The sequence below is a fragment of the Ammospiza nelsoni genome, chromosome 8, assembly GCF_027579445.1.
Source record: "Ammospiza nelsoni isolate bAmmNel1 chromosome 8, bAmmNel1.pri, whole genome shotgun sequence".
In the NCBI taxonomy this organism is placed as follows: Eukaryota; Metazoa; Chordata; class Aves; order Passeriformes; family Passerellidae; genus Ammospiza; species Ammospiza nelsoni.
In genome coordinates, this window is record NC_080640.1 from 1,142,552 (window position 1) to 1,213,298 (window position 70,747).

The 70,747-nt window shown below is 49.4% G+C and overlaps 2 protein-coding genes across 4 annotated transcripts; one reads left to right on the forward strand and one right to left on the reverse strand.

Moving 5' to 3' along the window:
• Window positions 1-13,075: 13,075 nt before the first annotated feature.
• Window positions 13,076-27,055, reverse strand: GLRX3 (glutaredoxin 3). 3 transcript variants are annotated; one of them, XM_059476842.1, is made up of 11 exons: window positions 26,940-27,055; window positions 24,581-24,689; window positions 22,245-22,319; window positions 19,863-20,079; window positions 18,834-19,006; window positions 18,675-18,736; window positions 17,285-17,342; window positions 16,524-16,576; window positions 15,736-15,775; window positions 14,968-15,060; window positions 13,076-13,306 (listed from the first exon to the last, which is right to left on the reverse strand). In XM_059476842.1, exons 1-11 carry the CDS (start codon window positions 27,005-27,007, stop codon window positions 13,256-13,258), a joined length of 999 nt encoding a protein of 332 aa, XP_059332825.1. In that variant the 5' UTR covers window positions 27,008-27,055; the 3' UTR covers window positions 13,076-13,255. The 3 variants fall into 3 exon arrangements, with proteins under 3 accessions (XP_059332825.1, XP_059332824.1, XP_059332826.1); XM_059476841.1 differs by lacking the exon at window positions 26,940-27,055 and adding an exon at window positions 26,534-26,733; XM_059476843.1 differs by lacking the exon at window positions 26,940-27,055 and adding an exon at window positions 24,968-24,987.
• A 3,299-nt stretch (window positions 27,056-30,354) lies between these two features.
• C8H10orf143 (chromosome 8 C10orf143 homolog) lies at window positions 30,355-36,264 on the forward strand. The gene is made up of 4 exons (XM_059476779.1): window positions 30,355-30,455; window positions 32,302-32,442; window positions 32,774-32,839; window positions 33,501-36,264. The coding sequence occupies exons 1-4, from the start codon at window positions 30,387-30,389 to the stop codon at window positions 33,528-33,530; spliced, it is 306 nt and encodes a 101-aa protein (XP_059332762.1). The 5' UTR covers window positions 30,355-30,386; the 3' UTR covers window positions 33,531-36,264.
• Window positions 36,265-70,747: the final 34,483 nt, after the last annotated feature.

The following is a 70,747-nucleotide window of genomic DNA, read 5'->3' on the forward strand; positions in this document are numbered from 1 at the left end:
GGAGATGTTTTTACCAAGCACAAAGAGAGCACAGGCAAACAAGTCAGCAAACTGTGCAAGTAGAAAAAAGGTCTCAGAATTTTCCACTGCAAGAAAACTGAAAAACAACTTCTAGCTCAAACTGTAATGTACTGACTGTTAGTGACTGGAGAACAGTGACATGAATATGGTAATTACAGCAGTTATGATGGGCTATAGGTAAAAGTTAAGGTATAGATTGGTTCTGCTGTATGAAAATGCTCAGCAAAGAAAGTATATAATAGATTTATATATATTTGTAATTATATGCATTATAAAATAATGTAACCTAAACTAAGGGTGTCCAGGCCTGCCTGCAGCTGGAGCTGACAGCTGTGGGCACAGCTCTGTCACCCACCACCCTGGACTGATGTAACACCTTGGATGGAATAAACTGCATTTTGTATGCATAAACTGCATTTTGTATACAATAAACTGCATTCTGTACACAATAGACTGCATTCTGTGTACAATAATCTGCATTTTGTATACAATAAACTGTATTTTGTATACAATAAACTGCAGGTTGTATACAATAAGCTGCATTTTGTACACAATAAACTGCATTCTGTACACAATAAACTGCAGGTTGTATACAATAAACTGCAGGTTGTATACAATAAACTGCATTCTTTATACAATAAACTGCATTCTTTATACAATAAACTGCATTCTGTATACCATAAACTGCATTTTTTATACAATAATCTGCATTTTGTACACAATAAACTGCATTTTGAAGAGCAGCCTGGAGTCCCACATCCCTCCTTTGGGCTCTTAGCCCTGTTTTGGCTCCCTGAGCACCCAGCTCCCTGCAGCCCTGTCTCAGCCTCCTGTGCTCATTTGCATCCCTGCTAATCAGCCCAGCCTGCTCCTCGGGCTGCGGGAGATGTACAACATTAATCAGTTGATTGTTATTAACCCAGTTACATTGTAGCTGTGCATTAATGCTGCTCCAGCCCTAAATCCAGCCTCTAATCAGGCATTACAACACACAGCTCATGGTGTGAGCTTGGCAATAATCCTGTTATTGGGGGATCGGGGCGTTGGCATCGGGGCTTTGTGGGATTTCTGCACATTTCAGGGGTGGGCAGAGGGGGTTGGGGTCAGCACTGGGCGTTTAATGGAAAAGGCTGCTCAGGATTTAACATCTCCCCAAAAATCCCAACAAACCTCATACACAACAGGCACAGAGGAGAGAAAATCACCAATCCCTCAGCACTCCCTGTCCAAGAGAGAAAATCACCAATCCCTCAGCATTTTCCATGTCCAGGACAGAAAATCACCATTCACTCATCATTCCACATCCAGGACAGAAAATCACCCTTCACTCATCACTTCATACCCAGGACAGGACAGAAAATCACCAATCCCTCAGCACTTCCACATCCAGGACAGAAAAATCACCATTCCCTCAGCATTTGAACATCCAGGACAGAAAAATCACCATTCCCTCAGAATTTTTATACCCAGGAGAGAAAATCACCATTCCCTTAGAGCTTCATACACAGGACAGAAATTCACCATTCCCTCAGCACTTCCATGTCCAGGACAGAAAATCACCATTCTCTCAGCACTTCTGTACCCAGGACAGAACAGAAAATCACCACTCCCTCAGCACTTTCCATGGCCACACCAGAACCAGCAGATCCCAGACCGGGTCAGGTTGGATTAGTGTGCCCAGATTGGCACAGGGTGTGCCCAGATTGGCACAGGATGTGCCCAGATGCTCTGGAATGTTCCCCATGGAGCAAAGCCCCCAGCCCTTTTTGGGATGAGATGCTCTTGGAGGCTCCTTCCATCCCAAACCCTCCTTGGGCCCTGTGCTGATTGTGGCCTGCAGGACCAAAGTAAAGGAGTTTAAAGGTGAGCAATCCAGCTCTGCCCGTGCTCCTTCCTTGTTTACAGCAGGATTTGTGTCTCTGTGTGTCCATCACTTGATGCCTTTGCCCTTGATCAGTCCAGCTCTGCAGGAGCCCCTCAGAGAAGTGTTTTCCTTTCCCTGCCCACCTGCCCAGGTGTTTGCAGGGAATCCCCTCCCTTGCCATGCAATGCTGCAAACAGGAGGCTCACCCGTAATTTACAGCCAGAATGAAGCACTGCACCATCAGTTAAAATTAAATCCGCTCCATCCTGGCAGGAAATCGATGGCCCACACAAATAAACAGCAGCCTGGGAAGCAGAGCCCTGGCCAGGGAGATTTCCAGGATTGCCTGGGAGCACAGCCCTGCCCCCTTGGAAAACACATAATTGCAGTCATTAGCCCATTATTTGCAAAATTGTTGTAAACACGTTAATAATTAATCGGTATCTGCAGCGTGCCCTCATCAATGTGTGGTTATTAAATCCATTCATGATTCCAAGACGTTCATGGGGATATTTTGCAAATCCTTTTTCCAAGTGTAGCAGAATTATTTTTTCTGTATTTTTGTGGTTTTGCAGCAGCTATATTTTTTACCAATAATAAGAAGAAGAAGAAGACAAAGCATATAAAGATAATTTCTCTGTAAAATGCATTTTAATGCATCACTGCTCATTTCCTCAAAGTCATTTTTTCGGGGACTAAGGATGTCTGGTAGCAAAAAAAATTATTTGTGATCAGACTCAGCATCGTGCAAAGCCTGATTGGAGCTGCAGGTGATAAAATGGAAACTGAAATATTTAAAGCAGACTCTCCCAAATCAGGCTGATCCCATAAATGAGCTTTGTGGGATGTCTACAGGAGGGGAAAAAATAAAAAAAGGAATTAAAAACAGGGCTGACAGTTTCAGTGTGCCTTCCCTTCAGCCTGTGAGGAATGAAGCCAGAAATGCATCCCTGGGCTGCAGCTGGAGGTGCCAGGAGCTGCCAGCAGCTGTGGGGGCTCAGAGCCAGGCTCTGCTGAGCCATGAACACAGATTCACAAATTCATAAATTCACAAATCCAGAAAGCCACAAATTCACAAATTCACAAATTGGATTTGGGCTGGGCACCCCAGAGAGGGGCAGGGAACTGCCAGGAGCCAGGGGAGAGAGGGGTGCCCAGGAAAATCTTTATTTGTGGGCACCTGCCACTGTAGGAGACAAATAATACAATGTGGACTCGCTGCTCTTTTCAAGGTAAAAAGAGAGTTTTTAATTTCTGACTCCAACATTTATAGATTTCCAAGAGTGGCAGTGGATTGGAGGGTGACAGTGCCACCTCTCCAGTGACACTGGGCAAACCAACAGCCCACCAAATTTCTCCTCCTCCATAAAAGAATGCAAAACAATGAGTTATTTACAGAAAGCGTATGAGAAAGTTCCTTACAAGAATGTCAACATCAGAACATTAGAAAATATTAAAAAATCAGGATAACAGCACCCTGTGCCAGGCTCCCAGCCTCCTGGGGAACAATCCCTCCCCAAATCCTGCAGCAGTGGAGCCCTGCACTCCATCCATGCCCTGGGAAATCCTGCATCCTCATCTGGGAGAGCACAGAGAAACCCTCCCTGGATGGAAAAATGAGATTTCCCTGTCAGCACACAGCCCAGCCCCAGCAGAGCCCATTCCAGCTGGAAATCTTATCCAGAGATAAAAATTGGGGTTTTGCAGAGCTCCTGGGAACAAAAAGGATGGGAGATGCTGGAACTTAAAATGCTGGAACTTAGAATGCTGCCCATAAAATGGGAGAAATAATTCAGAGACACCCTAAAGCCAGCTTGGCTTGCTGAGGGAAGCAGGGAAATGCTGTGCCAGGGCTGGAGGAGCCTTTCCAGGAGGAAATGCCCAGAAATGCCCCAGAAATGCCCTGGGTTCTGGCAGGATGCTGGGAATCCACAGCCCCGCGGCCCTGCAGGCCCCAGGCTGATTGCAGGCCCTGTGATTTCCCAGGATATCGGATTTTCCTCTGGCTACAGCCAGGCCTGCTCCATGAACCAGTTTGTCCCTCGGAGCATTAATTGTTTAACATCAGACCCTAACGAGCTTTCAGCACCAAACCCAGCATTCCTCTGCCCCCAGCAGAAAAATCCCATTTACAGGAAAAGCTCAGGGCCAGCAGCCAGCTCTGAGGACTGAAATTGGGTTTCCTTCAGCCACTCATTTCCTGAGCCTCCCGAACACGGGCCACGAGGGCATTTTTGTCATTTTTCTGCCCCTTTCTGCTGTGCTTGGCCAAAGCATCTCCCACCCAGGCAGGCTCGGCCCTGCCCCTGCACCATGCTGGAATCGCTTCCCTCTGCTCTGCTGCCCTGTCAGCACCAGAGCAAATTACCAACCTTAGATGAAGATCTGCAGGCCACAACAGTTTAAGTAGAATATTAGTGAAGTTATCACGGGGTGGAAAAGTAGATTTTGGGGTTTTTGATATGGGGGTTCAGGGGGCAAGATGGAGGGAACTGGGCATGTCCTGCCTTTCTTCCTCTTCTTCTTGCCCTCCTTCTTCTGCTGTGATGGTGGCACTTTTGGATTGGTTTAGAGTAGAAGCTCACTGTCTGACATGGGTGATGGGTATTGGGAACTAGCTGTAAACATTGCACGTATTTTTTAGTATAAAGACATAACACTGCCCTGGGGGCAGGCAGAGTGCCTGGAACTGTCCTGCTGGTCGGACCTCAGCAGGGCAGGAGAAATAATTTTATAGATAAGAAACAAGAAACAACCTTGAGACCAAGAACTGAAGAGCCCTGACTCCTTCTTTGAGCACCGGGCTGGGAAAAGAGATTTTCCAACTTTTCTTGGGTTCACTCTAACAAGCTAATGATCCCGACAGTGCACCAAACTCTTTTAGGCATTTTAAATCATCTAAACCCTGAATTAAAGCCTCTGCCCCAGCTGGGAGCTCTCCTGGCTGTGCAGGGTCAGCTCACCCCACAGGATTTCAGCCAGGTGCTGGGTTGGTGACATCCGGCTCCGCATTCCTCAGAGGGGAAAGACAAACAATGCAGAGCAGCATTTGCTGGAGGGATTTGATTGTTTTAATTGGATATTTCCAGCCTTAAAGATTCAATGGTTCTAACTCCTTTTGTCCTGAGATATTAAAGTAGCTTTCATAGAACTCCAGCCTGCTTTGGGTGGGGAGAGACGTAAAAATTCATCCCATCCCATGGCAGGGACCCCTCCCACTGTCCCAGGTGCTCCAGCCCCAGTGTCCAGCCTGGCCTTGGGCACTGCCAGGGGTCCAGGGGCAGCCACAGCTGCTCTGGGCACAATTCCCAGTTCCCAAAATCCCACCTAAACCTGCTCATTTGAAGCCCTTCCCCTTTCCAACCTGGAAATCCCAAGGTAACCCAGGTCCCACCATGGCACAGAGCTCTGGCACAAACCCTGATTTACCCCCAGAGCTGAGCAGGGCAGGATCCTGTGCTCCAGCCCCGCGTTCCTGCTGCACTCTTTGCTGTTCCCCAAGGGCTGTCGTGGTTTATTTGTGCTCTGAAGATGAAGGTGGAGGTTTCAGTGATGGGAAGCCACATCCTCCCTCCCTTTGAGCTGCTCCTGTCCCCTGCTGTCCCCCAGCATCCCAGCTGCTTCCCCATGCACACCCAGCTCTTCCCCGGAGCTGGGAAAACTTTTCAGGTGCAGCTCTTGCATTTGGCACAAACCATTTGGGGCAGGCAAAGCTGTTTAAAAATTCAAATGAGGTTTTCAAATGGCGTTTGAGCTCAGGAGTTCGGAAACATTTCCTGAAACACAGGAGCTGGTTGCAGAGAGACTGGAAATGAATTCCGGATGAAAGTGAAGCGGGAGGAGAAAAAAGACCCCTTTTAACACAAAACATGTTTTGAAAATTACCATTTCAGGGCATGAATCCGTGTTGCATTTGATCTGGAGTTAATGAGGTCTGCTCAGGTACCCAGCTGCCACAGAGCCGTGCAATCCCAGGATCATTCAGGCTGGAAAACAGCTCCAGATCAGCTGGGCCTGGTCTCACCTTGTCCCAGCCCTGAGCTCCGGGTGCCACCTCCAGGGATTCCCTGGGCACCCCCAGGGATGGGCACTGAACCCTCCTGGGCAAGGAGGGCTGCAAACAGCGCCTGAGCAGCAGGGAAAGAGCCCAGAAATGCCAACGGGGGCGGCTGGAGGAGCTCCCTCCCTGCTGGAGCCTGGGGCTGTCCAGCTGCAGCCCATTCCCTGTTCCCTGGGCACAGACACGCCCAGGGCTGGGCACACAGCCTGTGCTCCCAGCAGAACCAGGGACAGGATAAGTTCCTGGAGGAGTTTATCAAGGAATTTATCAAGGAATTTAACAAGGATGAATTCCTGAGCTGGCTGTGCCGCCCCTGGGCTGGGCTGGGGTGGCACCAGGAGATGTTTGGGGCACAGAAGGTCCCTGTGCCAGCCTGGACATCCTCTCAAAGGATAACAAAGTTCTGGAATGTTCTGCCCAGGGAGGTGGTGGGGTCCCCATCCCTGGGTGTGTTTAACAAAGCCTGGATGTGGCACTGGGGGCCAGGGTTTAGTTGGGGCGTTTGGCTGGGTTGGACTCCGTGATCCTGGAGGTCTCTTCACCTCAAGGGCTGAATTCACTCTCTGTTCTCCCCCTGAACAGACCAGGTGAAGTGCTTCTATCAAATCCACCCCTCTCCCAGTTCCCATTATCCCAGGTTGTTCCCAGCCCCTCCAGCCTGGCCTGGGGCAGATCCATTCCTGCAGTTTGGAAACCTTGGGGCAGAGGATCTCCCTTCCACCAGCCCCTGCATCCTCTCCCGGAGCTTCCTACAAGAACTCTCAGTTCCCATCCTCAGTAAAAACAGAGATACCGTGGTGCCCAAATTTGTTTGATAATTGCATTTTCTCATTACCCTCCCATCATCCCGGGTGCCAGCAGTGTCCAGGCTGTTTGCACTCGCTGTGACACTGGCAGAGGATAACGGAGATGGCACAGCCCACCCCAGAGCCGTGCTGCAGCTCCTCCCCGACCCTGGCATCCATCCCAGAATCTGCTTTGCTGGGTGCTCCCAGGGGCTCAGGCTGTGCTCAGGACGGGGACACCGCTCTGGTGACACTGAATGCTCCCCACCACAGCACAGCCACCAAAGCCACAACATCAAATAATTCTCCCATTTGGAAGGACTTTCCCAAGGAGCACAGCTACAAACAGCCAGGTACAGGAGGTTCTGCGCATCCCTGGGCGTTGCCAAAGCCACATCATTAAATAATTCTCCCGTTTGGAAGGACTTTCCCAAGGAGCACAGCTACAGACAGCCAGGTTTGTAGGACAGGAGGTTCTGCGCATCCCCGGGTGCTGCAAAGCCGCGAGCGCAGCTCTGCCTCTCCACATCCCTCAGAGCCATGGAGCGCCAGACTGGTTTGGCTTGGAAGGGACCTCCCAGCTCATCTCATTGCAGCCCTGCCACGGGCAAGGAGCCCTAAAAATCCCTAAAAACCCACTTTAAAAATGCTGTGTGCAGCCCCACCTCCGGGTTCAGATATAAAAGGGAGTTTGAGTGACTCAGTCCAGGCGAGCTTTGCCCTCTGCAGGTGTAGGAAATCCTTTCCCACCGTGTTTTCCCACTGAACAGCACCTCTGCTTCCAGCAGCGATGGCATTGACAGGAATTACAGAGAGCACAGGCGGGAGAGCTGCTCCCAACTCCCCGAAAATTCCTCCCGTGCACAGAAGGCTCCATCTAGTGTCACACGGGCGTATTCCCGGGGAAAAAGAGGGGAAAAAGAAGGAAAGGCGGGGGGAAAGGCACTTGGTAATAATTGCTGTGGGTTTGTAAGCTGCCCTGGCAAAAAAAAAAAAAAAAAGAAATCAAGCAAAAAAAAGTATTTTCCTACCGTGCTTTGCTGCCCACAGACGGTGAATGCCAGATCTTCCATCATGGCTTTGGAAAAGGGGGGGACAGGACACAAGGAATGGCTCCCAGTGCCAGAGGGCAGGGCTGGATGGGATATTGGGAATTGGGAATTGTTCCCTGGCAGGGTGGGCAGCCCTGGCACAGGTGCCCAGAGCAGCTGTGGCTGCCCCTGGATCCCTGGCAGTGCCCAAGGCCAGGCTGGACACTGGGACACCCTGGGACAGTGGGAGGTGTCCCTGCATGGCTGGGGTGGCACTGGGGGGATTTGGGGTCCCTCCCACCCAAACCATTCTGGGATTCTCTGATGGCTCACCCTGATCCATGAATTCTGCTGCCATCATTAACCACCCCAGGATTTGCGCTGTGACCAACCAGGCCCCACATCCAGGAGGGATCTGAGCCCCCTCGGGGGCAGAGCTGGCACTGCCAGGCTCAGGCTCTCAGTGAGGGCTCAGCCCAGGCACCGAGGGCAGAAGTGCCAGCCTGGTTCTGCCAGAGCCCGAAACCCCTGAGGGTCTGAGGCCTCCTGACAGCTCCAGCCTGCCCAGGGGGAGCATTCCCAGTTTAACCCAAACCTTCCCAGCGGCAGGAAAGCCTCGGCTCTGCCCTTCCTTCAGAGGCACCTGTGGCACCCCTGGGGTTCAGAGCTGCTCCCTGGGGCACTCACACTGAACAGCAGCCACAGCTGCTATTGCCATCATCACCATCATCATTATACTACTACTATTGTTATTACTATTATGATTACTATTATTATTATTACTATTATTACTATTATTCCCAAGCTTTTAATCTGAGAAATGGCTGAAAAGTCCAGGTTTGCCTTGGGAACAGTAACCAATGAATTTAAATTGAAAGTTTAAAATTAATTAACAAAGCCCAACAAAGCCACGTTGGACAGCTCCTGTGAGATTTGGGGGGTGTTGGGCTCAGGAGCCCCAGCCCTGTGGCCCCTCCTCTTATCCCTGTTTCCCACCCACCCCACAGCATTCCCTGCCCCGTTATTCCCTGTTATCCCACCCCACAGCCTTCCCTGCCCCATTATTCCCTGTTATCCCACCCCACAGCCTTCCCTGCCCCGTTATTCCCTGTTATCTCACCCTGCAGCATTCCCAGCCTGATTTCCCTCCTTATCCCACCTCATCCTCCCCCTTATCCCCCCGAGCTCCCCCTCAGCGTTCCCAGCCCCAGTATCCCGTTATTCCCATTATCCCAGGGCCGTCCCTGCTGCGGCATCCCCAGCCCCGTGTCCCACCATCCCGTCCTGTGGCATCCCCAGCTCTGCTCCTGTGCCCTGCCACCATCCCGTTGTCCCGGGGCAGCATCCCCAGCCCTGTTATCCCATTGTCCCATTATCCTGGGGCCTTCATTCCCAGTCCCATTATCCCACTGTCCCGTTATCCTGACACAGCATTCCCAGCCCTGTTATCCCGAGGCAGCACGCCCAGCTGTGTTATCCCATTATCCCATGGCATCATCCCCAGCCTCATCCCCAGCTCCACTATCCCTCTGTCCCACTCTCTATCCCATTCTCCCGCTATCCCATTATCCCACTCACCCGTTATCTTTCTATCCTTCTACCCCACTGTCCCTCTATCCCACTCTCCTCTTATCCCTCTGTCCCATTGTCCCTCTGTCCTTCTCTCCCTCTATCCCTCTCTCCTGTTCTCCTATTAACTCTCTGTGTCGTTATCTCTCTACCCCATTATCCCGTTATCCCTCTGTCCCTCTATCCCGCTACACCGTTATCCCTCTGTCCCGTTATCCCTCGGTCCCGTTATCCCTCTGTCCCTCTGTCCCGTTATCCCTCCGTCCCTCGGTCCCGTTATCCCGTTATCCCTCTGTCTCGTTATCCCTCGGTCCCGTTATCCCTCTGTCCCTCTATCCCGCTACACCGTTATCCCTCTGTCCCGTTATCCCTCGGTCCCGTTATCCCTCTGTCCCGTTATCCCTCCGTCCCTCTGTCCCGTTATCCCTCGGTCCCGTTATCCCTCTGTCCCGTTATCCCTCGGTCCCGTTATCCCTCTGTCCCGTTATCCCTCCGTCCCTCGGTCCCGTTATCCCTCTGTCCCGTTATCCCTCTGTCCCTCCGTCCCTCCGTCCCGTTATCCCTCGGTCCCTCCGTCCCTCTGTCCCGTTATCCCTCTGTCCCTCCGTCCCTCTGTCCCGTTATCCCTCTGTCCCTCCGTCCCTCTGTCCCGTTATCCCTCTGTCCCTCCGTCCCTCTGTCCCGTTATCCCTCGGTCCCTCCGTCCCTCTGTCCCGTTATCCCTCTGTCCCTCCGTCCCTCCGTCCCGTTATCCCTCGGTCCCTCCGTCCCTCTGTCCCGTTATCCCTCTGTCCCTCCGTCCCTCTGTCCCGTTATCCCTCGGTCCCTCTGTCCCGTTATCCCTCTGTCCCTCCGTCCCTCGGTCCCGCTCCGCGGTGCCAGCACCGCCCCGTGGCCATGCCCGGTGCTGCCGCCGCCAGGAAAATGCCCGGGATTGGTTTTCCCCATTAAATACCCCCTCATTAAAATAATGAACTAACCCAAATTTCCCCATTAAATACCCCCTCATTAAAATAATGAACTAACCCAAATTTCCCCATTAAATACCCCCTCATTAAAATCATGAACTAACCCCAATTTCCCCATTAAATACCCCCTCATTAAAATAATGAACTAACCCCAATTTCCCCATTAAATACCCCCTCATTAAAATCATGAACTAACCCAAATTTCCCCATTAAATACCCCCTCATTAAAATCATGAACTAACCCCAATTTCCCCATGAAATACCCCCTCATTAAAATCATGAACTAACCTAAATCTACCCATTAAATACTCCCTGATTAAAATCCTTAACTAACCCAAATTTCTCCTCGGCCAGGCAGAAGCCCTCAATCAATCTTCACACGCGGCCAGGTTAATTTTTAATTTAAATCCCAGGTATTGATACTTCCCTCTCAAACCTGGAATTTTTCAAGGAGGTTGGAAGGAATTTCTTATCCCAGCACTGAGGAGGTGACAGAGGTGACAGATACCTGCCAGAAAAAGTTATTTCATATATTTAGGAGCACAGAGGGTTTAATCACTGGCTGTTCCTCTCTTCCTTAGGAATATTTGGGGTTTTTTTCCTAATATCCCAACATTAAATTGCAGGGAAAAAAAATAATCCAGCTGAAATGTTGGGACAAACAAGGGAAATATTGCAAAATGAGGAGGGAAATACAGACAAGGCACCCACAGCTTCCCTGGGCACCCTGTGCCAGGGAACAACTCCTTCCCAATATCCCACACTGGAATAAATAAAAATACAAATTATTAGGAATCAGCTGCTATTCCCTGCTGCTCTGCTGCACGTCTGTAAATCCATTAACAGGACTCCATAAACCCCAAATAAATTCCACTACACTGAATTCTGAAGGAAAACGAAATAGCATTTGGTATTTAGTATTTAATTAAAGCTTCTAACTCCTTATTTCACCACAGGGGTGCTACGTTTTGCTGTAATAAATTATTTTCTTCCTACTGACAACTACCTGAATGCATTTGCAATTCACTTAAGAGGATTAATTAAGGCTTGTTTTCATGACAAGGATTTTTTAAAGCAATTAAAATCGGGTTTAAAGTTATAACACATATTTGATAGCAATTATTAAAACTAATCCTAGGAAATTAAATATCCATCCCTAGGAATCCTGTAACACGTGGAAGGACCTGCTTCCCTGCAGCCAAGCTCCTCCAGGTTGGGATAAGCTTACCACTGGGTTAGGTTTAGTTCTAAGACTTGGATCATATTTAGGATTGAGGGGAAAAGCCCCAAAGCTGCTCCCCAAGCCTCCCAAGCTTGAGGTTTCCAAACGGTGTTTGAGCTCAGGAATTGGGAAACATCTCCTGAACCACAGGAGCTGGTTCCCATGGCCAAGCTGTGCCCGAAGGCTGCACCTCACCTGCAGCGTTTCCAGGCACACCTGGGAACGCCAGTCCTGCTCCTCCAAGGAGAGATTCCTGCCAGGGTTCGGGGCTTTGGGATTTACCAGGGACTGATCCCGAATGCAGTGCCCTGATCCAGCAGCGCAGGAGCCCTGGAGCAGCCCAGGAAAGCTCTCCTGTCCCCGCAGGATCCCTGAGTGTGGCACCCAGGACATTGCTCCGGCTGCCCCGGGGGACTCCAGACCCTGGCACAGAGTCACAGACACACCTGTGCCTTGGATTTCAGCCCCTGGAAACAATTCCCAACTTTGTGTGAGGAGGTACAGGCCACAGGGGTTTGAGTAGAATGACGGTGAATTTGTCACAGGGTGAAAATGTAGAATTTTGGGGATTTAGAATGGGGGTTCAAGATGGAGGAATCTGGGTGTGTCCTGTCCTCCTTCTTCTCCTTGTCCTCCATCTTCTGCTGGGATGGTGGCACCTCTGGATTGGTTTAGAGCACAGACAGACTGTCTAACATAGGGGATAGGGATTGGGAAATTATTGTAAATAATGTACAGGCAGCTTTTAGTATAAAAAGCTAACACCAGCCTGAGGGTGTGGAAAAAGTAGGGTTTTGGAAAAGTACAATTTTGGGGTTCTAGAATGGGGGTTCAAAGGCAAGATGGAGGAATCTGGGTGTATTCTGTCCTTCTTCTTCTTCTTGTCCTCCATCTTCTGCTGTGATGGTGGCACCTCTGGATTTGTTCAGAGTAGAGACAGACTGTATGACATAGGGGATAGGGATTGGGAAACCATTGTAAATAAAGTACAGGCAGTTCTTATTACAAAAAGCCAACACCACCCCATGGGCAGGGACTGTGCCTCAAACCAACCTGCTGGACAGATCTCAGCAGGTCAGAGAGAGAATGGAATAGATAAAGGAAAATAAACAACCTTGAAAAGCAGAACTGAGGAATCTCAGCTTCTTCTTCGGCCATGGGGCTGGGAAAAAAGAGACTTTGTAATACCTGGGGTCATCTCCACCTGAAACCTGACAATTCACCAGCATTTCCAAAACCACTGAAACCTTCCCAAAACCCCCCATGTTAGTGACTGAGCACCCCAAATCAGCAATTAGTGTGCCCACTTAACGAGCCTGCAGAGGACAGAGCTGCAGGTCATTAATAACTCCCTAAAGCTGTGCTGGCTCAAGGCTCCCAAAGTGTTCTTCTTGTTCATTAGACATGGAAACAATTAATGGGGGCAGGAAAAGATGTTGCTTCATTAATATTCCCCTAAAGAGAGCTGAGCCCAAAAAAAAAGCAAGTTCCAATTTCACCTGAAATAATTCTGGGATGGACAGGGGTGCAAATAAAGAAACCCCAACACCACAGATCCTGGAGCACTGAATTTTAATTGACCTTTTTGTGTCCCCAGTGAAACCATTTTCACAGAGAGAATATTTGTGTTTATTTCCTGTCTGCTTCTCCTCCTGATGCTCCTCAGGGTGCAGTTGTCTATGGCTCCAGGAGAATCTCTAAGTGTTCCAGGCTGTTCCAGGGATTTCTCTCCCCATCAATTCTCCCCCTTCAGCACAGGCAGCAGCTCCCCACTTTCCTTCAGCTCCTGAAAGACACAAAGGGTGTGTTGGGATGACCCAAGGGGATTCCAGCAGGAAATATTCCCTGGCAGCCTCAGAGAGCTCCCTCCTGGGCAACACTCGGAGATTTAGAAAGGATTTATAAATCCTTTCTTCACTAAATGTAGTGAAAAAGACAAATCAGTGGACAATCACACCTTGAAAGCTCTGCCTGGTGTCCCTGATCTCCTGCCAGGTGGAATTCCAGACATTCCAGGCACAGAACTCCCCAACGCCCCAAAGGAGGAACTCACCAGCCATGGGTGGGTTTTGTTTTCCCACCCCAAACCCCAACAAGAAACTGAAACTCCTCAGGATCCGAGCCTGCCCTGCCCATGCTGGGGACTGGAGTTCCCACTGCAGGGCTGGCAGCTGCCTCGGGAGCAGCAGGACACAAGGTGCAATGTTCTTCTTGTGCCACCTTGCAATCAACAGCTCCAGTTCAATATCCTCACTGTGCTGCATTCAAAAATGACATTTAAACCACTGACAGCAATCACCCAACCCATACAAGTCATGAACTCAAACAGCCCAAGGATGCAAAGAGAGAAATTACATTGAAATAGCAGAAAAAAGGATTTTACAGCATCTCACAATGCCCAAGACTCCCCTTCCTGAGCACTGAAAAAAATCCCACGCTTCTTAAATTATCTATTGATTTAACCCCTACACTTGCTAAATAAACAAATAAAATTAAACTCTAAATTAAGTTAATCTATATAATATAAACAAAATTAATCTATATAATCAAAGAAATCCCTACACTTGTTAAATAAACAGAATTAATGATGTACCTTAGGTTAAATTAATCTATATAAATAGAATTAATCCATATAATTTAAGTATAGTTAATCTACATAAATAAAATTAATCTACAGAATTTAGGTAAAAATAGTATCTATAAATTAAATTATTATTTATATAATAATTTCAATAATAAGTTTATATAAGAATTGAAGCAAACCCTACACTTGTTAACTGATTAAAAATTTTGATACTTTAAGTAAAATGAATCTATATAATTGAAGTAAAGTTAATTTATATAAATAAAATAAAGCTATACAATTGAAGTAAAATTAATCTTTGTAAATAAAATTAATCCATATACTTTAAGTAACATTAATCTATATAAATAAAATTAATCTATGTAATTGAAGTAAAATTAATCTTTGTAAATAAAATTAATCTATGTAATTGAGGCAATCCCTCACACTTCTTAAATAAATCAAACAAATCTATAATTTCAGTAGTCCCAGGATTTTCAGAATTAAATGGGATTTATTGATTGGGCATCCCCAGGAGTCCCAGAGTCTGAGGAATTGGCTCTGAACCATCCAGGAATGGGCTCAGGAGGATTTGGGAACTCTGGGGCTGCTCCAACAACTCCCAGAAAATTTCCTTTTCCCCAGGAATGTTTCCTGGTAAAAAACCAACATCAAGGGAAAAATTAAGGACGAGAAAAATGCAAAAAAAGAGGTGAAAATGAGCTTTCTCCAGTCACTCATTGGAGAACTAAAGCTCCTTTCCCTGGAAAAGCATCCTGGGGTGGCTGCAGGGGTTCAGTGGGGGACAGGCAGGAAAATTCCAATAAATGGAATTTTTAAATGCAATAAATGGAGTTTTTATTGCAAATAAAACCAGCTCCTACCTTGACAATGTCCAGCCCCCCCACCAGCTCCCCCTTGACGTAGAGCTGGGGGTACGTGGGCCAGTTGGAGAAGGACTTCAGCCCCTGGCGCACCTGGCAACCAAACAGCAATTAATTAATTCACTGATTCATTAATTAATGCCGGCCAAATCAAAGCTGGGAACCAAACAGGAATTAATGCTGGCCAAATCAGACATGGGAAATCAAACAGGAATTAATGCTGGCCAAATCAGACATGGGAATCAAATGGGAATTATTGGGAATGCCGGCAAAATCAAAGCTGGGAAATCAAACAGGAATTAATGCTGGCCAAATCAGACATGGGAAATCAAACAGGAATTAATGCTGGCCAAATCAAATCTGAGAATCAAACAGGAATTAATGCTGGCCAAATCAAATCTGGGAATCAAATGGGAATTATTGGGAATGCCGGCAAAATCAAATCTGCGAAATCAAACAGGAATTAATGCTGGCCAAATCAAAGCTGGGAAATCAAACAGGAATTAATGCTGGTCAAGTGAAATCTGGGAAATCAAATCAGGAATTATTTGGAATGCTGGCCAAATCAAATCTGGGAAATCAAACAAAGAGTTATTGGGAATTCTGGCCAAATCAAACAGGAATTATTGGGAATTCTGGCCAAATCAAATCTGGGAATCAAACAGGAATTACTGGGAATTCTGGCCAAATCAAACAGGAATTATTGGGAATGCTGGCCCTGGAAAGGCAGCAGGGAATGGATCCCCAGGGAAGGGCAGCTGCTGTTACCTCCTCGTCCTCCAGGATGTCAAAGGTCTCGTAGTCCACGCTGGGGAGAGGGAAAAAATGGGATATTCATTAAAAAAATGGGATATTCACGTTATTCACACTGCAGCTGGGAAGAAATGCTCAAAAAGCAACACAGCCCTGCAACATTTGTAAAGAAACTCAAAATTCTCACAAAAACGGCAAAAATTACCCCCAAAAATATCTAAAATCTCAAGGTTTTTTAAAAATCCATATAATGCTGGAAAAACCCCTCAAAGTTCTCCAAAAAATCCTCAAAATTATCAAAAACTCCTCAATGTTGTCAAAAATCCTTCAGAATTCTTAAAAAAACCCTCAAAGTTCTAAAAACTCAAGATTTTTTTAAAACCCTAAAAATTTTCAAAACCCCTCAAAATTCTCACAAAAAGTCCTCAAAATACCCAAAAAAAACCCTCAATCTTGAAAAAATACTCAAAATCTTAAAAAAACCCCTCAAAATTCTCACAAAAAGACTTCAAAATTTTAAAGAGCCCTCAAAAATTCCTCTAAATTCTAATGGAACTCTTCAAAATTCTCAAAAAAAAACCCTTACAAATCTTGAAGGAACCCTCAAAATTCTTTAAAAACTCCTCAATAATCTCAAAAAGCCCCAATAAAATTCTCAGATAACCCTTGAACTGCTTGAAATCCTCTTGAAAAATAAAAACTTAAATTTGAGGAATAATTCCACTCACATTTTCTAACACATTTTCCATAAAATGCAGTTTTTACCCCAAAACTGCCCCCCAAACTCAAACCCCATTACCTACCCAGTGTTATTCATGATTTCTATGATTTGCTTGCTGAAGCCACATTTTGCCATCTAAAACATAAAACACAGATATTAAATGTCTCTGCTTTTTTAAATCCATGGAATTCCAGCTGCATTGCAGCAATTCCCGATTTTTTGCTGGATGAGCCACTCCCTAATCCCTTTTCCATCCTTTACCTCCTGATTTTTATGGATTTATGGAATAAATATGGCATCAATGCCTGGATTCACCATAATAAACAAGAACAGCAACTTGTCATATTTATTATCATTAGAATTAATTTAATTATAATTAATTTAACTGCAATTAAATTCATTAAAATTAGAATCGTAATGAATTAATAATTCATATCCAGTGCAAACTCCTAACATGAGGACAAAAAACACACAGCAATTTTTAGATATTACTAGGCATTATAGATATGTATTATATAAGGTACCTAAGATATCAGATATATCTATTATAATATCCAAGCATTAGCTATTTCTATCAATATTTATATTAATAGATATTAATATCTAATAGTTAGATAATATTCAGTAATAATAAAAACTAGGGGTTGTTCTGTGGCTTATAGAAGCATCAGATAAAAAGATAAGTAACTATTGCAGCAAGACTGATTTGAATTAAGGAAGGACAAGGTAAAAATTCAGTTTTTATTTTCTGAAAATAAATATAAAATAAAATAATAAATAAAGAAATAAAATAGTAAATAAAGAAATAAAAATATTTCTTTTTATTTTAACATTCCATGTTACCTGTTTGTTTCCCTTCATGAAGAGCATCACAGGAGCTTTGTTTATCAAGGATTTAAGCCTGGAAAAAGACATAAAATACCTTGGTTATCACCCCAAAGAAAACGCAGAATTGGGAATGAAAACTCAAAGTGATAAATCTCCAAGAACTCCACCCTGGGATGGGAATGCACTCCCAGCAGGAACCCATCCCACACGGAGCAGGCTGGGGAAAATGGCACTTAACCCTCCCCAGAGGTGCTGCTGCTCCTAAAAACATCTCATGGACAACTTTAACCTGAACAAAACCCAAAGGGAACTTTAAACCTTTTGGGAAGCAGAGGATGTTTCCCGTTCCCTTCCTCCCCTCAAAAGTTTGTGCCAAGCAAAACAATTCTGTGTAAATGGGGTCACTGCCTGTGCAAACTTTCATCAATAACTGACCAAAAAATGTTTAATTTCTTAACAAACTCCTTAAAAAGCACAGGAAGGGGCTAAAAGGCTTTAAAAGTACATTTTTGAAGGCCACCAAAAGTAAGTTTTTAAAGATGAGCCCATCTCATCTTTATCTCCAATTTAATCTCTGCTGAAAGCATTAATTGAGGTTTGTGGCCTCAGTGAAACAATCTCAAAGTAAAGTAACTCAAGCCTCAGGACAAATTTGGAAGGAATTAATAAATCCCTAGAATTTACAATGGTGGGATTATTATTTATCTCCACTTTTACATGGGATTTATTAAATTATTTCTCCATTGCACTGAGCAGGGAGAAGAACCAGGCAATGATTCCCTCCAGTGACACCAGAGTTGGGAAATCTGTAGCAAATAAAGCCAGAAAAGGCTTAAAAAGATGATTTTCCCAGTTATTTTTAAAGAATAAATTCCTAAAGAGAGACAAGAAGGAATCTATATCTATATATCCCACTATAGATACAGATATATAAATATATAAGTAGATGTATATAGATATATAAATATACAAGTAGATATATATATAGATGTATAAATAGAAATATGGAAATATAGAAATAGAGATATGTGTTTATAAATATATACACAGATATAGAAATATAGAAATTCAGAAATATAGATACAGAAATATAAAGGCATATCTATAAATATATAGATACATTTAGATATATAAATAGATATAGATATATAAATGCATAAATAGATATACATATAGATAGATATATATCAATATATAAATAGATTCTTGCTATAAGCAGAAATTACACCACAAATATAAGTAAAAATTCTTGGGCTTAAATATGCAAACCCCAAAAGACATTGAAAAACTGCAAGAATTCTGTAAGTAAATACATTCTTGAGGCACTTCTGATAAAGCAGGAATTCACAGAGGGTTTCCCCTTATGAGCATAGAAAAAAAGTCAAAATTGTAATAATTCCCCCACCTGTCCTCCAGCTTCTGGCCCTTCGGGCAGATTGTGTCCAGCTCTCCTGACGCCTCGAGCTCCTGGGGAAATTGGGAGAAAAAAGCAAAACTGAGTTGGAAAAAGCCAGACAAGGCCATTTCTGGCAGGCCAACGAGGAGGGAGGTTGAGCTGTGTCACCTTGACGATGTCCAGGCCCCCGATGAGCTCGCCCCTGACGTAGAGCTGGGGGTAGGTGGGCCAGTTGGAGAAGGACTTGAGCCCCTGGCGCACCTCCTCGTCAGAGAAGATGTCAAAGCTGCTGAAGGCCACGCCGTGCTTCTGCAGGATCTCCACTATCTGCCTGCTGAAGCCTGCAGGGGAGTTCCATGGGCTCTCAGCACGGCTGGGCTCACCTGGCAAACAGCTGGCAAACAGCTGGCAAACAGCTGGGCTCACCCTGGCAAACAGCTGGGCTCACCCTGGCAAACAGCTGGCAAACAGCTGGGCTCACCCTGGCAAACAGCTGGGCTCACCTGGCAAACAGCTGGCAAACAGCTGGGCTCACCCTGGCAAACAGCTGGGCTCACCCTGGCAAACAGCTGGCAAACAGCTGGGCTCAGCCTGGCAAACAGCTGTGCTGACCCCACCCTGGCAAACAGCTGGGCTCACAGCTGGGCTCACCCTGGCTCCCAGCTGGGCTTACAGCTGTGCTCACTGCGGCTCACACCCGTGCCCACCCTGGCTCCCAGCTGTGCCTACCCTGGCTCAGGGCCATGCTGTGCCCACCCTGGCTCACACCCGTGCCCACCCTGGCTCCCAGCTGTGCCTACCCTGGCTCAGGGCCATGCTGTGCCCACCCTGGCTCACACCCGTGCCCACCCTGGCTCCCAGCTGTGCCTACCCTGGCTCAGGGCCATGCTGTGCCCACCCTGGCTCACACCCGTGCCCACCCTGGCTCACACCCGTGCCCACCCTGGCTCCCAGCTGTGCTCACTGTGGCTCACACCCGTGCCCACCTTGGCTCCCAGCTGTGCCCACCCTGGCTCCCAGCTGTGCTCACTGTGGCTCACACTCGTGCCCACCCTGGCTCCCAGCTGTGCCCACCCTGGCTCAGGGCCGTGCTGTGCCCACCCTGGCTCACACCTGTGCTGACCCCACCCTGGCACAGGGGGGCACAGCCCAGCCCTGGGTGCCAGGCAGGGCCAGCAGGCGGGCAGGCTCTCTCACCGCAGCGGGGCTCCTTGGGAGAGCCCTTCATGAAGAGCATGCAGGGGGCGGCGTTGATGAGCCCCCTGAGGCGGGCGTGCAGCTGCTCCTGGGCAGGGGCAGCGCCCCCGGGGCCGGCCGTGCCCGCCGTGCCCGCCGTGCCCGCCGCGTGCCGCTGCACCTTCCGCGTCAGCTCCGGGGCGTGCGCGCCGTCCAGGCGGTCCACGTTCTGGGAGTTCTGCAGGGAACAGCAACACGGGCTGCCTTCAGAAAGGGATAAACACTGCACACACAGACTGCCTCCAGAGCAGGGATAAACACTGCACACACAGACTGCCTCCAGAACAGGGATAAACACTGCACACACAGACTGCCTCCAGAACAGGGATAAACACTGCACACACAGACTGCCTCCAGAGCAGGGATAAACACTGCACACACAGACTGCCTCCAGAACAGGGATAAACACTGCACACACAGACTGCCTCCAGAACAGGGATAAACACTGCACACACCAGAACAGGGATAAACACTGCACACACAGACTGCCTCCAGAACAGGGATAAACACTGCACACACAGACTGCCTCCAGAACAGGGATAAACACTGCACACACCAGAACAGGGATAAACACTGCACACACGGGCTGCCTTCAGAACAGGGATAAACACAGCACACACGGGCTGCCTCCAGAACAGGGATAAACACAGCACACACGGGCTGCCTCCAGAACAGGGATAAACACAGCCTGCAGGGCCGGGGGAAACACAGCACACAGCCTGCAGGGCAGGGGGGTAAATACAGAACACACAGAGACTGCAGGGCAGGGGTAAACACAGCCTGCAGGGCAGGGAACAGCACACAGCCTGCAGGGCCAGGGGAAACACAGCACACAGCCTGCAGGGCAGGGGGAGAAACACAGCACACAGCCTGCAGGGCCAGGGGGAAACACAGCACACACGGCAGGGTGGGCTAAACACAGCCTTCAGTCCAGCCTGGGCTAAAGCACAGCACTGTCGCAGATATCTTTTTATGAAAATCCTTTCCTTAGGATTTTTCCTTCTGAGAAGCTGGGAGGCCTCAGCAACAAAATGCAAACAATGGTTATCTGCTGCTGTGGGATGCAACAGGTGCAGCTGGGATTGGTCTGGTGTGGTTGTTTCTGATTAATGGCCAATCACAGTCAGCTGGCTCGGACAGAGTCTGAGACAGCTGCCTTTGTTAGCATTCTTGCTTTTCTATTCTTAGCTTAGCCAGCCTTCTGAGATGAAACTTTTCCTTCTATTGTTTTTAGTATAGTTTTAATGTAATATATATAATAAAATAATAAATCAGCCTTGTGAAACATGGAGTCAGATCCTCATCTCTTCCCTCAACATAAGACCCCTGCAAACACGGGGGCACAGCACTCACAGCCTTCAGGCCAGCCTGGGCTCAAGCACAGCACACACAGCCAGCCAAGCCTGCCTTCCAGGGAGGGGCTGTGCTGCCAGGCTTGTGCCTTTCTGGTGGAAATGATGCCTGAGAGATTTTAGCTTTTCTGGTTTTCAGATCCTGTGCTGCATTAGTGCCTAATTCTGAACTCCATACAAAGTGTAGTTAACTGTCCTCACATTTTGATCAAACCAAACAATTCCCCCAGGCCTGAAACTCAAGGACACCCTACAGCCTCAGCTCCAAAAAGTATAAACAGGAGTGAATTGGGAGGAGCACACTGGGGGTAAATAACTTCATCACCTGAAGCTGAACTGGAGCATTAACCCCTGATACACAAACAGACCAAACTCATACCTGCCTGACAGACCCCTGAGCATGGTCCACCCTGGCGTAGCCTCTGAGGCTCCGAGTGCCCGAGGTGCACCTACTGAAGGCCTTTAATAAACACCCACTTTATCCTCTCAACCTTGTCTAGCCTCTGTTCTGGGCAGCCACTGCAAGGCATCAGTAACAGCACCGAGTCTGCCTCTAGAAATACTTATTTCATAAAATATTATCCATTTTATCATCACAGGCAAATAGCACCCAAACAGAACTGTTATTTCTGTTATTACCATATTTACTTTATTTACTTGGGTCTTTTCCCCTACCTCAATACAAAGAAATGCTGCTGTAAATTTTTTGACCCAAGTACAACAAGTGAAATAAAAGCTATGTATGAATCCTGAAGCACTTAAGCAAGCCCTGAACAATTGCACATAAAGTGCAAAAACCATGTGTATTTCCATTTTTAGGTTCCACTGGATAGAATTCAATCAGTTACAGAGGTGTCTCCTCACTGAGAAAGCTCCTAAGGTTCTGGTAGAGTATTACACAAGTATAAGTATTAAGGGTCCACATGGATTCTATTTTTTCTTAAATCCACTTTTCTTAAATTCATTTCCTCTTAAATCCATTTCCTCTTACCTTAAAGAACAAGAACGTTGGGACAGAACTAATTCCATATTTTTCAGACACTTCAGGCACAGCCTCAGCTTCCAGCTAAAAACCAAACCAAAAAAAAAAAAACCTGGATTATTTCCATAATCTTCTTTCAAGTTTCACTGCGAGTGTCAATCCTGGAATGTTCTCCCTGGCATTTGATCCATTTAAGCAGGATCTGCTGCTGAAGTCTGGGAGCCATTTGCATTTAAATGAGACTCTCTGGGCTGCATGGCCCCGCTGAACTCCACGGTGTCAGAACAGCCTCAGAGGTTTTTATTTTGTTGCACATTTCAAAAGACGCCCGGAGGCTGCGAATAAAATTTTTGGTGCACTCCTGACCCAGTAAATTCTCCCTGCTGTGCAGCTCCTGCTGTATTGGAAGGCATAAATCACTGCCCAGTGATGTCACCACCACAGAGGTGCTTTTGTGCCCCTTTGGGGGGCTCTGCATCACCCCTGACACCACAGCCCCCCGTAAATCAGGAGGGGAAAGGAGCTGCTCCTTCAGCTGAGGGTGATTTTCAACTTCTGCCAGGCTGCTGAGTGCCCAGCCTGGGACTGCTGCTCCCACTTTCATCACAGAGGGATTTGCTGTGAACATTTATCTTCACTGGCTCCGATTTTGAGCAGCTCCAGCTACGCAGGCTCCTAATGAACCCACTAATTAGAGAGGCAAAGCAGGAGCATCACAAGTGAGCCCCAGCCTCCTCCTGCACATCACCACTCCAACAGAATCAACTGCAAAACTGCAGCTAGAAAATGAAAGCTTACATCCAACTGAAACTGAACTGAAAGCTTATACATAATTGAAAGAGAATAGGTAATTCCAATTATTGATTCTTTTTCCAGGGGCAAATGATGACTTCCACCACTAATACTAATTTTCTTTCCCAGTAAAATTTCCTGCTTGGGTATTTACGTTCCACATAACACAGAAGAGATTTCATTTCATATTTCAGGAACTTGCTCTCATTGGCACAGCTTCCCAAAATGTTGTTTATGAGTGCTTGGGATATGAACACATTCATTTCAACCAAGCATCCAAGGAGGTAACAGGTGCTTGCCAATTCAAAGGCAGGCTGGAATACAAAAATCCCACCAAGAACTGCCAAAATCAAATATATTCCTCTGGAGGAGCTCCTCCCTCCAAAATGTACCAGTAAAATTCACCCAAGAATTTCCATCAGCTCATTTTCTCTGAGCAAGAACACCAGTAATATTAAAATTGCTGGGAGGAGGGAGTTGGGAAAAGAAGTGCCACCACCTTGGTTTCACAGCCCTGGATGACTTTGGAACCTCATTATTAAAATATAAATTACAGCTGAAAAATAAAGGTCATAAATAAATGATATAGGAATAACAAAAAGGCAACTGAGAGATTCCAGACTTTGTTGGGCTGAGCAAAAGCTACTAAACTCTAGACAAATGTAAGCATCTTGAATCTGCAATAAGTGGAAAATTAGTCTTTTGAAGCTCTAAGTCATAAAGCACCATTAAAATAATTCTGACCTGTTTTACAAATACCAACTGAGAGGAATCATTAAAGAAACCCACACACACATCCTAAAGGCTGTAAAAATCCCATTAAAATACTCACACACAGCTGGCTGCTCCCTGCCCTCATCGTGCCACAAGTGCCTCATTAACCAGAGAAATTTGGTTTAAAACCAACAGCACGTGGATGAAGGGAATTCCTTCCTCTGGATCCCAGTGGGATGTGCAGAGGGTCTCACAAAGCAGAGTGACAACCCTGCAGGGGCTGAACTCACCTTCCTGAAGGGTCATTTTAGCCACAGGAACCCTGTGGTAACCCTGAGATCCCTTTACCAGGAACATCCCCAAGGCTGGGCACCCTGGGACAGGGGGAGGTGTCCCTGCCATGGCAGGGGTGGCACTGGGTGGGCTTTGAGGTCCCTTCCCACCCAAGGCATTCCAGGATTCCCAGTCTGAGCCATCCCTGACAGCAGCAGCACTTTGGGATAACACTGGATGGGCTTTGAGGTCCCTTCCCACCCAAGGCATTCCAGGATTTCCTGCCATGGTAGCGCCTCTGGGATAACCCTGGATGAGCTTTGGGGTCCCTTTCCACCCACAGCATTCCAGGATTCTCAGTCTGAGCCCATCCCTGATGGCAGCAGCACCTCTGGGATACCAGATGTGAGAGGGGCATTAGAAATGTGAGGCCCCAGAGGCACCCCAAGGGGAACCTGCCCCTGTTCTGGAACATTTCCCTGCCCCAGGGCTGTCCCTGCTCCCCCAGGGCTGTCCCTGCTCCCCCCAGGGCTGTCCCTGCTCCCCCCAGGGCTGTCCCTGCTCACCTGCACGAAGGTGACCTGGCTGTGCTCCCGTGCCAGCGCTGCCATCACCTCGTTCATCTGCGCGCACTGCGGAGCCCACGGCGCCCAGAAGTGCACCACCACCAGGGACCTGGGGAGAAACAGCACTCCTGGGGACAGCTGCCAAAAACACCTGCATCAGGGAACCCCTGGGGCTGGGAGAGGCCTCCAGAACCACCATCCAGGGGCCCGACAGCCACCTTGTCCCCAGAGCCCTGAGTGCCACCTCAGGAGTTCCCTGGACAACGCAGGGATGGGCACTCCATAAAAACCCATCAATCCCCACCACCTGCTGCCCCAGAGCAGAGGCTGGGCAGAGTCACAGAATACAGCAGGGATTGATTCCAAGCATCTCCTCCGTGGACCCACCTTGGGCAGCACCAGAGCCCAGCCAGGGCTGCACCCAAGATGAACCAAAATGGCCCCAAAATGCACGGCCGGGCACGGGCTCTGTCCCTGGGATCAGTTCTGCTCCATTTGCACCTTGCAGTTCATTGTCCCATTCCAGCTTTAGCCCTGCAGTCCCACCCTGCTTGTTTTTCTCTCTGCAGCCCACGGGGTTTGTGCTCCTGGGCTGAGATTTGGGTCATTTGTCCTTGGTGCCCAGCTGGAGCAGGAATTGTTTTGTGTCCCTGCTCTGTGCACAGAGCTCAGCATCCCTGATGTGAGCCCAGCCCCACACACTAAAGCAGCACAGAATGGGAAACAGAGAAAAGCCAAACCTGAGGCATCACCTGAGATTAAAAAACCCTTTAAAGCACAGCCAGGAGTTCTCCTTTCCCAGGAACATTCTGAGCCCATGCAGCACAAAGCCTGTCACACTGCAATGTTATTTTTCTGCTGGCATTAGCTCCAACTCCTTATTGCAGTTTGCTGGGATGTTTGGGATTGGCTCCACACAGCATTTAAAGGTGTGACAGAAATCCCATCCCACTGGGTACCAGCTCCCATGGGATGACAGCAGTGACAAGATATTGGAATTCTCAATTCCATTCTCCATCTTCACAGAGGTCAAACCCACCAGAGAGTGGGAATAAGGAATTAAAGATTCAATGTACTGATATGAATTTACTTAGAAAAACAGAGAAATCAAGTCACCCATCCCACAGCAGCCACTTAATGTCTTTTATCCCTAAATAATGGAAATTCATTGTAAATTGTAGCAGCACAAGATCCCTGCTGGGATTGCTCAGGACAGGGCTGGGAGCAGCCTGGGACACTGCAAGGTGTCCCTGGATGGGCCTGCAGGTCCCAGACCAGCCTGGGGTTGTAGGAAAAGCAGAGCCTGTCATTAATCACAGAGCACAAAACCATATTAATGAGACTCTGGACGGGAGATGAATAATTCAGAGCCACTTCTGTGTCAATGAACACCCAAACAATGGTGTTCCCATTGAAACATCACTGCTGTTCCCATTGCTGTGTCACTGCTGTTCCTATCGCTATGCCACTGCAATGTCACTGCTGTTTCCATTAATTAGCCACTGCTGTTCCCACTGCAATGTCACTGCTGTTCCCATTGAAATGTCACTGCTGTTCCCACTGAAATTTCGCCGCTGTTCCCTCTGCAATGTCCCGCTGGTTTTGGTGACACTCCAGCGCCTGGAGGACAATCCCAGCTCTCAGGGCAGCTCTGGTTTATGGGATTTTCCAGCCGATTCGCCCAATTTAGCCCCAAATTCCCTGCGATAGGAGCTGCTGTAGGGTGGTACCTCCGAGAGCTGAGCCAGGGGAACGCGGGGCTGGCAGAGGCCGAGCAAAGCCGAGCCTAAGCCTGGCCAAAGCTGGGCCAAAGCCGAGCCAAAGGCCGGCCTAAGCCTGGCCAAAGCCCGAGCCTAAGCTGAGCCTAAGCCTGGCCAAAGCCCGGCCTTTGCGCAGTTTGGGGCTCGGTTTGTCCCCGTTTTGGGGTTTTTATCTTCCCCTCGCAGGTTTTACCGGGCGCTGCGGCAGCACCGGCCCCTCCCGAGCTGTGCCCCGCGGGGACCGGGAGGGGACGGCGGAATGGCACCCAAAGAGGGACCCAAAGAGGGGACACCGGGATGGAGAACCCGGGCCGGCACCCACAGAGGTGACACCGGCACGGCCCCAACGGACGGGGCCGAGGGACTGGACAAGGGCATGGGGAACCCAGGATGACATCGAGGGACGGGACACCGGGATGGGGAACCCGGGCTGCCCCCACAGAGGTGACACCGGCACGGGCCCAACGGACGGCACCGAGGGCTGGCAGGCGGAGATGGCCCCCGTGGAGGAGACTGAGAGACGGCACGGCGGGACGGCAGCCCCCGTAAGGGACACAGGCACGGGCGCATTCCCCCCCTCTCCCCCGGTGTCCCCTCACCGGTCCGGGCGCTGCAGCAGCTTCTGGAACTGCTCCACGGAGCCCGCGGCCGCCACCGCGCCCGCCATGGCCGGGACCAGCCAGGGACACGTGGGTCAGCGCCGGTCACGTGGCGGCAACCGCGGGTCACGTGCGCCCGCCCTGGGCACGCGCTTCCGCCTGCCTCACGTGGCCCGCCCGTGTCACGTGTCATCCCCGCCCTACGTACCCTTCCCGTGTCACGTGTTCCGTCTGTGTCACGTGCTCTCCCCCTGTCACGTGTGCCCCGTGCCGGCCGTGCCGTTCCAATTGTTAAAAACGCGTTAAAAACTGTTGTGAAACAGTTGGTAATTGTGAAAAATGCGTATTCTATGGTTGGCTTTTGGCAGATATTCAAATGAGTATTATATGTGTTGTGTTAGAAAGTGATGCTGTATTAATTATCTTAAGTAGTGTGTTGAATATAGTTTTAGGTTATAAGAAATGGTAAAATAGAAACGATGCTATGTAGGATACTTTATTTCCCAAAGAAAGGACTCGCAGTGAGCCAGCAGCCACAGGACACCTGAATCTTTCAGAGAAAGAGCATTTATTGCTCCATAATCAGAATAAATGAACTTCTTCCCGCCTTGCTCAGCCCTGCAGACGCCGTTAGGTTTCAGAGGAAGGAGCTGACACTGCCCAGGCAGAATCCTGTGTTTGAATGGGATTTATGCATCATGGATGAGCTGTATGCATATGCAACAGGCCGTTGTTTTTAGGGTTAATCCTCTGTTAACGTGGGGCCTTTTTCGGGCCGTGCTGCCCAGAAAAGGTACCTGTACGTCCATAACTCTTTGTCTGTACTGTCTCATATTGTCCTAATCCAAATTGTCCAAAATTTTTCTTACTCTGATTACCTCCCCACCCTGCCAGGGAACAATTCCTGGTTCCCAACATCCCATCCATCCCTGAGGCCAATCCCGGGAATTCCACAAACAAACCTATTTTCCAGCGGGAAACCCTTTTGCCCTTGGAGTTCTCCACCCCGCAGAGCTTTGCTGTGGACATTCCCCCTGTGTCCCACCAGGCTTCCATGGAAAATTCCAGGGAATTCCTGCTGCTGCACCGGCTCCTGGGGTTGGGGCTCTCTTTTGGGATTCCTGTCCCAGTCCCGTTCCCGGTGAGTTCCAAGCAAGCAGGGTGGGTTTGGGCTGTGAAGAATTCAGCAGAGGCAATCCCAAGGCTCTGGGGGCAGGCGTTACGGGGTGGATGCCCACGCTCCGTGCCACGGTTCCGCTCAGAACGGAACAGACGGAACCCCCGGCAATAAATCTGCTCCCTCTGCGCCCACGTCAGCTCCAGCTGTGCCCCGTAAATCAGAGCCGAGCCCTTTGCAGGCTCCCGGGCAAGGGAGAGGCGGGGACGCTGCTCCACAGGGACGGGCCGGGGAGCCAGGGCAGAGCTCAGTCTGCCCCCACCAGCTGCAGTTCTGCAGCCCAGACGGAGCCTGGCTCGGACACTGCAGTATTGGAAAAAAAAAGCTCCCAATATTACCAGTTAGATTGTGCCTGGGCCAGTCTGACCCTCGCTGCTGGGCCAAAGGCAGCAACTGCGGTGTGTCAGCCCAGAGATACCTTGGCTTGCTGGTGGTTGCAGCTGGGCACTGAACAAGTCCAGGCTTGTTGGAACCCCGTTACCTCAGGAGGACTAGCTTCAGGTGATGGTGAAGAGAAAAAGGAGAGGATTCTGCTGGAGGGTTTAATGTCCAGAGGTTTATTCCATGGTTACAGAGGTCTGAACGTGAGGACTTGCTCCAACAGAACCCTGACCGCATGGTCTGATGACCTTTTTAAGCTCAGGGACAGGGGGAGGGGAGGTACAGGTGAGCCACCAACCAGGTGAGAGGGGCAGGGTCTCAGGGGGGGATGACACCCAGACAGGCCAATGACCCCTGGGCCTGAGGGGCATCCTTTGAACTTGACCAACCACACGACGCCTTGCTGGAATGCTAAGTCTGAGTGACAGGACTCACTCAGCATGGGGGCAAGGGGGAAGGGAGAGACGTATAGGCACACCTGGGGAAGTGACCTGGAAGGCCAAAATGGGACATTACAGCACACCGCAACACTGCAGGGAAGCTGCAAGGACTCGGCGTGGGCAGTCTGGGCTGGTGCTCACAGGGTCCAGGGGGAGGGAGGACACGAGGATCTCACTCCACGTTTCACACGGCTGGGTTATTATTTTATGATACATAATATTAAAAAAAAAACTATACCAATAATATAAACATATTATTATATATTTATATAAAATGATATACCATATATAAAGCTATAATAATAGTATAATATATAAATAAACACAATAAACAAGATATAAAATAAAGTATTTTTAATATTCTAATTTAATATTAATATATTAAATATTAGATATTTAATGTATTTATTAATTATATTTTCATATTATGTATTTATTATTATATATTTCATTATATAGAATATTAAAAACTATGCTACTAATATTAAGATAATTAAATATAAATATATTGTATATAAATAAAAATATATATTTTATATAAAATATATATATGAAACTATAATAATATATAAATATAATTAATATATATAATGAATACATATAATAAATAATATATAGACCTATAATAATAATATTTTAAAATACTATACTAAAAGAATAGAAGGATTTCATCAGAAGGCTTGAAAGCAAAGGAAAGAATGGAATGATAATAAAATCTTGTGAGTGGCCAGGGAGTCCGAGCCAGCTGACTGTGATTGGCCATTAATTAGAAACAACCCCATGAGACCAATCCCAGCTGCACCTGTTGCATCCCACAGCAGCAGATAACCATTGTTTGCATTTTGTTCCTGAGGCCTCCCAGCTTCCCAGGAGGAAACACGCTAAGGGAAGGATTTTCCAGAGACCCTGTCCGTGCCAACAGGCGGGGGTCCGGTGTGCCCATGCCGTGCTCCGGTCGGGGCCGGGCTCAGCGCTGCGCCATGGACGGGCAGCGGCCGCCATCGGCCCGGCTCGTGTCGGAACCGGCAGCGCAGCCCCGGCCGGGCCGGGGATGGATCCGGGGATGGATCCCGGTTCTAGAGGCGGGTGCCGGTGCCGGGGGTGTATCCAGGGGTGTATCCAGGGGTGGTTCCAGGGGTGGTTCCAGGGGTGGTTCCAGGGGCGCACCGCGGGACCGCGTTACAGGGGCGGATCCCGGGGTGGATCCTGGTTCATACCGGTTGCCGGGGCGGTACCGGGGGCGGTACCGGGGGCGGTACCGGGGGCGGCACCGGGGGCGGTACCGGGGGCGGTACCGGGGGCGGTACCGGGGGCGGTTCCGGGGGCGGTTCCGGGGGCGGTTCCGGGAGCGGTTCCGGGAGCGGTTCCGGGGGCGGTTCCCGGGGCGGTTCCCGGGGCGGTTCCCGGGGCGGTTCCCGGGGCGGTTCCCGGGGCGGTGCCGGTGCCGCCATGGCCGCGGTGCCGCTGCGGGGCCGGCGTGCGGCGCTCGGGCCGGGGGCAGCCGGGGAGCCGGAATGCGTGAGTCGGGAACGGGGATGGGCAATGGGAAATGGGACCGGGACCGGGTATCGGGTATCGGGCAGAGGCTGGGGCAGGGCCCGGTGCCCGTGCCGATCCCGTCGCCGCCCGGGCCGTGTCGCGACTGTCGCGGGCGGTGCCGGCTCGGGAGCGGGCACGGCCGGGCCAGGGACTGAGCTCAACAGGCTTCGGGGTTTTGCTTTTTCTCCTGATTTTCCATTCTTTCTTTTGACGCGTTTTCTCTTTCCCTTTTTATTCCCCCCTCCTTTTTTTAATGTCTTTTCCCCTTTCTTCCTTTTCCTTTTTTCTTTTTGAATTCTTTGGTTTTTCCTTTTTTTGCTTTTGAATTTCTCGTTTTTCCTTTCTTCCTTTTCCTTTATTCCTTTTCAATTACTGTTTCTCCTTTTTCTTTCCCTTTTTTCTTTTTCCTTTTTTCTTTTCACTTATTTTCCCTTTCTTTCATTCCCTTTTTTTTTTTTTTTTCCCTTTGGTTTTTGGGGTTTTTTTCTTTTTTTTCTTCCCGGTACTTTCCCTTTTTTTTTTTTTTTTCTTTTTTTATGATCCTTTTTTTGTTTTCCCTAACTTACTCCAGCTTTAAATTCTGTTTCTGTGCTTCAGTAGTCTGTTAGTTCTGTGCCAGCACACCCTCTTCCTGGAGGAAGAGATGGAATGTTGGGATTCCTTAAACAAAGTTTGGGGAAGAACATCCCAAGTGTGTGAGTGTCTCTCTGGAATTCAGGCCCTAAATCTGGGTCAGTTTGTAATTCCCATGCTTGTGTTGATTTGCTGGGCACTTCCAAGGAGCCCTGGGGTCCCTTTCCACGGACGTTCTTCTGGAGTTTCCACTTCTGTGTGGATTTTCTGTGGTGTTTTCCGTGGATTTGCAGTTTAACCCGCCCAGTGCCAGCGTGCTGCTCAGAGCAGCATTTTGGGGAGCCCCTGGTTCTGCGAGGGGTCACAGGGCCCTGGCAGGGCTCAGCCCAGCGCTTGGGCTCTCAGGACAGCCCTGCACCCCTCAGTGCTGGGCACAGCTCCAGGAGCAGGGAGTGCATGGAGGAGCACTGGGAAAAGGCGCCAGTGTTCGGGGAACGCACAGATCCCCTCTCCAAGGGTGTTCCCGTCACTGGGATCACTTCCCCTTCTGTTTCCTGGGTTTAATCACTCCTTCAGCACAATTCCTTGGATCAGCACCATGCCTAGTCCTGCTGGGGTGGAGGCTCAGAGATGCCTTTGCCAGGGATTGCATGAGACTGGGGCACAGAGAGGGGTGAGACACAGAATTCCTACCAGGTACAGAATGTCTGCTCTTTGTGGGGCACACAGAGAGGTGTGAGGTACAGAATTCCTACCAGGTACAGAATGTCTGCTCTTTGTGGGGCACACAGAGAGGTGTGAGGTACAGAATTCCTGCACCCAGGGGCACACTGAGAGGTGTGAGGTGCAGAATTCCTACCAGGTACAGAATATCTGCTCTTTGTGGGGCACACAGAGAGGTGTGGCACACAGAATTCCTGCTCCCAGGGGCGCACTGAGAGGTGTGAGGTGCAGAATTCCTGCTTCCAGGAGCACACAGAGGTGTGAGGTGCAGAATTCCTGCCAGGTACGGAATTCCTGCTCCCAGGGGCACAGAGAGATGCGATGTACAGAATTCCTGCACTTTGTGGGCACAGAGAGGTGTGAGACACAGAATTCCTGCTCTCCCAGCACGAGGGGCAGTGGGAACCCCAAACCTTGGGGCTCTGCCCTAGTGCCCCATTGTTCTGGTGTTCTCCCCAGTGTTTGTGTGACCCCTGGGAGGCCCAGCCTGTGCTGCACAGAGCTGCCAGCGCTGCCTTTGCCGTTGCAGAAGCGGCTGTGCAGGCTGCTGGACACCATCCCAGGGCAGGCTGCTGCCCAGCTCAGGGACTGTGCCATGGACCTGGATCCCAGGCAGAAACTCCTCCCTGACTCTGCTCCCTGGGCTGCAAAGGCAAAGCAGAATTCTGTGGTGAGTACCCACTGCCCATGGCTTGGCTACAAAATAATTTCTCAGGTACATTTTATCATAAAACTGCAAGTAATTGCCCTCTTTTTTCCTTTTCCCTCTCCTTTTCCCTCTCCTTTTCCCTCTCCTTTTCCCTCTCCTTTTCCCTCTCCTTTTCCCTCTCCTTTTCCCTTCCCTTTTCCCTTCCCTTTTCCCTTCCCTTTTCCCTTCCCTTTTCCCTTCCCTTTTCCCTTCCCTTTTCCCTTCCCTTTTCCCTTCCCTTTTCCCTTCCCTTTTCCCTTCCCTTTTCCCTTCCCTTCATTTTGATGAATTTGTGTTTTTTTTTGTTCCTCAGGTTTTGGAAAACCATGGGAGCAAAGGCATTTCCCAACCCTGCCCAAGATGTGTTGCTGGAGAATCTGTAAGTGTGGGGCAAAGGTGACTGGGGCTTGTTCCCCATTAAAACATGAAGTTAATAACCTCCACAATTGCATTGCTCGGGGATAAAGTGTGGAAATTAAAAATAAAGGAGATGGATTTAGCATTTCAGCAGAGCACAAATTAATATTTCCAGCAGCAGTTGGAAAAACTGGAAATTCTCAACACATTTTTCAAATTCTCTCTGAAAAGCAGAATTTGGGAAGTAACTGAAAGAAACAATAACATATCACTTTCCCTACCCAGTTTTACTTGTCCTTGATTTACTGGATCATAACAAAATACTCAGGAATCTCATTCCATCTCCTTTTTTTTTTTTTTGTAATTGGATATTTCCTTTCTGAGGAATAGATAAAGTATTGAAAATATTGCTCCTCCCAGAGCCAAAATGAGGAAATGCTGGATGTTCATAGCAAAATCTCTGATTTATGGAATTAAAGGCAAAGTTTCCATCAAAGTTTCCATCAGGAGCTGTGACTGAGCAGACACTGATTGTGTTAGTTTATTTCCATTCATTTCTAGAGGAAAAAAAGGGAATATTTGTGGTGGTGCTCAGCGATTTCAAATAAAATTTGAGAACGAAGAGCGAGGAAAAGCCTTTTTGCCAAGCTCCTGTGTAGTGACCTGAGGTTTTCTCATTGCAGGGCCACTTCAGTCACATCCTGGGCTCCTAGAACAGGAGAGGAGCAGAGGAGCAGCTCTGATTTCCTGCTGGGGTCCCCAGGGTGCAGCTGCTCCTGGCTCCTGCCTGCCTCAGCATCCCGCCCTGGGCACCAACCCTGCACCTGCCCCCCTGCCCAAAACCCTCTGCTCCTCAGGGAACTCAGAATTGTCCATAAAGGACAAGGAAAGGATTGTTTCGTGTTTAGGTAACTCAGCATTTGTCTGAAAAGGACAAGAAAATTATTATTTCATATTTTGGTAACTCAGATTTTTGTTTAAAAAGGACAATGAAAAGCTGATTTCATGTTTAGGTAGCTCAGAATTCATTTTAAAAGGACAAAAAAAAAGGCAGATTTCATGTTTAGCTCAGAATTTGTTTTAAAAGGACAAGGAAAGGCAGATTTCATGTTTAGGTAGTGCAGAATTTGTCTAAAAAACCAAGAAAAGGCAGATTTCATGTTTAGATAACTTAGAATTTGTCTAAAAAAGACAAGAAAAGGCAGATTTTATGTTTAGGTAGTGCAGAATTTGTTTTAAAAGGAAAAGGAAAGGCTGATTTCATGTTTAGGTAACTTAAAATTTGTTTTAGAAGGACAAGAAAGGGCTAATTTAATGTTTTACATTGATTAAGTTGAGCTGGCTGTGGGCCCAGGCTTCACCTGGGTCTGGGCCAGAGCTTGTGTTGATTCCAAAGGTTTTCCCAACAGCCCTGACCCCCTTGGAAAAGCTCTTTTGGAAAATCCTCCTTGTGCAGGGCCGCAGGCAGCAATGGGAGGACACAAATTTTCATTTTTAAGTGGCTTTGCAGCTGTGAAGTCCAGGAAAAATCCCATTGAAGCTTCCCTTTAAATCCCAAAAAAATCTGTTTTAAAAGGCTTGACCTCGTCACCCAGCAGGCTTTTACTGGCACAAATCTAAGGACAGGTTAATTAACCTCTGAAAGGTTAATTTTGGGGTTATCAGATTGCAAAATCCTCAGGCAAAGGTTTTTTGCAGTCCTTGAAACCTTCCCATGTTGTGTGTGGAGTTGGAGTCAGCACTGAGTTGAGATATTCTCATTAAATAAATTAATATCACATAAATACTGAGTTTAATTAAGTAATACACGAGGTTATAAATCTAAAAGCAGACCTGCACTTAATTAGCATTCAGATTTTGGTTTAAAAAATAAGTTTCCTCCAAGCCAATAAAAATTTTAGTTAAATTAAGAATAAATACTTTCAAGTTAGTATTTACATACTTGATCCAGGGGTCAGAATTTGTGGGGAATTCATTTTTATATCCCCCACTCTTGTCTTTTAAAAATCCTGGTAATCAAAGCAGTATTTTAAAAAACAAAGTGGATAAACAGCAGTTTCTATGCAGCAAAAGCTGAAATATCTGATTCAACGTAAAGGGCTAAAAGGTTTAGATCCTGCAAAATCACTCAAAACCTCAGGTGTGACAAGTCATGATTAGGACTGGTCAAAAATTGGTCAAATATGGTCAAAATTTCAGGTGTTCAAAGAAGGAAATACCAAAACTGGACTCAGAGTCTGTGATGGAAGAGTTTCCTGCCAGAATACATCAGGCAAAAGTATGGGCTTAAGTTTAAAGCACAGGGAGAACACGGATTATCAAAGCAAAAAGTGGTTTTGCTTTAAATAACTCCCATTTTATCGTGTTCAGGAGTTCACAGATACCTGTGTCAACATTTCCTCTGTTTGCTTTACACTTGGATCTGGGGTGAAACCAAGAGCCAGCTGGTTCCTTTCTGGTTTTCCTTCTGCTCCTGCTGGGGTTTGTGGCAAGAATTTAAAATGCTTTTAAATTCTCCTGCTTTTCCAGCATTTGTTGGAAGTGTCATGGTGAATCCTAGGGCTGGCTGCAGCAGAATTTTAATGGGATTTTTTGGAACTTTTATTTTATAACCAGAATATGGATGCATATTTAGTGCAGGTCTGCTTTTAGATTTATTTCCTCACGTGTTACATGAGCAACTCAGTATTTGTGTGCTTCTCATTTATTTAATGAGGATTTCCCATTGTTTGTGGCAAGAATTTAAAATCCTTGTTTGGCATTTAAAATGCCAGTGTTTGTGGCAAAAATTTCAAAATTTTGACTATATTTTGACTAAATATAGTCAATATTTCACACCTGAAATTTTGACTGTATTTACCCAATTTTCGACCAGTCCTAATCATTACTTGTCACACTTGAGTGATTTGGCAGGAGCTAAACCCTTTCAGCCCTTTACATTTCCTCTCAGATGTGATTCCTGGCTCCCTGTTTTCCAACAGGGCAAGGAGTGCTTTTTTTTAAATCAGTCAGCAAATTGGAGTTTAATTGTCTGCTCCACTGAAGGCTTTTAATGGTGATACTTTTTTAAATAGATGTGTTTGTAATTTATTTTGGGATTTTCCAGGATCATTAAGCTGGCGCAGGCTGGGGCAGTGAATATTCCTTTCAAGCAGATTTGTGTCAAATCTGCAGTGGAACCACAGAGTTATTTTTGTATGCCTTGTAGAACTCTGAAATTTTGTTTTCATGATGAAAAAATATATATAAATTTTCTATTTCCTGCTGCTGTGGTTTGTACAAAGAATAACCAGTGATGCTTTATTTACCTTTATATAGAGAGAAAGGCCCCTGGCCTGTTTTTAATTCAGGTTTAAAGGATCTAATTCTTATTTTTAACTTTGTATTTTGTAAATTGTTCCTTACAAAAGCAGAAGCATTAAACACCACTTTGGCTGCAGCATAAAATTGTCTGGTTGTGTCATTCCATGAGTGATTTCTGAGGAATAAAGGTAAATAAAACCTCTGATGAGGAGAATAAATATTTTATCATGAGAATAATAAGAATTAGGAGAATAAATATATTATTTATGTCATGTAAAATCTTTGTAGTAGGTTTAGGTGCTGACTTCATTAATTTGATGGTAATTACAGGTCCACTTGGCATCTTGACTGCCAAAAGAAGATGGAAAATCAAAATATTGGGATAAGTGGGGTTTAAAGGCAACCTGGATTTGATAAGCCAAGACTTGAAATAAATACTGTTAATATATTTAAATATATATATGTATATATATGTAGTTAACTGTGTCTATATATATATATATATACAGTTAATATATTTTTTGTTTATTTTAGATGTTATAATTTATTGAATAGATTTCAAATCCATGGTGTTTATGTCTAAATTAGTTGCTTAAAACCTCAGCCCTCTCCTGGGAGCGTGGTGTGATACCCCGATTCAGAGTCCCACATAAATAACTCTGCCTTTGCCTTGATTGCTGCAGGTAATTACCAATTAACACTCACACTGGGCATTTCCTCCCACACCCAACTTGCACCCAGGTGCCTGTGTGCCCGCTCTGGGGCTCTGAGCAGCACCAGGGCTGGGGCTTTGGGCAAAGGGATTTTCCTGGGAATGCCTGCACAGGCAGGAATTGTCATTCCCAGGGGTGCCCGGGGGCTTGGCCAGGGCTCCAGCAGCCCCCCCAGCCTTGGGACAGCAGGATTCCTCAGCCGTTCCTCTGCCCTCCCGAGCTGTTCCCAGCTCTCCTCAAGGAAGCAAAAGAAGCAGCGGCCGCAATGTTTAAAAACGCAGAAAAATAAAAAATGCCAAGAAGAAGCAACAGAGTCACGGAATTGCTCAGGTTGGAAAAGCTCTGAGCCCATCAAATCCAACCCTTCCCAGCCCTGCCAAGGCCACCACTGTCCATGTCCCCAAGTTCCACCTGCACAGGGCCGTTAAACCCTCCAGGGATGGGCACTCAAGCCCTTTCCAGAAGGAATTTCCCCAAGATCCACCCTGAACCTCCCCTGGCACAGCTTGAGGCTGTTTATTGTCACAGAATTCCAGCCTGAAAAGCCATGGAGTTCCCTTTACCTGCCACTGTTACTGTAGAAGGAACCCAAGTTTTGTGTTTGAGTCAGTCCCAACCACAGGGTGAGGGGAGCTCCACACAGATCCTCTTCTTGGGCCCAGTGAGTCAAATTCCTACAATTCCAGCCTGCTTTGGGTTGGAAGGACCTCAAAGTTCATCTTTTTCCACCCCAGCCATGGCAGGGACACCTCCCACTGTCCCAGGTGCTCCAGCCCCAATGTCCAGCCTGGCCTTGGGCACTGCCAGGGATCCAGGGGCAGCCGCAGCTGCTCTGGGCACCTGTGCCAGGGCTGCCCACCCTGCCAGGGAACAATTCCCAGCTTCCAATATCCCACCCAGCCCTGCTAGGGAACAATTCCCAATATCCCATCCAGCCCTGCCAGGGAAAAATTCCCAATTCCCAATCTCCCATCTGAATGTACTCATTGTTAGCTTGAAGCCATTCCATGGGTCCTGTCCCTCCATTCCTGTCCCCAGTCCCTGTCCAGCCTGTCCCAAGCCTGGAGAAGCCGTGCCTGGCTCTGATGTCCCAAACTCTGCTCCTGACTCCCCAAGGCTGCTCCTGCCCTGCTTCTCCACCCCACGGGTACCAGCACAACCTCCATGGGCACATCCTCCATCCCTGGGGCTCTTCCCTCCCCTGAGGATGGGCAGGATGGGCTGCCAGGGCCTCCCTGGGTGCTGCAGGCCCTGTGCTGGGGGATGTTTGGGTGTTTTGGTGTGATTATGGTGTTGTTACTGCCACGATCCCGAAATCGACGCGTGATATTTGCTTGCAACACAGGGTGTCATTCATGAGTTATACATAAATGGCAGCTTTACATATTTAAAAGGAACATGGACTGCTTCATATCTGAAGTATGGTTCCCAGGGGAGAACACCACCATTTGATCTATTTTTGATTAAAATGTAAAAATTAAAAATTAAATCAAATGGTAGTCAAATTCCTCGGGGAAAACATACTTCAGTTATGAAGTATTCCCCACAGTAACCTTGAGAATCTTACAGCTGTATTGTCTCATCTGTAGGTGGTCTTTTTATGTCTCACATAATTAAAATGAATTGCTGGTGGAGAACCCCTACTACTGCATACAGATTTATGAACCTGGAGGCACCTCCAGTGCCAGACAAACAGGGACAGCCCCGCTCCCTCTGCAGCTGTGCCGTGCCCAGGCAGCCCCTGGAGCCTGGGATTTGCTGGGAATCTGGGACTGGGGGGCAGAGATCCTTCCCTGAATGCAGAGGGGATAAAGCCAGGGGAGAGCAGGGGCTGGGGAAGGAGGGGACAGCACCCCTGAGGTGGGACAGTGTGGGAGCATGGGGGGTAGGACGGTCATGAGAGATCTCTGAGGCAGGGCTGGAACTTGGGGTTTATTGCACAGGGCCCTGCTGGGATTTGGGGTTCATTGCACAGGGCCTGGGTGCAGGGCCCTGCTGGGATTTGGGGTTCATTGCACAGGGCCTGGGGGCAGGGCCCTGCTGGGATTTGGGGTTCATTGCACAGGGCCTGGGGGCAGGGCCCTGCTGGGATTTGGGGTTTATTGCACAGGGCCTGGGGGCAGGGCCCTGCTGGGATTTGGGGTTCATTGCACAGGGCCTGGGGGCAGGGCCCTGCTGGGATTTGGGGTTCATTGCACAGGGCCTGGGGGCAGGGCCCTGCTGGGATTTGGGGTTCATTGCACAGGGCCTGGGTGCAGGGCCCTGCTGGGATTTGGGGTTTATTGCACAGGGCCTGGGTGCAGGGCCCTGCTGGGATTTGGGGTTTATTGCACAGGGCCTGGGGGCAGGGCCCTGCTGGAAGCTGCAGCCACAGCTCAGAGCAGGCCTGAGAGAAGAGAGGGGCAGAGAGGATGAGAGGGTGAGAGAGTAAAAGGGTAAGAGAGCGAGGTTCCCGTTCCAATACCATAAATCTTCTTCTGTGCTGAATATTCTGATTCTCACCAACCAATCCAGTACAAGATACAAATCCTATAACATTTACAAACAGCCTATAAGAATCATTACATTACCATACTGTGTTACATTTTAAACCCTAAAAACTCCTCTTTGGGCCCCTTCTGCCAATCTGTAGGGTCTGCTCTGACCCTTGGGCCTGTCTGCAAGCAGAGGGTGTTGTTCCATCAAAAGGGGATCACCTTCAGCTGGCCACACCATTGTTTTCCTGTTGTTCAGTAACTGAGGGATCTCAAAGCTTGCTTTCATTTCAATCTCACTTATAGTTTCCATATTCTCAAAACCTTTTGCCAGGCAATCATATTGATAAGGCTTTCCTGTTTCATCTTCCCCAACAGGACAGGACCTCCCAGACCCCTGGGCCCACCCTGTCACTGCCCCATCCCCACCACGTCCTACAACACCAGCCCAGAGCTCTGAGTGCCACCTGCAGGGATGGGCACTGCAACGCTCCCTGGGCAGTTCCTGAGCCCCCTTTCCATGGGGAAATTCCTGCTGTGCCCACCCAGCTCCTCAGGGATTCTGCAGCCCCTTCCCAGCTCCATTCCCTGCCCTGGTCACCCTCCAGCCCCTCCATGGCTCTCCTGCCAGAGCTGGACTGAGCCCTTGAGGTCCCTGTGGTGGCACAGGGTGACAATCTCTGCCCTGGCCCTGCTGCCACAGGACTCAGCGTTTCAAATACCTGAGGAACCCTTGCTGTACTAAGCAATGGCTAAATGTCACCAGAACACAGTTGTGAAATTGGATTTCCCAGGAAAATGTGCTCTACACAATCTAATGCAACTTATTTCTAGCAAGCTGCTTTATCAGGCTGCCTTGGAATATGGGAATGTATATTTGATAAGATTAGAGAATCGTGGGGATCAGGAAAAATAAGACTCTAGACTTTGCATTCCCATTTTCACCCAGCTGAAGGACAAACATGTCATTTATTTTGTGTTTGCTTGTGATTCTCATGGTCCTGCTAATGTACCCACAGCAGTGGCTTGTGACTGTGCATCCTGCTCAAGCTGTGACTAAAACTTCCCTAACAACATTTCCGTAAAAAAGAAGGGTATGGAAGCGAAATGCTGGGATTTACAGAGAAAACAAAACAATCCTGACAATAAAAGTATCAAGTGCAAGAGTTCCACTGAGCCTTGCAGAAACATTTTGTAATAAGCAGCAGGAGTGTTCAAATTTCAGTGTAATACTTGAAAGGAAATGTCTCTGATCTTTGAGTTTCTTTGGAGAGGGGAGTTTTTAATGTATAATCAGGCTAAAATCCTCCTGTAATTGCACAGTGAGAAGGCTCTGAAGTTTGGGGAAGGCTCAGATGGAACACAGACCTACAGCAGCAGCCAGGGTTTTCCTCATCTCTGGAGGATTCCAGGCCTGTGGCATCAGCCCGAGGTGTCCCCAGGTGCAGATCCCACCTGGAACCTCTCCCCAGCAGCTGTGCTGTCACCTGTGCTGGCCACTGATGGCTCTGAGCAGGCACCGTGGTCACTGATTTGTGACGGTGCTCACAGGGTCCCAGGGTGAGGGAAGAGACGAGGATCTGACTCCATGTTTCTGAAGGCTGATTTATTATTTTATGATATATATTATATTAAAACTATACTAAAGGAATAGAAGAAAGGATTTCATCAGAAGGCTGGCTAAGAATAGAATAGCAAAGAATGATGACAAAGGCAGTTGTCTCAGACTCTCTGTCCGAGCCAGCTGACTGTGATTGGCCATTGATTAGAAACAACCCCATGAGACCAATCCCAGCTGCACCTGTTGCATCCCACAGCAGCAGATAACCATTGTTTGCATTTTGTTCCTGAGGCCTCCCAGCTTCTCAGGAGGAAAAATCCTAAGGAAAGGATTTTCCATAAAAGATGTCTGCGACACTGATGGATGAAATTCTGCCAGGATTTGACCCCCCAGTTTCTTCCCTCTCCAAGCCCAGCCATGCTCCAGCTCCATCCAGCTCCTTGGGAAGCCTTTCCTCTCACACCATTAATGTTTACCTCTTAATTACATGGAACCCCAAACTGGTTTGGGTTGCAGGGACCCCAAATCCACCCAGTGCCACCCCAGCCATGGCAGGGACACCTCCCACTGTCCCAGGTGCTCCCAGCCCCAATGTCCAGCCTGGCCTTGGGCACTGCCAGGGATCCAGGGGCAGCCCAGTTTGTGAAAACTCAGCACTAGGAAATTGCTGCACCCAGGAATGGGCAGTGGGGTTCAGTAAAGCTCTGCTGGGTGAGAGACTGGCCTGAAAGGAGCAGAGCAATGAGCTCATACAGGGGCAATCGTTCAGGGCAGTGCCACAAACACAGTACCAGAGTGGAAAGGAATCACTGTTTCCATGGGTTTATGCTGAAAATAAAAATGTCTGGTTTTACCGTCACTACATCCTCAGCAATTCAGGTGTAGCAAAGTCTGAACCTGAAGGGAAAGCCAGATAGCAGAAGTTCTGTGGAATTTGTGGCCTTCAGCTCAAGGACGGCAGGGATGGATGGGATTTTGGGCAGGAATTGTTCCCTGGCAGAGTGGGCAGCCCTGGCACAGGTGCCCAGAGCAGCTGTGGCTGCCCCTGGATCCCTGGCAGTGCCCAAGGCCAAGCTGGACACTGGAGCTGGAGCACCTGGGACAGTGGGAGGTGTCCCTGCCATGGCTGGGGTGGAAAAAGATGAACTTTGAGGTCCTTCCAACCCAAAGCAGGCTGGAATTGTAGGAATTTCAGACTCACTGGGCCCAAGAAGAGGATCTGTGTGGAGCTCCCCTCACCGTGTGGTTGGGACTGACTCAAACACAAAACTTGGGTTCCTTCTACAGTAACAGTGGCAGGTAAAGGGAACTCCATGGCTTTTCAGGTTCTGAAGAGCAGATGATTCAACAGCAGGATGAATAAATAATGAAGGAAAGTGAGATTATAAATTGTACTTCCTCATTTGAAAGGCCTCGTCTCCCAATCCATCATTATAAATGCGTTACAAACTCCGGGTCATTTACAAAATAATAGAACGCTTTAAGATTACCCTTAGCTTTATGTAAATGTAACTTTAATATTCTATCTTCATTAATTATCTAATCTTGGGAGCAAATAAACTCCTGACACAATTCTGTAGCTATTTTGCCAGCAGGATTTCCTTTGAAGTCGGCGGCGGTTGTAAGAGGAAGTGGATGACAGGACTGAGCCTCACCAGCCCTTTTGGAAGAAAAGGAACTTACACAGTAGCTGAAAATCCAGACTTCCTATGGGCACAGAGCTATTCCTGCGCTGCCACACGTTCATTAGTGCCAGAAAAGTGGCACTTTATTCCCGCTGCTCCTGTTCCAGAAGCAGGGAAGGGGTTTGCTCCCACCTCCTCCCAGTCCTGCTCTCCTCCCTTGGCTCCCAGCGCAGAGCCTGGCCCTGAACGAAGACCCAGAGGGGCTCAGGGAGCTGCAGCTGGACCTGGTGTGTCTCTGTAGCTCTGTTTTCCCCCCAAAGCAGCTTTGCACCTCATCCCTTTGCCAGGTGGGGCTGGGTAAGCTCTGCGGAGCAGCGTGAGCATCACCAACGATGTCACACAATCCCAGGGTGGTTTGACTGGAAAAGGACCTCAAATTCCACCCCTGCCATGGCAGGGACGCCTCCCACTGTCCCAGGCTGTCCAAGCCCTGTCCCTCAGGCCCTGGGTGCCAGCCTGGGCCCAGGGAAGCCTGTGCAGCCCCCATTTGTACCCCTCAGTGTCCCATCCCCGTGGTAATGCAGCCCGCCTGTTTTCCACCTTCGTTTGAGTTTCACCCAGCTCCGTGCATATAAATGCTCATATTAAAAGGAATTCATTAATAACTTACATTTAGTTTCTTGAGAGCAGCAAGAGCAACATCAGTGCACGGGATAGGAGAGTGCTGGGTTCAGAATCCCCACCCGGCCCAGGCAGCAGCAGGGCTGGTACTGCTCCCCCCAGAGCTCCTCAACTGAGACACAAAATCCAGGTGTGAGCTTGGCATTCCTCAGCCCCAGAGCTGCTCTGTGCAAGGGAGGGATGGATATTGCAGGCTATCACTGTCATCAATAATCCCATCCATGCCTGTCGATTATTTCACTAATTACCTCTCCTAAAAAGACTGCTGAGCATGATTACAAACGTGGCTTTGTTTTGATTGTCTGTTTTCCTGGCCAGTAGCAGGTGCCTGAATTCCTTGACTTTGTTTAACAATATAAATAATATTCTCTGTGCTTTCCCAATGCCTGGAGCTGACCCTGGGAGTACAAACTGAATACAAAACCTGATAAACTCATCTGCAAACTGCTCAAAGTTCACAAATTAAACCCCATTTGCATACAAAAAGCTCATTGAAAAGAACATTGAGGGCCAGATTCTGTTCTTTTGGTTTCCAACGGGTTCCAGGCTTATTCCTGGGCTGGTTTCTGGGCTGGTTCCAGGCTGGTTCCCAGGATGGATCATGGGCTGGTTCCAGGCTGGTTCCCAGGCTGGTTCCCATTCTAGTTCCCATTCTGGTTCCCCAGCTGGTTCCCGGCTGGATCTCAGCTGATTCCCGGGCTGGTTCCCTGTTTGTTCCAGGCTGGTTCCCAGCCGTTGCTCCACAGGCAGTAACTCATCACTGCCACCACAGGAAGGAGCTCCAGCACTGCTCGTGGAGCATCGCCCAGCCCTGTGTCTGCCTGGGCTCACATCTGCCCGTGCTGCTCCGTGTGCTCCATACCTGCTGATACCTTCAGTTCCAGCCCTGCTATTCCAGGTTGTGCCCTGCCCCAGGGTGCCCCTGCACCCCACACCCAGTGCCAGCAGCTGTGCCCACAGCCCAGCACACACAGCAATCCTTTCCAGCCCCAGAACCAAGGACAGCGCTGCAGCTTCAGCCCCAAAAGTGCCCAGAGCAGCCTGGGAGGGTGGGACTGCGTCCCTGGAGCTGGGATTGGGCACTGAACCCAGCACGGAAATGGAGCAGAACTGACCAAAGTGTGAGAGATCCTGAGCCGGGGCCCAGCTGGGCTGGAGCCACTGCCCAATAATTCCTGTGAGGGAATTATTTCCTTTTAATAAATCCCTGTTTTATTCTTTAACTCTGTACAGCCTCTGCTCCAGGGAGCTCTCAGGTATCCCCTTCTTCTGAGCATCCCATTCCCACAGGGCCGAGGTCCTGCAGGGAGCTGGGCCCCCTCCTGTCCCCACAGCGAGGGGATGGACAGAATGGATGGGATGGATGGGAAGGGATGGGATGGACAGGATGGATGGGATGGACAGGATGGATGGGATGGACAGGATGGAGAGGATGGACAGGATGGATGGGATGGATGGGAAGGGATGGATGGGATGGACAGGATGGATGGGATGGATGGGAAGGGATGGATGGGATGGATGGGATGGACAGGATGGATGGGATGGACAGGATGCAGCTCAGGGCTGCAGAACCTTGCCTGCTCCAAGCCTCCCTCCCAGGCTGCCTGTGAGTACCCCAGCATGTCTCACAGCAGGATTTGCAATTCTGAGCCAGCCTGAAGAAGACATAAAGTTCTGTTTTATCAGCAGGGAGAGCTCCTAGCGTAACCTTTGCAGCAGCAGCAGATCAGCTGGGTTGATCGACCCTTCAGAAGGCTGGGGATGCTCCTGACACAGCTCCATCCTCACCTGGGGTGTGCCAGGTGCATGAACTCTGGTTCACAGAACAACCAGGCTGGAGAGACCTCCAGGATCATCCAGCCCAGCCCCAACACCCCAACTAAACCCTGGCACCCAGTGCCACATCCAGGCTTTGGTAAACCCTGGCACCCAGTGCCACATCCAGGCTTTGTTAAACACACCCAGGGATGGTGACCCCACCACCTCCCTGGGCAGAACATTCCAGAACTTTGTCACCCCTTGAGAGGATGTCCAGGCTGACACAGGGATCCCCAGGGCTGGAAGGGACCTTAAATCCCAACCAGAGCGACCCCTGCCATGCCCAGGGCACCTTCCCTGTCCACGGTGCTCCCAGGTCTGTCCCAGCTGGATTTGGACACTGCCTTTGCCCACAGGTGTGAGAGGGTGAGATTTGCTGATTTACAAAGCAGAAGGTCAGGGGAGCTCCTGGGGGGCTCCTGGGGCTGCCAGGTGGCTCAGGGACCCCCATCCCTTCCCAAATCCCCCACCCTGGGCACACCTGAGTGCTCCCAGAGGCTGCCCCAGCCTCATGCCCTGCTGTCAAAGCTATTTAAGCATCTTTTCTCATGTCTCTGTTGAAGAACAAGTATTATCTCCAGGAAAAAGTGTCCCTGGCTGCCTCCCAGTCACCTCCTGCCTGATACCAGGAGTTACAGAACACAGGCAATAGGAAAAGAATAAAAATACAGCAGATAAGTGGGCTTTGTACACAAATTAAATTAAATTAAAGTATGTTCACAAAATACACAAGTGGAAACCACATGGTCTTTGGCCCTAATGTGTTACAAAGAGAATTTTGGTTCCAGGACACCCCCAAAGGGGACAGACCTTTATTTAGGCAACCCAAAATGCCCAAATGCAAAGCAAATTTAAAAACCAATTACTTAAACCAACGTTTCTCACTTTTTTTCCCCAATTTAAATCATGATTAAAAGCAGCTCCTTGGCTGATTTCAGTCAAACCACCCAGTCTCTCTCTGCTGATCTCAAGCTGTTAAATAAGAAACAGCAAATCATCAATAACCCATCTGTGTCACAGCTGAGGAGCAGCCCCACAGGGCAGGAGCTCCCTGGCTCTCCTGTGGCAATCCCTGGGTTCTGAGGGATGAGGAGCCCAGAGGAAACCCTAAAATGGAGTTTGTCCCCCCAGGTGTGTGCCAGGAGCCAGAAGGGAGGGCAGGGTGCTGAGCAGGCATTTCCACTCCCCAAAAAGAGCCCAAATCACCCTTGAGAGGCACAGGCAGCAATTCCATTGCACAAAAATTGAGGGTGGGTATAGGGGAGAGCAGGGTTAGGAGTGTTATTGCATTCAGTGAGGGGATTTTGGTCCATGCAGTTATTAGGGCAGATAGCTTTAGGACTTTGGTTGTGTTTAGGGTGAGGAAAATTATTGCAGTTATTATACATTATAGGTAAAAGCTGAGGAGGGAGAGTTTAGGGTTGTAGATGATAGTGATTGCTATTCAGCCTAGGTGGGAGATGGAAGAAAAAGCTGGGATTTTTCAGATTTGTGTTTGGTTGAGTCCTATCCATCTTCCCAGGGCTGCTGAGAGCATAGCCAGGATAGTTAGGAGTGTAGGGTTTCACAAAATATCTTGGTTTGGAAAGACAGGAGTCTGCTAAGGAAGGCAGGAGCCTCCCCTGAAATGGAGAATGTAAACCCTCCCCACCCCTCCCAGTTGCTGTAAATTTTAAATTAAGGGGCTCTCAGGCAAAAATATGGGAGCAGGAAATAACAGTTCTTTAATAGGGAAAGGAAACAAAAAAAAAAAAAAAGGGATAAAATAAACAATGCAGTGCACTAGAACAACACTGCCAGAGTCAGAACCCAACCTGACACCCTGTGGGTCAGGGTGCTGGCGGCAGTCCCATTGGAATTGTGGCTGCAGTGTCAGGGGTGGTTCTGTTGGAGCAGGGATCCTATAGAAGGATGTGTTCTTCCTCTGAAGATCCAGTGGAAGGAGAGGCAGCTGCTGTTCCTCTGGGAATCCCGTGGAGAAAGCCGTGCTGGTGTCTCAAAACCTCTGGATTATATCTGGGCAGCAATGCTTGGGTCCTCCCCCTGGATTATGTCTGGGTAACAATGCTTGGCTCCTCCCTCTGGATTATATCTGGGCAGCAATGCTTGGGTCCTCCCCCTGGATTATATCTGGGCAGCAATGCTTGGCTCCTCCCCCTGGATTATATCTGGGCAGCAATGCTTGGCTCCTCCCCCTGGATTATATCTGGGTAACAATGCTTGGCTCCTCCCCCTGGATTATATCTGGGCAGCAATGCTTGGCTCCTCCCCCTGGATTATATCTGGGCAGCAATGCTTGGCTCCTCCCCCTGGATTATATCTGGGCAGCAGTGCTTGGCTCCTCCCTCTGGGCTCACATCTCCCAATGGGATGCTGTAGTTCTTATCAGCCCTGCAGGGACATTCAATAGCTGTTATCAGCAATGTCCCCTCCCGAGGGAGGTGTGAATGTGGTCACTCAGAGAGAGAGATAAGGCAAACTGCCCACTTGACAAAGGCAATCTGCCATACAGATGGTGATTGAAAACACCTTGCATGGCAATCTTCAGCACAAAATTTCCCAAAAATTCCTGCGGGTGCCAGCCCTGCTTTGGGAAAACCCACCCAGGATGGGGACCCTGCACCTGCAGAGCGTGGCAGCCGGCAGGTCAGGCGATAATTTAGGGAAAGCCCTCTGAGATCACGGAGCCCAAGCATTCCCAGTAGGGCCAGGATGATGAAAGGAGCAGGGAAGGGCCTGTCAGGCAGAGGAGGAAGAGCGGGGCAGCCCCGGGAGGCAGGCTGGGGGTGCCGGGGCTGCCTCGGAGCCGTTCCCCACGGCTGGGGAATTCCCTGCCGGCTGCAGCTCCCCGCTTGTCTAATTGTCCTTGATGGATTTGCCGTCCCCCAGGAGCGCCAGGCAGACCTCGCAGCTCCAGATGTCTGAATATTATGCAGGAAGCTGGTAAACAAATTCCTCCTATTTTTCCTGCTAGCAATTAGGAACGTAGGAAGAACACATTGCTGAGCAGGCGAGGGATGCACGGCAGATATTTCATATGCATTTATAGCCACTTAACGCCTCTGGAAGGGTGATAAACACCGACTATAGTAAATCTGTTTGATCGACCCTTGTTGCTACAAAATCCGGGAAAACTCAAAATAAAGGGAAAAAACAAAACAACCAAATGTTGAAATAAGAGTTAAAATTGGGATAAATTAGTGATTACAACTTCTTTCATGTTAACTATCAAGCACTTGGGTGACAGAGCAGCTCTGCCACTTCCCCGTAGCAGGTTTTTTAGGTGATTTTAACTTTTCGCCCCAATTTCAGCAGGAGATCAGGTCCCTGCCTGGCTCCTGTGCCTCCCCTCTCCGTTCATTTCTCTGCCTGCTCCAGCAAGCCTGCCCTGGGAGGGATGGCTTAGGTGGCTTCAGGAGCCTTTGCCAGCATTAATTGTTATTATTTTAGAGCCCCACAGGGTGCAGACTTGGAAAAGGAGAATTTGTTCAAAAGACTGGGAGGGAAATTAAAAAATCCAGCGCCATGGCAGTGCAAAACCAGCCCAGGGACAGAGCTGGGAAAGCTGGACAGGGAATTACAGAGCTGGGAAAGCTGGACAGGGAATTACAGAGCTGGGAAAGATGGACAGGGAATTGCAGGGCTGGGAAACCTGGAGAGGGAATTGCAGGGCTGCAGCTCACAGGGGGAATGGAGGGATGATGCTCCTGGAAAGCACAAGCCACACAGCCACATGCTGGAATTCTACAAGCTGCAGAAATTTGGGAGCAATTAGATGCATTTTGTGGTGAAAGGGAGCTTTATCCAGCCCAGCTGCTCTGAAGTTATCAGTGCCGTGGTGTTTTCTGGGAGAATTAAGGTTGTCTCTGTTTCAAACCAAGAACTGAGCTGAGATCTCTTTTCGAGGCTAGAAAGTCCCAATAACAGCTGTGCCAGGGTGGGTTTCCCATCCTTTTAGGCTGGATTTTGGTCTGAGGACAGATAAATGGCTCTGAAGTAGAGGGAAAACCTACAGGGAGATGGAGGCAGTTCCTCCTCTGCAGCTTCAGGGTGTTCAGTGTTCCCCAGGCCTGTCTGAGGTCCCAGGGCTCTGTCTGAGCATCCCCAGAGCCAGCAGAGCCCCTGTCCCTGCTGCCCAGCCCACCTGGGACCCTGGGCACCCCCTCTGAGCTGCTGTCCAGCCCCAGGGGCACCTGTGCAGGTGGGACCCCCATGCCCACCTGGCCCAGCACCCCGAAAGTGCCAGGGCCCCCCATGCCAGGAGCTGCAGAGGGCCTGCAGGGCCCTGCTGGCCATGGTGCCATCACCCTCATCACCTCAGGGCATCTGAGCTGCTCACTGAATCATTCTGTGCCCTGCTTTTGTGCATCTTTGCTCTCAAAACTAAAGATATTCTCCCTTCTGACACTTCTGGGCATTGCCCTGCCCAAGAAGGGGTCCCAAATCCAGGTGCAAGAGGCAAGGCTGCTGCTGCACCAGCTCCTGGCCCCTTTGTGAGGGGTTAGCCATCCTTTAGCCATCATTTAGCCACCCTTTATCCATCCTTCATCCATCCTTTACCCATCCTTTCCCCATCCTTTTTCCATTCTTTAGGGGTGTCCCAAGCCCAGGGCAGTGTTAAGGACAGCCAGGGCTCCCAAGCACAGCCCAAAGGCAGGTGCTGCACTTTGCAAAGCATCATTTTCACCCCATTTTACATTTTTTCTCCCAAATGAAGGTGCTGGTGAGGCCCAAGCTGGCCCAGAGCATTCTGGCCTGGCTGTGTTTGTTTTGGAGCCTGGCAGGAAGGCTTTGGTGCCACCTCTGCTTAGGGAAAGGGTGAGGAAACCCGAGCCTGGCCTTTTCAAGCCTTCTCAAGTGAAGGTTAAAATAGCCCTGGGCCCAGAGCAGCTGAGATGCTCCTGTCAGACCAGAGCTGGGAGAGCAGCACGAGGATGGAGCCATGGTGTGACAGTGCTCACAGGGGTCCCAGGATGAGGGAAGAGACGAGGATCTGACTCCATGTTTCACACGGCTGATTTATTATTTTATGATATATATTATATTAAAACTATACTAAAAGAATAGAAGAAAAGGTTTCATCAGAAGGCTGGCTAAGAATAGAATAGCAAAGAATGATGACAAAGGCAGTTGTCTCAGACTCTCTGTCCGAGCCAGCTGACTGTGATTGGCCATTAATCAGAAACAACCCCATGAGACCAATCCCAGATGCACCTGTTGCATCCCACAGCAGCAGATAACCATTGTTTGCATTTTGTTCCTGAGGCCTCCCAGCTTCTCAGGAGGAAACATCCTAAGGAAAGGATTTTCCATAAAAGATGTGTGTGACAGCCACTGAGCCAAATGATGTCTCCATCCCACAGCACCCCCAGGGGGCTCAGAGCCCCCGGTGCCCCAAACCCCAGCTCTGCAAAGGGGGTTTAAAATCCCTTCCCATTTCTGTTAATTTCTGCAGCAGAAATAACCTGCAGCCCTGCAAAGTGTCCATTTGCTGCCTGCCTCCCTCTCCTCTGGCTCAGGTGTGTGTGTGGAGCCCAGACCTGTTGGAGGACTCAGCTCTCTCCTGCTCCTCGCCACGATGAAGGAATTAAATACAAAATCTTCTGTAGGAAGCAATTGTGAAGTGTGGAAGTTTCTAGTCAGGCAAATAAATTGGATTTAAGTATATTACAGTCATAATCTTTTTCTGCCTCTCTCCAGACAGCCTTTGTACATGGAGAAATGAGAATGTATTCTCAGACAAATCTTGACCTGAGGGAGAAGGCTGCGGGAATCTGGATTTTCAATAACATAAGACAATAAAGCTCAGACTCCTAACCTGCCGCAATATGGTAAAAGTATAAAGAGCTTAGCAACTAATAAAAGAAAAGGGTCTTCCAACTCATATTTGAAGATCTAGACCCCCAAAAGGACACTTCATAAAGATCATAATGGGTTAGTCAGTATCTAACAGATACCATGTACCTTGTTGACCAATTGTCTGACAGTTGTCTTCTGCAGGCCTGGATATTAATAAGCCTCGTGTTGACTTCCTTGGGGTATTTTTTCTTCGTAATTGTACATCTCCTTGTTGTGACACTGCAGCCTGCTATGTATTTATTTAATGCCATTCCTACAGAAAAAAAAATTAAAAAATAAAAAATATCAGTGTATGTACAGCATTGTTTCCTGAGATGAGATGCACACACTGCAAATTTCTTCCCCCTCTGAGGCTGCAGAATCAAAGCCAGGCAGAGGGAGAGCTCCTGGACTTGGGGCAAAGAGGAAACCCAGATGTGTTTTCCCCTCAGGTATGAATGTGTCTTACTCCCTGCCTTACACAGGGAATACAAAGGGATTCAATTATCACCGCATTTTGATTTCCAATAATAACAAAAACTCCTTCTGGAAGGGATTCCATTAAGTAATGTTTTGACAGATAATGCTGGTGCAAAGTAGCTGTCAGTCAGTCAGGCAGCCAGATCAAGGGGAAGCAGATGCACCAGGCAGGGAACAGGGAGGCTTAGGGAGTGAAAATGGAGCCTGCCACAAACTCCTCTCGCTAACAAAACAAAACAAAAGAAAACAAAACAAAACACAGCAAAGGCAGCCCGGGGCCCCATCCTGCTCTCAGTGCCAGGGCAGCTCTGAGCGCAAGGAAAATGTCCCGGGGCTGCCTGAGAGAGGGGCTGCGTCTGTGCCCAGTGTAGGGTGCTGAGGGCACCTGTGCCAGCCAAGGTACAGGGTGAGAGGGCACCTGAGCCCAGGTACAGGGTGCTGAGGGCACCTGTGCCCAGGTACAAGGTGTTTGGGGCATCTGAGCCCAGTGCAGGTTGTTGGGGGCACCTGTGCCAGCCCAGGTAGGAGCAGGTGCCACACTGGCACGGGAGGGAGCAGAGCTGGACTCCAGGCTCCCTGCAGGGTTTGGCCAAGCCTCCCTGTGCCCTGCTCCAGCCCCAGCCCAGCTGATGGCCAGGACATCTTTGAAAATCCCAGGTTTCCCCAAAAGCTGCTTTGCTTTGCCACTAAACCAGGCTCGGGCCCTGTTTGCTGCGGGGCCCCTCTCCCATGGCCTGGAGAATCCCAAAGGGGAGCTCCATCCCACCATCCCAGCATGGAACCCTCACTGGGCTGGCTGGGAGGGACCCCAGATGCCCCCAGGGCCACCCTGCCATGGCAGGGACACCTTCCCCTGACCCCAACGTCCAGCCTGGCCTGGAACTTCACTCCCCCGCCCTCACCCCAAAGTCTGTCCTGTGATTAAGAACTTTCCTTTTGCCCCGAGCGCTGCACAGAACCCCGCACAAACGCTTTGTCACATCCCCCTTTCACCAGTAACTCCCCCTGCCTGTGCTGGTCCCCGTTCCCCTCCACAGGACCTTGGGGTCACTCCTGGCGCTGCTGCCCTACAGGAATTCCTTTGGATTCCTCTCCTGAGGCTTCCCGTGTCCTGCCCCCAGCGTGGGATTCCAGGGATAAATGGAACAGCACCGTGGAGGCACAGCCTGAGCTGGAAAAGGCGCAGGAGAGCACTAAGGAGAATGTTAAAATTACCAATATTTTGATTTATGGCAGCGTCCAAAGCCACAGCAGAGTGTGATGTGAGCCTGATGCAGATGGGGCTGCTCCAATTCTGATCCTGGCACAGCCCAGGATAACATAAATTGTTACAAGATAAATAAGAGAAGTGTTTCAAGGCATTTGCTGAGGGGCCAGATTAAATTACAATTAATTACATTCTTTAAAATCTCCAAACTTTCCCTGCAAGTCCTGAATGAGCTCGTTGAAAACTTTTAGCTATAAACTATATTTGAAAGGCATTCAGCTTTTAAAAAATAGATTTTCTTTTGTCCACTGCTGAACTTCTCCTGGAAGCTGAGCCCAAAGTTTAATATGGGATTAAGAGAGAAAATAGCCAGGCAGAAGATTCTAGAATTCTCTCTGGAGTTTCATGGGTCTGACATGGCAAACTCCAGCTCCTTCTCCCAAAACAACCCCTCCATCCCACCAGGGTTAAGAGATGCCTTAACCTGCTCTGGAGGAAATCTTCGATTAAAGTGTTTTAACTGAAATTTCTCCGTTTCTAGGTAAAATTTCATGTGGGAAGGAAAAATCAGAAAAAAAAAAAAAAGCAGTAAAAGTTTTTCTAAGGAAGAAATGAAGTGAGGAAGGGATCTCATCCACCAGCTCCATATTCCTCCAGCACCTTCCCCACCAGTGATGTGGGTAAAAATACCAATATTTATGGGAGATACATATTGGTATTTATTGGTATTGGAGATAAATATTGGTATTTACGAGTATGGGAGATAAATATTGGTATTTATCGGTATTGGAGATAAATATTGGTATTTATCGGTATTGGAGATTTATCGGTATGGGAGATAAGTATTGGTATTTATAAGTTCTGGGGTGTTATTTTGAGGTGCTGTACTCATGGGAGAGTGCTGCAAATTATGGGACAAGGCAAAGGAATAATCCAGCTGGAGAATCCCAACAAAAACTGCTCCAGGACTGTGCGAGAGCCTCGAGGAAAATGGGAAATGCTTCCTTTAAACGGATTATTAATACACACTGAATTGTGTTGCCATGCTCCGGGAAGGGTCAATAGAGGCGGGTTTGGGGTATCTGATATCAGGAATTTGTTCCGGGATTAGTGGCAGGAGGATGCTGTGCCCTGGGGGCCCAGCAAGGACAGCTCGTGGCCTTGGCCTCCGGGGAGCTGCTTTTTTATTTGGCTTTTTTTAAACCCTCGGGCAGGGTTCCGAGGTAAGAGAAGTGGAACTGAACTTAACGAGCAGCTAATTTTATCCTTTGTTTTGCCTGATAAACATCAGCTCGCAAAGTCGGAGCTGAAAACTGCAGCCACGCTTGGGAAGGAAATAACACGGTGTATTTATAGTAAATAATCCTATTTTAGTAATTTTGCACAGAACGGTAGCTGAAAGGTTTGGCTTCATTCCCCCGCTTCACCTGAAGCTGTTTAGCTAAATAAATTTCCATAAACACCTTGTGCTGAACAAACACTAAACGAGGTTTATTTTCACCCCAAAACTCATTTGGACACAAGAGCCCAGAGCAGCCACCCCTCCATGGAAGCTGGGCTGGGCACACACAGGATTGACACAAACACTCTGCCTGGAATGTGAATTTTAATGCCACTAAAGTGCTGGGAATGAAGAAAATTCTGCATGAGAATTTCACTCGGGGAGCCTGGGATGCGATCGAAGCTCCTCCTGTGGCTGCACCAGGCAGAATTTGGGGGAAATTGGGAAAAAATGGGCACTGCCCATCCCTGGCAGCGCCCAAGGCCAGGTTGGAGCAGCCTGGGACAGTGGCAGGGGTGGCAGGGGTGGCACTGGGTGGGATTTGGGGTCACTTCCAACCCAAACCGGGCTGGGATTCTCTAAAAACGCTGAACCTTCATCCCCTCAAAGCCTCCAGCAGCTCCTGCAAAGCAGCACTGCTGGAATTTGGTATGCCCAACTTTGGGAATGCTCCAGGCTGGAGCACGGGCACAGACAAGCACGTTCCAATGCCCCAGCATTGGATCTAGCATTTATTGCAGTATTATCCCTCTATTTATCATTTCTTATTATATTATCACTTTATTTCTCATTTCTAATAATAATATCACTGTATTTATAATTTGTTAAGATTTTATCACTGTATTTGTCATTTATAATAGTATCATAACTGTGTTTATAATTTAAGATACTATCATTGCAATTATCATTTATTCCCATATTATCACTGTGTTTATCATTTATTGAGTTATTATCACTGTATTTATCCTTTATTCCAGTATTATCACTGTATTTATCCTTTATTCCCATATTATCAGTGTTTATTATTTATTGAGACATTATCACTGTTTATCATTTATTGAGTTATTATCACTGTATTTATCCTTTATTCCAATATTATCACTGTGTTTATCATTTATTGAGTTATTATCACTGTATTTATCCTTTATTCCAGTATTATCACTGTATTTCTCCTTTATTCCCATATTATCACTGTGTTTATCCGTTATTTCAGGCCCTGCAGGCTGCCTGTCATCTCTGACACTTTCCTTGACCTGCACCTTTCACATCTCTATTTTCAACCTGGAATTTACCCAAACCCAGGGGTTTGCTGTCCCTCTGAGGATGCCAAACCCCACCAGGGTGCTGCAGTGGGAAAAGCCCTTTTCCCTTTTCCCTTTCCCCTTTTCCTTTTTTCCTTTTCCCTTTCCCTTTTCCCTTTTCCTTTTCTCCTTTTCCCTTTTCCCTTTCCCCTTTTCCCTTTTACCTTTCCCCTTTTCCCTTTCCTGTTTCCCCTTTTCCCTTTCCCTTTTCCCTTTCCCCTTTTCCCTTTCCCTTTTCCCTTTCCCTTTTCCCTTTTCCCTTTCCCCTTTTCCCTTTTCCCTTTTCCCTTTCCCTTTTCCCTTTCCCTTTCCCTTTCCCTTTCCCTTTCCCTTTCCCTTTCCCTTTCCCTTTCCCTTTTCCCTTTTCCCTTTCCCTTTCCCTTTTCCCTTGTCTGTGTCCCAGCCCCAGAGCTGCAGCTGGAGCCAGGGGCCGGGTTTGAGGTCCAGCAGCTGAAAGCCCTTGCTGGAGGAGACAGAGGGGAGCAGCCTGGTGTGCTCTTGCCATGTGGTAATTTTCCAGATAAATGGACAGTTGCTTCAGCAGCTTCCCTGTTGAAGGTCAATGATCCATATAATGCTGGCAATTACAGAAGTATTTCCATTGCAGACTCGGTGACAAATTTTCGGTGCAAGACAACAGAGAGGCTGGAGCAGCAGCAGCACCAGGAGGGGCTGGGGATGCCACAGCACAGCTCCTGCCTGGGCTTTGCTGGAGGAATCAGCCCACCCTGCCCAGCTCACCAGGTAATTCTGGCCCTGTTTCCTCTTATTTGGGCATCTTGTAACCCTCGTTTAATCCTAAAATTGAGTTACCACCTTCTGGTTTTCACACACCCACTTTTCCTGCCTCCCTGGTCAAAGTTCAGCACTTTATAAAGATCCATAGCAAAGTTCAGCTGTTTTATAAAGATCCTCTAGGGCTGAAAGAAAGGGAAAAGGTATCAAAAAGTGCTCAGCAATTGGAAAACTTGGGCTCCCAGCACAAGCACTTCTAATTGCATCCCAAAAGTGGGCAGGAGGCATTTTGGGGAGTGTGTCCTGCTGCTGCTCTCACAGCTGCACCCAGAGCTGGCTGCAATCACAGCTCGTGCTTCAGTCACTGGCTGAACATTCCCAGAAAAATGTGAATTGGAATAAAGAATTGTTCTGTGTAATGAGCTGTGCATGAGGGCTCTGCTGACAGGACCTGAGGGAGCAGCAGGAAGTGGTGCCAGGGGAGGGTTGGGGTGGATTTCAGGGAAGGTTCATCCCCAGAGGGGGCTGGCACTGCCCAGGGAATGGGCACAGCCCTGAGGCTGCCAGGGCTCCAGGAGCCTTTGGACAATGCTCTCAGTGGGGCTTTTGGGGTGTCAGTGCAGGGCCAGGAGCTGCACTCCATCCTTGCGGGTCCCTCCCAGCCCAGGATACTCTGTGATTCCATGAAATAACAACTTGGACTTATATAAAATAGCAGCAGGAAACAGGAAATAACAACAGGATTCCATGAAATAACAGCCTGCACCACGGCACGGGCTGCTTGAGCATCCCTTGCACTCCCAAAAAGCACAAACCTTCCCTGCCCAGAGTCCCAAAAACCAACACCAAGCCTCGGGAAAGGTCTCTGTGCCCCAGCTCAGGGCTGGTGAAGGCAAAGAGGCTCCTGCAGCTCCAGCCCCGGCTGTAACCCCCTGTAAACACCAAAATGTGCCACACACAGGTGCCTCAGCCAGGCAGTGCCCACCTCTAACCACAAACACCCTGGTGAGACCCTGGAAGGCTTCAGTGACTTCTGGGGGGAACACACGAAACCCGAGGCAGTGCCTCCCCTGGGGATTGCGCTTCTGCTCCAGTTCCAGTTTGCTGCAGCTTTTACCCATGGTGTGCAGACAGAACTGCCATTGCATTCCCTCCAAATGAGCAGGAAACACCCATAAAGAGCAGCCTTGATGGTGATGGTGAGCAACCCAGCAGGGAAATGCCCATAAAGAGCAGCCTTGATGGTGATGGTGAGCAACCCACCAGGGAAATGCCCATTAAGAGCAGCCTTGGTGGTGATGGTGAGCAACCCAGCAGGGAGGGACTGGGAGCTGCTCAGGAACCTGCCTCAGAACTTCAGCACATTCTGCCAAAAAGGAAAGAGAGGAGAAGGCAGAGTGGAAATGCAGGATTTGAACCTTCATGTAGGGAATGAAAGGATGTTTACAGGGACACCAGCAGCACAGCCATCCCTCCCTCCCCAGCAGCAGGAGCACTCTGGAGGAGCCAGGACTGAGCCTGCCTTGTGCAAATAAGTGATTTTGGAGGAGAATAATTAATAAAGGGCGTGGGTTTGAGTATCTTGTGAGGACAGTGGCTCATTTATGAAATTTGCATTGATAACCCACAGCCTTGGAACAGCTGGATGGCTCTTGGGTCACAGCCTGGTTTGGGCTGGAAGGGACCTTTGGGACCACCCTGCCCCAACCCCTGCCACAAACAGGGACCCTGCCTGCCACACCAGCTTGTGCAGATCTTGCAGAATTAGCCCCAGCTCGTGTTTCTCAGAGAGATCAGAAGGGGTGGGGCAGTCCAAGGGCTGAGCACCTCAACCTCCTCCACCCTCAGGCCCCTCCTGCCCACCAGCCCCACAATTCAACATGAAATCAAAAATTAAAAGGAAAGATTTCTCTGTGACAGCGTTCACAGGGGTTTCTGGATGAGGGAAGAGGTGAGGATCTGGCTCCATGTTTCACAAGGCTGATTTATTATTTTATGATATATATTACATTAAAATTATACTAAAAGAATAGAAGAAAGGATTTCCTCAGAAGGCTGGTTAAGAATAGAGTAATAAAGAATGATAGCAAAGGTTTGTGGCTCAGCTCTCTGTCCGAGCCAGCTGACTGTGATTGGCCATTAATCAGAAACAACCCCATGAGACCAATCCCAGCTGCACCTGTTGCATCCCACAGCAGCAGATAACCATTGTTTGCATTTTGTTCCTGAGGCCTCCCAGCTTCTCAGGAGGAAAAATCCTAAGGAAAGGATTTTCCATAAAAGATGTCTGCGACAATTTCTCCTACAAGACCCCAAATAATTAAGTAATGATTACATAGTGTTGGACATCAGGAAGAATTTGCCCATGGAAAGGGTGGTCAGGTGTTGGCAGGGACCGCCCAGGGAGGTTTGGAGTGCCCATCCCTAGAGGTGGCACTTGGTGACAAGGTGGGGATTGGCACAGGTTGCACTCCATGGTCTGGGAGGGCTTTTCCAAGCCCTGGGATTCTCCACAGCTGCCTTCCTGCACCATGGCTGAGCTCCTGGGGCTCTGCTGCACTGCACAGTAACAGATGTGATGTCCAATCCAGCACAAGCAGGAAGTTTTTGGGGTGTTTGGTAGGCCTGTCATCGGAGGAGCACTTGGAGCTGCATTAACTCCCAAGTTTAGCAGTTTTTAAATCACTGCTTGATGGCTGATCTCTCATTGCTGCGCAGAGCAGCTCCAGCCAGCAAGCCCTGTGCGTGTGCTCCAAGCCCCTGAGGAAGGGACAGAACCATGGGAATGAGAAATTCAGCGTCTGATGTGAGCTGGGGCAGCTCATGGGAGCTCTGCACCCTGGCTCTCCCTTCCTGAGCTGCAAACAGCCTGGACACAAAACCTCCTCCCCAAAGCCTCCCCCAGCCCTCCCCACCCTTGGACACATCGTGGAACTCCACACTGCCTCAGAAATTGCAGAAAAGTTGTCTCTGTGGTGATTGACTCTCCCCACGGCCTCTTGTGAAATTTTTTTCCAAGTTCCAGCTGGTCACACAGGGTTTGGTTCACAAAAGTGTTGCACATTATTAGATTTTCCGATAAAATGGGCTCTTTTGTGATTCAGAAAGCCTCTGCTCCTGCAGACAACTGGCGTGCTCTTTGTTCTTCACCCCAGAGAGGAGGCAGCCAAACTGCAGTGCACTCGGATGGAAAGAGGCATTCCCGATCAGAAATGCAGATGGAGCATCCCTTGAGCAGTGCAAACAAAGCAGCCCCCAAGTTCAGGAAGGGGCTGGAAGCACAGGGCAGGGCTCGGCTGGGGTTTGCTGCCCCCATCATCACCCTCGGGGTGACAGCTCAGCCCTGCCCACCCACGGGATGTGGTGCCAGGGAAGATCCTGGCTCTGCATCCTGCCCTGGGTTGGAACTTGCCACGTTTAACTGGTGATAAAAGCTGGTTAAGGGAAGCAGAAACACCACTGAGCTTGGGAGAGATCTCCAGGATTGAGTCAAAACTGTGCCCATCCCCACCCTGTCCCCAGCTCTGAGTGCCAGCTCCAGGTGCCACCTGCAGGGATGGGCACTGCAACCCTCCCTGGGCAGTGCCTGATCCCCCTTTCCATGGGGCAATTCCTGCTGTGCCCGCCCTGAGCCTGCCCTGAGCCCCCTTTCCATGGGGAAATTCCTGCTGTGCCCGCCCTGAGCTGCCCTGAGCTCCCGTTCAATGGGGAAATTCCTGCTGTGCCCACCCTGAGCCTGCCCTGAGCCCCCTTTCCATGGGGCAATTCCTGCTGTGCCCGCCCTGAGCCTGCCCTGAGCCCCCTTTCCATGGGGCAATTCCTGCTGTGCCCACCCTGAGCCTGCCCTGAGCTCCCTTTCCATGGGGCAATTCCTGCTGTGCCCGCCCTGAGCTGCCCTGGGCACCCTGAGGCCGGGCAGAGGAGGGAGGAGGCAGCACTGCCCCAGCCCTGCTGCCCTGCACAGAATCCCCGAGGGTTTGGCTGGAAGGGACTCTGCAATCGTCTGCTCCAGGTCCTGCCAAGGCAGGGTCACCACGAGCAGGGGCACAGGACCAGAGCCAGGCGGGTTGTGGTCATCTCCAGCTGGGAAGGAGACTGCACAACCTCTGTGCCAGCCCTCCACTGAAGCCTCTCCAGCTCTTCCTTTTCCCTCTTGTCCTGAGAGATGGAAAGAAAAGTCCAAGCCCCAAATTAGGTTTCCATGAAGGACCCAGCCCAGTACAGATTGGAGCATTAAGGGTTGCAATGAAAGAAAACAAACATTGCAGTTGTGCAGGTGCAAGGTGTGGCTGCCCATTGGACACCACCTGCAGCTCCAGCTCCTCCCGGTCTCAAAGTCAAGATGAAAAAGCAAAGAGAAAAGGTAAAACCCCTGTAGAAACAGAAAGAACTTCCACTATTAGAAGAATTACTGTGTTCAGGGGACGTTTCTTCAGTATGGAGTGTGCAACAAGCAAGAACAAGTTCAGGGGAGAATGATCTACGTGGGGATAGCACCTCAGAAATTCCCAGTGCAACACCTCGTGTCTCCTACAACTCAGGTTATTTATCAACAGCAACACAACATTTTGGGGCGAAAACTACATTTCCCTCCATTCCCACCTGCTGAGAGATCCCTGACAAAGCACAAGCATTTAGTGATGTCCAGCAGCACCGCCGTTCCTGAGGACACGAATGAACAATCCAAGTCTCCTCATCTCCTGCTGCCTGCTTTCCATCCCCTTCGACTTTGCATTTTGCAAAACACCAAAACGTTCTCATCCTCACAGCCTCCTCCCTGAAAGGCCGAATCCCCGACGGGAGCATGGTCACGGTGAGGTCAATGACAATGGGGTGTCCGATGTCACAGATTCCAGCTGCGGTGACACAGCGGGGCCGGGATGGGGGAGAGACTCTCGGGGTGACGCGCTTTAATGAGCCCATGTTAATGAGCCGCTAATCAGAGAGCGGCGATTTGCATTTCACAGTGGCTCCGATGGAACTCTCCGCTGGAGAGGGGAAACCGGCAGAAACCAAATTCTGCGAGATTCACACCGGGAACGGCACCAGGAACGCACCGAGAACAGCGCTGGGAGTGGCACTGGAAACGCACCGGGAACGCAGCAGGGAGGGTGGGCAGCCCTGGCACAGGTGGCAGTGCCCAAGATCCCTGGCAGTGCCCAAGGCCAGGCTGGACACTGGGGCTGGAGCACCTGGGACAGTGGGAGGTGTCCCTGCCATGGCTGGGGTGGCACTGGGGGGGGGTTTAGGTCCCTTCCCACCCAAAGCACCTGGGATTTGGGGATCTGGTGCAGCAGGGCTGTGCTGAGCTCTCAGCATCCCCAGCTCACTCGAGGCAGAGCTGTACCTCAAGAACAATGCATTCCTCTATTAATGTTCCTTATGGGAGCCATAATCAGCTTCATTAGGAGTCATTATTATGGGAAAACCCTGGAAAAAACACCACGGACGGGGAGGCGGCGTGATCAATTAAAAACCCTGAATATGGGACTAATATTGACAGATGTTTACAGGAATGGCTGTGGGAGGTCTGGCAGCTCCCACAGGCACTGCCCACCCTGTGCCCTGTGCCCATTGCCCATCCTGTGCCCATTGCCCACCCTGTGCCCATTGCCCACCCTTTTGGGGGCAGCCAGACCCCTCTGCCCCACAGAGCGCAGGGCAAGGAGGGCACTGCTGTGCCCTGAGAGTGAGGGTGGCACAAACTCAGGTGCCACCACCACCAGCCACAGTGTCCAGAGGTGTCTCACCACATCCAGAGATGTCCCACCACAGGAGGTGCTGTGTCCCCACCCCTGCACCCTCACTGCCACCCCTCCAGCCACAGAGATCTCACAGCAAAGCGTGCAGGAAGATTTGTGTTCCTGAAGCCCCAAAATGTGACTGTTGCAGTCCAATGTTGCAGACATCTTTTATGGAAAATCCTTCCCTTAGGATTTTTCCTCCTGGGAAGCTGGGAGGCCTCAGGAACAAAATGCAAACAATGGTTATCTGCTGCTGTGGGATGCAACAGGTGCAGCTGGGATTGGGCTCATGGGGTTGTTTCTGATTAATGGCCAATCACAGTCAGCTGGCTCGGACAGAGAGCTGAGCCACAAACCTTTGTTATTTATTTCTATTCTATTCTTAGCCAGCCTTCTGATGAAATCCTTTCTTCTATTCTTTTAGTATAGTTTTAATGTAATATATATCATAAAATAATAAATCAGCCTTGTGAAACATGGAGCCAGATCCTCACCTCTTCCCTCATCCTGGGACCCCTGAGAACACCACCACACAGGGAGCAGTTTTGGGATGCTCCAGGTCAGACTGAGCCCAAGCTGCAGCAGCACCACCCCCTGCGCTGGGGCTGAGCATCCTCACCCACAAGGCCAGGAAATTACAGCCTCTGCTTGGCGAGATGATATTTTTAAGCCTTTACAAACAAGGGCTTGATCTTCCTAAGCAGTTTGGATCCTCTGTGCCACGCACACTCACTCACAGCAGCAGCTGACTGGGCTGGGGCTGGCACAGCACAGCAGGGATGGGCTGGGCAGCAGCTCAGGCTGGGGTGGCACTGACAGCTCCTCCCAGGGCAGCTCTGGGCTGGCACAGCACAGCAGGGATGGGCTGGGCACCAGCTCAGGCTGGGGTGGCACTGACAGCTCCTCCCAGGGCAGCTCTGTGTGGAGCTGGGAGCTGCAATCCAGCAGCACGGATCCATCAGCGCTGGGCAGTCGATGGCATCGATTTTGGTGGCCCCCGGGGCCGCAGTGCCCTGCACTGAGCTGTTCCAGGAAGGGCTGGGAACGGGGAGAGCTCCAGGAACCACGGAGCCAGCAGCGCCCAGGGAGGCTCCCCTGGGAGCCAGGGGTGCCAAAGCTGCAGGGACCAGGCAGAAACATTGCTCCTTTTTGGGCACAAACCCATCATTGACCCCACGGGAATTGTCCCTGCTTCGGGCTGCAGCAGTCACGTTTTTGGGGCTTCAGATAAATCCTCCTGCACAGTTTGCTGAGAGAGCTCTATGGCTGCAGGGGTGGCAGGGATGGGGACACAGCATCCCCACAGGTGCCACAGACATCACCCCAGTGCCCAGTTCAACACCAGGCTGGGGGAAAGGCCTTGCACTGATTTGTGTTTTAAAAGAAGGAAAACAAAATGCACAGCAATGTGGAACTTCAGGAGGAAACAGGATCTAAGGCAAATACATTTTTATATTATTTTCTTGTAAAAATCATGTGGCAGCGGGACCAGCAGGGATTGTCCCTCTGTACTTGGCACTGGTGAGGGCACACCTTCAATTCTACATCCAGCTCTGGCCCCTCAGGACAGGAAGGACATGGAGGGGCTGGAGCATGGAGAGGCCAGGGAATAGAGCTGGGAAGGGGCTGGAGAATCCCTGAGGAGCTGGGAAGGGGCTGGAGAATCCCTGAGGAGCTGGGAAGGGGCTGGAGGACTCCTGAGGGAGCTGGGAAGGGAATGGAGAATCCCTGAGGAGCTGGGAAGGGAATGGAGAATCCCTGAGGAGCTGGGAAGGGGCTGCAGAATCCCTGAGGAGCTGGGAAGGGGCTGCAGAATCCCTGAGGAGCTGGGAAGGGAATGGAGAATCCCTGAGGAGCTGGGAAGGGAATGGAGAATCCCTGAGGAGCTGGGAAGGGGCTCACGTGGAGCAAAGGAGGCTCAGGGCGGGCACAGCAGGAATTTCCCCATGGAAAGGGGGCTCAGGCACTGCCCAGGGAGGGTTGCAGTGCCCATCCCTGCAGGTGGCACCTGGAGCTGGCACTCAGGGCTGGGGACAGGGTGGGCATGGGCACAGCTGGGACTCCCTGTGAAGCTGAATTTGAGCACAACCCTCCTGAGCCCAGCCCAAGGTGCCCCTCAGCCCAGGGCCACTCCACTCGGAGCAGCAGAAGGTTCCAGTTTCCACTGAGCCTTCCCAGAGCCCTCAGCTCCATGATCAAATCAAGAGCTACAGCCATGTGCATCAGCAAGCTGTAATCTCTTTTAAATAAAGAATTATTGCTTCCTCCTTCAGCAAGGGTGAGCTGGGCTGGCTCTCCTCAAAGCACTGAGACATCCCAGCAGGGACTGGCAGCCTTCAGAACAGGGGGAGCTGAGAGCTCCCAGCAATGGGAAAGTCCAGAGCTGGGGGTGCTGGGGGCTCCAGCAATGGGAACACCCAGAACAGGGGGAGCTGAGAGCTCCCAGCAATGGGAACATCCAGAGCTGGGGGTGCTGGGGGCTCCGGGAATGGGAACATGCAGAGCTGGGGGTGCTGGGGGCTCCAGCAACGGGAACATCCAGAGCTGGGGGTGCTGAGAGCTCCCAGCAATGGGAACATGGGGAGCTGGGGGTGCTGGGGGCTCCAGCAATGGGAACATGGGGAGCTGGGGGTGCTGGGGGCTCCAGCAATGGGAACATGCAGAGCTGGGGGTGCTGGGGGCTCCAGCAATGGGAACATGCAGAGCTGGGGGTGCTGAGAGCTCCCAGCAATGGGAACATGCAGAGCTGGGGGTGCTGGGGGCTCCAGCAATGGGAACACCCAGAACAGGGGGAGCTGAGAGCTCCCAGCAATGGGAACATCCAGAGCTGGGGGTGCTGGGGGCTCCAGCAATGGGAACATGCAGAGCTGGGGTGCTGGGGGCTCCGGGAATGGGCACACCCAGAGCTGGGGGTGCTGGGGGCTCCGGGAATGGGCACACCCAGAGCTGGGGGTGCTGGGGGCTCCAGCAATGGGAACATCCAGAGCTGGGGGTGCCGGGGGCTCCAGCAATGGGAACATGCAGAGCTGGGGGTGCTGGGGGCTCCGGGAATGGGAACATCCAGAGCTGGGGGTGCTGAGAGCTCCCAGCAATGGGAACATCCAGAGCTGGGGGTGCTGGGGGCTCCAGCAATGGGAACATCCAGAGCTGGGGGTGCTGGGGGCTCCCATGTCAGGCTGCAGCAGAACCTCTCAGGCTGTGTGTCCCTCCCCTGTGGTGTTCCTGTCCCTGTGCCTTGGCTCGGGGTGCCCTTGCTGAGCCCACACAGGCTGGACCATGGGCCAGGGAAGCTGCTGGGCCCTGTGCTGGCAGGGGGAGAGTCAGAGCTGCTCCTGCTCAGCTGGGCTGGGAGCAGCACCCAGAATGGTTTGGATGGGAAAGGACCATAAAGAGCATCCTCAGAGTTCTACTCTGCCATGGCAGGGACACCTCCCACTGTCCCAGGTGCTCCAGCCCCAGTGTCCAGCCTGGCCTTGGGCACTGCCAGGGATCCAGGGGCAGCCACAGCTGCTCTGGGCACCTGTGCCAGGGCTGCCCACCCTGCCAGGGAAGGATTTCCTCCTTACAGCTGATCTACATCTCTCCTCTGTAAGTTTAAGAAGTTAAAGCGCTCCCTCTGAGGGCTTGCGGAGCTGAGAGCTTTCAGGGAAGCAGCCGGTAGATGGCAGGGCTGCAAAGCCTGATAGCATCGCATCGCTGATAACATCACAGCCCCGATAACATCGCTGATAACATCGCACCCCTGATAAGATTGCACCCGATAAGATCACGCCCCTGATAAGATCCCTGATCACATCACGTATAACATCTCTAATAGCATCCCTGATAACATCGCTGATAACATCCCTGATCACAGCACATCGCTGATAACATCCCATCCCAATAACATCGCTGATAACATCCCTGATAACATCCTACCCCATATCACATCACACCACTGATAACACCTCTGGTAATATCCCTGGTCACATCCCATCGCTGATAACATCCCTGCTAACGTCCCAGCCCTGATCACATCCCACCCCTGCTCACCCCCGGTTGGTCCAGCAGCACAGACAGACAGACAGACAGACAGAGCCTGTAAACCCCGATGTTTTCACCCTTTAGCTGCCCTAGCAGGCTGTGCTGGGACACCTGCAGGAGCCTCACCCTGGAGGATGAAACTCAGCACCCCAAATGATGACACTCAGCACCCCAACCAACCCGGGCCAGGCAGATCTCAGCCTAAGCTGATTTTCTAAAGCAAATCAAGCACAGTTTCTGACAGTGCAGATCATTTCTGCGCAGGGATAGCCAGCTCGTTTCAGGCACCAGACAATTTAGGGATGTTGCCATCAACACCAATGTGGAATGGTGGAGAAATCCTCTGCCAGTGCCTGCTGCCATCCACAGAGAGGAAATATCTCCTTCCCTACCTCCATCATGTGTTCAGTAAAATAAACCCAGAATTTCCCCCACGCTGCACCTTCTTCACAGTGGGGCTCCCCCATTAATGCCCACAGTACCATTTTTAACCATTGCAGGAATTTAAAATCTCCCCTCAGAGGAGGAACAGCCAGAGCTGCTCCAGGTTATTCCTGAGCTGAGCAGCCCCAGGTGATGCTGCTGAGGGCAAGGGAGGGACCCAGCCCACCCCAGCTGTGCCTGAGGGCACACGAGAGCTCCAGGAGTTCAGGACATCTTTATGTCCCTCAGCAGCTCCACTAATTGTACTTTTATATTTACCAAACTTGCAGAGCTCCAGGAGAACCTTATCTTGAATTTAGAGGCATTTCTAATGCTGCTTTAAGCCCGTACAGTTGATTTCTGTATCAACCCGTTTCCTCTCAGCATGGTGATTTATTTCACTCTGCAGCTCCCAGTTCCTGGGTGGAATTGAGCTCCTTTCCCCCCCTTTCCCACTGGACCAGCAGCCCCCCTCCCAGCTTCACATCAGCCTCAAAAATAGTAATTTAGAGAATTTAACTAAAAGATGGCACAATATTATTCACCCATGGGCTGCTTTCCTCAGAGCCAGCAATGGCAGCTCACACCTGGTCTTGGTATTCAAATTAAATCCAAATTAAAGAGAATTTTCATGCTCTCAGACACTCACATCAAGCTGCCCACATCACCTGGGCCATGAACCTGCAGGTGCTCCCCCCACTGCTCGCACAAAAGGGCCTCCCCCACCCCTGAGCACCCAGAGGTTCAGGCTGAGCTTCCAGCAACTCCAGGGAAGGAGTGGGAGGGATAAACCCATCCTGCCCAAATCGCCACCCATCAAATAACCCCAAAAATCAGAATCTCTGCACATAGCGCAGAGCTTAGAGGCCGTGGTGAGTTTAAACCAGCCAAGGTGATGCTCCAGTGTGTCACTTACTGGGAGGAGCCCAGCAGACCCTCAGACGCCCCCAGGACAGGGAAACCCTTCCTGAGCCACCAGCCCTGGGTCCTCACACCCAGGAGCTGATGCACAGCCCCTCCTGTGCACCAGGGCACAGCCCCCAGCAGGAGGGGGCAATCCCAAAGAGCCTTGGCCAGGCAGGAGCCCCCAGGTGGGTCCTGGTGGGATTGTTGTGCCCAGCTGGGCAAGGCCTGCTCCTGCTGAGAGCCATGAGCAGCACTAGACTAGACTAGACTAGACTAGACTACACTACACTACACTACACTATATAGTATACTATACTATATACTACATACTATATACTATACTATATACTATATACTATACACTATATACTGTATACTATATACTATATACTATACTATATACTGTATACTATATACTATACACTGTATACCGTATACTATATACTGTACTATATACTATATACTATACTATATACTGTATACCGTATACTATATACTATATACTATACACTGTATACTGTATACTATATACTGTATACTGTATACTATATACTATACTATATACTGTATACTATATACTATATACTGTATACATATACTATATACTATACTATATACTATACTATATACTGTATACTATATACTATACACTGTATACCGTATACTATATACTATATACTATATACTATATACTATATACTATATACTATATACTATATACTATACACTGTATACTGTATACTATATACTGTATACTATATACTATACTATATACTATATACTATATACTATACTGTATACTGTATACTGTATACTATATACTGTATACCATATACTATATACTGTACTATATACTATATACTATACTATATACTATACTATATACTGTATACTGTATACTATATACTATATACTATATACTATATACTATATACTATATACTATATACTATATACTGTATACCGTATACTATATACTATACTATATACTGTATACTATACTATATACTGTATACTGTATACTATACTATATACTATATACTATACTATATACTGTATACTATATACTATATACTGTATACTATATACTATATACTATATACCATATACTATATACTATATACTATATACTATATACTATACTATATACTGTATACTATATACTATATACTATATACTATATACTATATACTATATACTATATACTATACTATATAGTATACACTGTATACTATATACTATACCATACTTTATACCATACTTTATACTATACACTATACTATACACTATGCTATACTATAGTATGGTGGTATAGTCATGTATACATCATACTACACTATACTATACCATCAAAGACATTCTAGGGTCCGTAGTAACACTTTCCCTACTAGTCTCACTAGCCCTATTCTCCCCCAACCTCCCAGGTGACACAGAAACCTTTACACCAGCTAACCCACCAGCCACTGCCCCTCACGTCAAACCTGAATGATGCACAGCCCCTCCTGGGCACCAGGGCACAGCCCCAGCAGCAGCAGCCCCTGCTGGGGCAATGCCAGAGAGCCTTGGCCAGGCAGGAGCCCCAGGTGGCTCCTGATGGGATTGTTGTGCCCAGCTGGGCAAACCCTGCTCCCGCTGAGAGCCACGAGCAGCGCCTGGCACAGCCCTGCCCCACTGAGGGACCCCAAACCTGGCTGTGTCTGACCCCTGCACCCCCGGGGGGGATATTGGGGGCGTTCTGCGGGTGCTGCACAGCTGGGGACACAGAGAGCCACAGGATCCCAGAGCTGGTCAGGCTGGAAAAGCCCAGCAAGGTCACTGAGCCTCACTGCACATGTCCCCAGGTGCCACATCCGCAGGGCTGTGAAATCCCCCCAGGGATGGGGGCTCCAGCCCTGCCCTGGACAGCTGTGCCGGGGCTGCACAATGAGGAATTCCCCCAATATTTAACTCAAACTTGCTCTGGTACCACTTGAGGCCATTTCTTCTTGTCCTGTCTGGGGAGAAGAGACCAAAACCCTCCCAGACCCTCCCTGAGGGGGCAGGAAGGTCCCTTCTGATCCCCTTGGTGGGTCCCAGGTGGGCTGGGCTCCTGGCTCCCAGCCTTGTGCTCAGGGCACCCAGGGGGCATCTGCAGAATCCTCTGAAATGAATAAATACAGTGATTTCAGCTTTTGATTGAAGTATTGCTCTCTCTAAGCTGGGATCTCATCTGTCCAAGCTGGGCACTCAGCAGCTCCTCTGGTTCGTGTTTGGATCCAAAATCCACGAAGAATTCCCAGAGCAGCAAATCCCGCTGGGCAGGGCAGTCAGAGCATGAGCTCCAGCACCAAACAGTGAAGGTTTGCTGTAGAAAATATGGAGAAAATTGCATCAGTAGCAATAATTAATCACTGAGAAAAACTTACCCAGGGTTGTTGTGCATTCTCCATAACTCACCTTTTAAAAATCAATGTTCTAAGCTGTGTCCACACCCAGAGAGGGTTTGGTGGAGGCCTCAGGATGTTTTATTCCAGGGATTGGGTCTGGTGGGCTCAGTGTTTCATAGGGACTGAAGCAATCCCAAACCTGTGGAAAAGGCAGCTGCAGGACTGGAGCACTGGAGGGAAGCGTGCTGCTGTGTGTAACAAGTGATTATGTGGCATTAAACAGGAAATCAGCTGCTCCTTGTGCTGCTGCTGGTGAGGAGCAGGAGCAGGGAATGGGTGAGGTGAGAGGTGTTAATGCTGGAATGTTCCCTGGGAGCCACTGCTGGAGCCATTCTGGAATACTGCACACAATTCCTGCCATGTCCATACAGGAAACGGCTGGGAAATCCAGAATGGCCGTGGCAGTGGGGCACTGGGGTACAGGATCACTGCCTGCTCCCACCTGAGGGTGATGAGCACCCAGGGAGGGCAGGGGCTGCAGGTGATGATCACACCTGGATGATGGGAGGGGTGGGACCAGCCCGGGGTGTGCGGGAGCTCTCAGCTTCCAGGGACTCAAATGCAGCATTTCTGGCCTTGCTGAATATTTGGGGTGGTTTGGAAACACCAGGGAGAAATCCCAAAATCTTCAGGCTGGAACACAACCCCAGGATCACCGAGTCCCAGCTGTGCCCATGCCCACCGTGTCCCCAGCCCTGAGTGCCAGCTCCAGGTGCCACCTGCAGGGACGGGCACTCCAACCCTCCTGGCAGTGCCTGAGCCCCCTTTCCATGGGGAAGTTCCTGCTGTGCCCGCCCTGACCTGCCCCGGCCCAGCCTGGGCCGTTCCCTCTGCTCCTGTCCCTGTTCCCCCCAGCTGTGCCCTCCTGGCAGAGCTGTGCAGAGCCACGAGGGCCCCTGAGCCTCCTTTGCTCCAGGTGAGCCCGGGGACAAATAAAGAACACCTTGCAAATAATGTTTTTTGTCCCTTTGAATATTGTGCCAAAAGCTTTAGGATGCTCAAAAGCCCAGGAATGCCTTGAGGAATGTGAGCAGGAGCCTTGGGAAGGCACCAAACCCTCCTGCCTGGATCACCTGGACCTGGGCTGGGCAGAGCCCTGAGAGAGCAGCCTGGCACTGCCAACGCTCTCAAAGCCATAAAATCAGAATTTTCCCCCTCTCTTCTATATCTATTCCTTTTCTAATTTGAATTTATTAATAAAAGTGAAACCCAGCACAGCTGAGGGGTCGGTACCTTCCTCAGGAAGGGATGCAGGTGATGCAGCTGATGCAGGTGATGCAGGTGATGCAGGTGATGCAGATGCAGGTGATGCAGATGCAGCTGATGCAGGTGATGCAGATGCAGGTGATGCAGGTGATGCAGGTGATGCAGCTGATGCAGGTGATGCAGGT

Bases quoted from the DNA above. Each gene is read 5' to 3' on its own strand.
- GLRX3 (XM_059476841.1), bottom strand. From the start codon at position 26,718: ATGCCCTTGTCCAGTCCCTCGGCCCCGTCCGTTGGGGCCGTGCCGGTG. The intron at 17,343-18,674 runs GTGGGGGAATTA...GTCTTTTTCCAG, and splicing joins GGCCAGAAGCTGGAGGACAG to GCTTAAATCCTTGATAAACA. The intron at 16,577-17,284 runs GTAACATGGAAT...TTTATGTTTTAG, and splicing joins TCATGAAGGGAAACAAACAG to ATGGCAAAATGTGGCTTCAG.
- C8H10orf143 (XM_059476779.1), top strand. From the start codon at position 30,387: ATGGCCGCGGTGCCGCTGCGGGGCCGGCGTGCGGCGCTCGGGCCGGGG. The intron at 32,443-32,773 runs GTGAGTACCCAC...TTTGTTCCTCAG, and splicing joins AGGCAAAGCAGAATTCTGTG to GTTTTGGAAAACCATGGGAG. The intron at 32,840-33,500 runs GTAAGTGTGGGG...TTCTCATTGCAG, and splicing joins GATGTGTTGCTGGAGAATCT to GGCCACTTCAGTCACATCCT.